This window comes from Pristis pectinata, chromosome 3, assembly GCF_009764475.1.
Source record: "Pristis pectinata isolate sPriPec2 chromosome 3, sPriPec2.1.pri, whole genome shotgun sequence".
Lineage (NCBI taxonomy): Eukaryota > Metazoa > Chordata > Chondrichthyes > Rhinopristiformes > Pristidae > Pristis > Pristis pectinata.
In genome coordinates, this window is record NC_067407.1 from 54,650,417 (window position 1) to 54,722,505 (window position 72,089).

Consider the following 72,089-nt stretch of genomic DNA (forward strand, 5'->3'; position numbering starts at 1 on the left):
CTTTGTATCTTCCAACAACTTCGACATTTCCATAAATGCACCAGAGATGTCCCAAACTTTCTGATTGTCTATTCACCAGTGATTGTTCAATTGCGCGGTGCTGCCCAACACCACCAGTACGGACGTGTCAAACTGTCTCAGTTCACCCTCCAAATTCCAAATCAGAGTGTGGGTAAATGAGGCTTGTTAAACTGTCTGCTCTAAAGGCCCCAGGAGTTGATAGTTGTTAATTTTAACCTGTTCTTCTGAGCAGGTATCATGTTTGCAGAAATTAGTGGATGTTTTTTTCTCTCCAACTGCATTGTTTCTGAAGAAACCTTTGGGATCTAAATTTAATTTTAACTCAGTGGTCTTTTGGAAAACTACTAATCTTAGACTTACCTTTCAGCTCTCCTTCCTCCTCCTTGGTAGACACCTTAAGATGCTGATCATTAACACGTCTGAACCAGCTGCAGTTGTTGGGTGGCTCCACAAACCTGTGCAATTTTTTCTTTGCTTCCGGCTCAGAACAGGCTGGAAACAGTCAGGTTTTTGTGAGGCCCATGGGTCAAAATACACCAGACCTCATTTCCCACTCATACCTTTGCCTTCTGTTGAAAACAGACCCTGTTAAAGTTGGACCTTTGGGTTTTCACTTCATGCCTGAGAGTGAATTATAACCCTTCCAGATCCTCCGCAGCAACTGTTTTGAGGTTTGGCAGCCTTCACCTTTCTTAATCCTGTAACCACTTTGCATGAACTTAGACCTGAGTCTTAGCGAACTGTCCAAACATGCCATATCCTACCTAACACTATTCACGCATAATTTTTCAGTATAAAACAATGATTTGTAATCAGCAGTGGGAATCACGTCTGTTATCTCCTCCAGCAACCCTAAATTCTCTACCTTCTAGCCTAACTGCAACACCTCCGCCAGTAAGGTGACCTAACTCAGACCAAGAATTTACCAGGAGCATGATTTTAATAAATAATTTGTAAAATAACTGAAGGAGTCATTTGTAGTTGAGCTAAGTGATGATTTGAGCCTGGTAAGTTTTCATTCTTGCAATTTAGTTACGAATAACATTTCATTGTTGTGAATAATGTAGAACACCGAGATCACACAGTGAACTTCCACTGTGGAGTACCCACCCATTCATTCTGACCCCTTGAGCTCATCAGGAGGTTGCTATAAAATAATTTGTTAACTTATAGAGAAGAAAATAGGCATGTGTTGGTATAGAAATATATGTTTACTTCATAAGGTTTCGAACTCTTCCAAGATAAGACAGAACACTGGAAAAGGCCTCTGCAGTCATTAATAACAGTAAAGTACAGATAACAATAAATGGTTCATGATTACACCCATTTGTTTCAACTATGTCAGATATAGAACTGAATCTTAAATGAATATCTCATAAAGTTAACATTAAAGTATTGGAAAGTGGTAGTCACATGCCAATTTCTAAGTTGGATTGCTTGCTCAAAACGTAGCACTGTTTTTAATGCAGTTCAAAGGTGTTAAATTTCTCTTTAATGAGGCTTGTTAAATTGACTGCTGTGACGATATAATGCCCTGAACACCAAGGCTTGAGATGGGAAGCTACACTTTCCTTCATTTTCTGAATAACACACTCACTATCTCTGAGTGACATGAATGATTTCTTGTCAGTCATTTGACCAGATTAAAAATATCCTCAACTTTGCAGAAGAAAGCCTTCATCAGTGCGTGGAGTAGCCAGGATAACAGTGAATCAGTTTTGCATTAGTCATATCTGTATTACATGCAAATTGTCTCTTTTTGCAAACCATTCTTGGCATAATATGACCAATAGAGGCTGTCAGATCGTGAAGAGTTCAAACCGTTGGAGCAGATACATATTGCACACAAAGCAGAATAATCACAAGATTAACTTTTTAATAATGAATAATACTATGGATTTCAATATTTGCTTCATTTAGGTATCAAGATGAAAACACAACTTCATGGTGGTCCACATTTACAGTCCAGAACCATTCCACTATATATGATTGTTTTATCATTTTGGTTTTTGAGATAATTTCCATTAATTAAAATATAATGTACTTATTTTGGATGGTGATTGTCAAGATAATTGTGCCAAGTTGACAAAGTTTCGGGCTTTAAGGTGGTGTGTTTCAACTCCATCTAATGCTGCCTAACACAAGTGGATCGTCACCACCCAGCATCAAGCCTACAGCCAGAAAGTGTTCAACTTAACCAATTATTAGTCAAACCAACTCTCAATAAGGTGTCACCTTATTGGGTCAACTGTAAAATCACTACTTACAATGACCAAGAAAAATGGAAGGACAGAAACTGGCTAATACTGCTACATTAAGTGAAACTGGACATCAACTCTCGGCTCCTGTCTTCTTAAACAAAAATATTCCCATTTTGTACAGAAATGGATATTTGTTGTAAAGCAGAAATGACAAGATATTATCCTAATGCTGTACCTCTGGCTTGGCATTACCAGATCACTGCTTCCTAATTGACCTCACTCTCTTTAACCTTGGCTGTGTCCTGCACGAAGGGCATTAGCCCTTCACCAAGGTTTCTCACCAGCCTTCCACCATAATAAAATGAAGCATTTACTGAGACTCCTTAATGAGATTATTCTTCATTGAAGAGTGTGAGGGCTGAAATAATAACACATGCAATACATGGAGTATTTTTTAATAAGGAGCATGCACTGGCTACACAATTTACAGAACAGGAATCAATTCTTAAGTACTCTCTTTTAAATATTTTGGATAACATTGTAGATGTTGTTTATCTTAAGGGCAAGGAATACAATGCAGACAAATCATTCCATTCGTTGTTTGAATATATATAAGTACTGATGGAGGGAGCAACTATTTCAGAACTTTTTAGTGTGCATTTATAGAATATTTTTAATGGCACACAATACTTTATCTCTATAAAGATTTCATGAAAACAGTATGGAACTTTGATATTTACTTGTGTCAACCATGTTTATTTGTAGGAAAGAAAATCTATATCACACTTAAGGAATTACAGAGTTCTACATTAAGATTAATTTGCTCCTCTTCTAGCTTCATATAAAAGTATGGGTCCTCCATTTTAAATTCAAACTGTTTATTCAGATGATTTGATGTTCATTTAGGTATTTATTGCTCTAGTAAATTTTTCTTGAATATATGCCTTAAGGGTCATTTGGTGATCTTTATTATCTGATTGATTTTGGACTGTCTGGATTCCATCAGGCCTTTTTTTCTTAAAATGCTTTACTTATTTGAGGCATAACACAGTTCATGTGAAGTTAACAAGTGTTACTTTCTACCTCCATCACCTCCATACTTTTGTTTGTTTTCCTTCGAGTTAACCAATACACTCCTGCCATTCTGTGACAGAGTTGGTTCCATCTTAGTACCCCTGAAAGTTAACCCAACTTAAACAGAGAAACAAAATTCTCCCAGGCAAAGAAAAATAATTGTTGCTTTAAATTTTCCAGAGATAGTGTTCTAGTTCATGTTCAATGTTTCTTGATGTTCGTAAATGATAAAAGATAATTTCCATGTTAGAAAGTAAATTATATGTTGGAGCCTTAGGAAATTAAAATTAATGGCTGCATTTATAACATATATAAGGTCTTGCTGGCTTAATATGTTAGTGTGAAGTTCATGTGTGGATTGAATGCATAGATTATATGCTAAGCCCATGATTTGAATATAAACATACAAGATTGTGTATGGTTCACTTGTTGAATTATGTTGTATGTGATACTTACTGCTGTGCATTAACTGTGAATCTTGGCACCTTTTTTTGCTTATTTCATTAATTTGTCAGAGTGTGAAGCATTTATTGGAGTCTTGTGATACATTGAATTAATTAGTTGAAATAATCAGTAGTGAAGTGTATGTTCTTTTGCCATTGCTTTTTCTTTAACAAAATCTAACTGAAACCACCTAAGTAATCAAAACTGTAGCCTTTCCATCACTTCCTCATACCAGTGATACACAACCGTGTTGCCTCTAAAGTACGGTACATCAGCGCGGAATGTTAGAAATATACCCTGCTGCTTATGAGATTTTAATTTTCAGGTGAATTGGGAGATGAAGTTACTCATGCAAGTTGTAGTAAGATGATCTGTTGTGACTGAACGTGTAACTGTGTGAACTTGTGTACATGCTGTCTCACTTTATGATGCGGCCTACAGTTTAGATGGATGCCCTCAATACAGTACAGATAAGATGGTTGGTTAGAGACAGCTTGTGTCCCAATAAAGCCAAGTAAGCACGAATCTGTTATTTGCTTACATGGTGCACTCACTGTATAATTGCGTAATGCAAACCATCAGCATATTTGTTGTATTTTAAAATATCATCAGGTGGTATGGTGCCACATGTTTATAGAATTCACATAATATTTCTAGTATGTTTTTCCTGTAAATGCAAAACTGTTTGGTGATTTTGCTGACTCCAATGAATTACGTTCTGCAACTGTAAAATCAGAGTTACAGTTTTCTGAGTATAGGAAGGATAAGAAGTTGCTTACACTGTAGAAGGACTCTGATGTCTTTAATTTTATTTTCAAAGCATTTTTCTGGATTCTTGATATGATGGTGATAAGAATCCTAAAGGAATGATTTGATTTGCCCAAGAATTTGTTTGAAGCCACATGATTATTTATCAATTGGTATAATCTCATAGCAGAAATAAGAAAAAAAACACACATGAAAGACAAGTACAACATTGAAGGTACAAACACTTAGCCGTATTTGGTCTGTGTTTATTTTGGGGCTATGCAAAGACAGGTGCAAGATGTAAGTGATGTCATTTTAGTGCCCAGAGTTTTAAAGAAAAATAACACTTGCAATGATAGTTTCATTTAGCTACCAGCAGTGAGGGTTTATTCATTCACTGGGTCTGGGAGGACACCTAAGGTCCCTCTCCACCCATGCTTTGCACAGCCCAGGTACATTGCTACTTTATCAGCTCCAGATAAAGTTCAGATTTCAGAAACCTGCTGAAGGAATCCTTCTCCATCAAAGAGAGAACTCTCTTCTGGGCCAGCTCAAAGGTTGATGTCGAAGGTTCGACAAGGCTCTTCATGGTGACTTCTTTAGTGTAGTGGTCAACATTGATCTGTAGAAGAGAAGACAAAACCTCAAGGTGAGCTCTCATTACATTGCAAAGCATTATTTTAACAGCAGCTGGACAATTTAGTGTGCTCTGAGCCAAAAGTTATTTGTTCTTCTTTTGAAAGCAAGCAAAATCAATAGCAAATTCAGAGGTTAAAAATTGGATGTTCTCTGCATTCTTACATTCAGACTGTTTTTTGAAAAGCTTTTATTCTCTCAAAGAAAAGTCAAAGGGAGAACATTGCAATCAATGTAACTATTTTCAAGAACATTGCTTCTTCTTATGAAAGGAAGTCAACGTTTGAAGTGTCTTTTTCACAAATAATACAAATTATCCTTGCTTGCAAAAGTATATTTTTTGTTTGAAAATGTATAATATATTTTTGTTGAGAAGCTTACGGTAGATACCCTCAGCTTTTGACCATGTAAGCACATAGCTTTCAAAAAAACATCCTGTACAGCATGCTTAGAAACAATACTATTGCTCTTGCAATCACTCCCAAACCTCTTTAGGAGCTTCCTTCTCTATGAAATCTTCATAGATCTTCTTTGCTTTAGAGGCCAGCTTAATAGGTGACTTGGTTGCCTTGTAGTCTTCACAGGCCATCCAGAACTCAATGTTCTCCTCGCTGTGCTCTGATTGGAGGAAGGTCTTGAAGGTAGCCAAACCATCTGGAAGCAAACAAATGGAAAATATCTTTCTAAATTTATCATGTTTCATCACTGCCATCAGCTGGGATAGATTAAACAAACATTTTTTCATGATTTAATCGCAAACATTTTCATACTGCTGTAATACAGATCTGGCTTCAGGGCTTGACATTCTTGGCTACATGTGTTTGATTTCAATAAATGAGGATGTTTGATAACTATTTTGATGAAGATTATGGAGGATTAACTGTTCAGATGTCAGCAAAAGGCAAACAACTCAAGAGACCACCAGCCTAATGCCTCTGCAGGCAGCAACATTTACATTCAACTCTTGTCAGTTAAGGAAACTAAAGACTGGGCCCAGATCTCAGTGGAATCCCAGAAGGTGCTGACTTCAGTTTCAAAGTAGCACTGGCATAAGTTTGCCCCTACATTCTGACATTCTGAGATAAGGGGGGCATCATGAAATACTAGCAGAGTAGACCTGGCTATCAAATGCCAAAGTTTGAGCATACCTTCCATCACTGATCCAGTCTTAGAGCTTCAACTTAAAATGTCTATTTACGGAAAGGTCATGATTAGCTATGGCAGGCACAGAATCATTTTCTCAAGATCAATAGAGATTTTGTAGATGTTCTGGATTGTGAGTTCTTATTACATTGACATTGCTGGGCTAGCAAAATGGGGGAACGAGCAAATGGCAGTTTTCCCGTCTGCTGTTGTCCTTCTAGATTGTGGAGGCTGGGGCTTGTAAGGGGCCTTTGAACAAGCTGCCAAGTTGCTGCAGTTTCTTTTGTAGATGGTGCACGGAGTAGCCATGGTGATCAGTGTGGAAGGAGGGAATATGCTGGGTGGTAGATGGGGTCCCAGTTAAGTGGGCTGCTTTGTCCTGGGCGGTACTGAGCTTCTTAAGCTTTATTGGGGTTGCACTCACCCTGTCAGGTGGAGTGAATTCCATCACACTCTTGATGTGTGCTGTCCAGATGGTGGGAAGATTTTGGGAGTGAGTGATTCATTACAGGATACCCAACTCTGGCCTGCTATTATATTTATCCAGTTAAGCTTCTGGCCAGTGCTGGTTCCTGCTTCCCCACTCCCAGTGCTATTGATGGTAGGAGACACAGTAACGATAATTCTGTTAAATATCAAGGGGTGTTTTGCCAGCCTCTCTGTTGTTGAAGGTGGTGATAGCCTGGCATAAGAATGTTACTTGCCACTAATCAGCTAAAGGGTGCTTGCTGTTTGCATGCATACACTGGTTCAAGGGGTGGCACGGTAGTGTAGCAGTTAGCGCAATGCTATTACAGCGCCAGTGATTGGGGTTCAATTCCCGCCATTGTTGTAAGAAGTTTGTACGTTCTCCCCGTGTCAGCGTGGGTTTCCTCCAGGTGCTCTGGTTTCCTCCCACATTCTGAACAGTCAGAGACTTTCTCCCAGGGCAAAAATGGCTAACACGAGGGGGCATAATTTTAAAGTGATCGGAGGAGGGTATAAGGGGGATGTCAGAGGTAAGTTTTTTTACACAGAGTGGTGGGTGCATGGAATGCACTGCCGGCAGAGGCGGTGGAGGCAGATACATTAGGGACATTTAAGAGACTCTTAGATAGCCACATGAATGACAGAAAAATGGAGGTCTATGTGGGAGGGAAGGGTTAGATAGATCTCTGAGCAGGATAAAATGTTGGCACAGCACCCATGGACCGAAGGGCCTGTACTGTGCTGTAATGTTCTATGTTCCATTCCAAAGACATATGGGTTAGTAGGTTAACAAGGGTGTAATTGGGTGGCGTGGACTCGTTGGGACAGAAGGGCCTGCTACTGTGCTGTATAAATAATAAAAAGAATGTCTAATGAACAAAATCATAATATCCAGATGTTATAACTGGAATCACATTGGTGTAAGTGTGGTGTAATCCCTGTTGGCAGATTTGTTTGGCGCTCCCTCTGTTGTATCCTTACTCTGCCTTCAGTCAGCTGTGAAAACTACAATTGTACAACTGACCGCAGTCAGGCAACACCTCCTCCATGATTACCCTCAACACCGGTGCCCCACAAGGCTGTGTCCTCAGCCCCTTACTATACTCCCTCTACACTCACGACTCTGTGACCAAATTCCACTCAACTCCATTTATAAGTTTGCAGATGACACCACTGTAGTGGGTCGGATCTCAAACAATGATGAGATGGAGTACAGGAGAGAGCCTAGGAGCATGCAGTCACGACAATAACCTTCCCCTCAATTACAGCAAAATAAAGGAGCTGGTTATTGACTTCAGGAAGCAGGGTGGAGTACAAGCCCCTGTCTGTATCAATGGTGCCGAGGTGGAGATGATTGAGCGCTTCAGGTTCCGAGGTGTAAATATCACCAACAATTTGTCCTGGTCTAGCCATGTGGATACTATGGCCAATAAAGCACACCAATGCCTCTACTTCCACAGAAGGCTAACGAAATTTGGCATGTCTCTGATGGCCCTTACCAAGTTTTATAGATGCACCATAGAAAGCATCCTATCTGGATGCGTCACAGTTTGGTGTGGCAACTGCTCTGCCCAAGACCGCAAGAAACTGCAGAGAATTGTGACCGCAGCCCAGTCCATGATGCAAACCAGCCTGCCCTCCACTGACTCCATCGACACTTCCTGCTGCCTCAGGAAAGCAGCTAACATAATCAAGGACCTCTTCCACCCCAATCATCTCTCTTCTCCCCTCTGCCATCAGGCAGAAGATACAAAAACCAGAGACCATGTACCATCAAACTCAAGGACAGCTTCTGTTATCAGACTCGGATCTCCCATACGCTAAAAGGTGAACTCTTGAACTCTGGTCTCCCAATCTATCTCGTTGTGTTCCTTGCACTTTATTTGTCTACCTGCACTGCACTTTTTCTGTAACTGCAACAATATATACTGCATTCTGTTTTCTTTTTACTACCCCGATGTACTTGTGCATGGCACGACCTGTCTGGACGTCATGCAAAACAAGAACTTTTCACTGTATCTTGGGATATGTGACAATAATAAACCAATACCAATACTTATATTTGAAGGGGAAGTCGTCATGGTAATAACAGCCTGGTTGGTGAAAAGTGAGTTAGGTGGAGAAGCTCATCCCAGAGGGAAATGGGATGGCTTCTCCATTTGGTGCGCCCTCCAACAAAATCTCAGTGGGACTAGTTAATTGAGATTACATTGCACATTATACAGCTGCTTTTGGGATTCTTCTGAAACAATTTATGAACTGCTTCCCTGATGCCAAGGAACGTACAATCACTATTTGACCTGTTTTCCATTATATTCATGTTATAGTTATGTTGTAATGTTAAGGGAATATGTTAAAGGAAATCTTGCCTGAAACATCCTTTATTGCGGTTAGTGGTTTGGCTGTTGACTTGGCACTTTGATGATATACTGACAAATTTGAGCTTTACAGAGTCAATGGTATTGTTAATCTTCTGTCATGATCCTCTGTTTCAATAATTTGTGTCATTCTTAATGTTAGTGACTTAGGGTGTTGTGAAGTTATTTCAGTCTTGGATATGTTACTATACTTTTGAAGCATAAGAACTTAAATGTTAAAAGGGAATGATCCATTTTTACAGCAACAAACAATCTGGTGGTGGAACTCAATGGGTCGAGCAGCATCTGTGGGAGGAAAGGAATTGTCAACGTTTCGGGTCGAAACCCTGCATCAGGACACTGAGTGCCTCCAGTGGATTGCTTGTGGCTCCAGATTCCGGCTTCTGCAGTCTTCTGTGTCTCCCGTGGATCTATTTTTACATTTGTATTTCATCTAATAGGGAAGGAATGGCGTAAAGAACAATCATACTCTTGTCCTGCAACTATATTTCCAGCAGTGGACAGTTCTGAGAAATGTCAGTAGAGAAATAAATCATGGATAAAGAAAGGTTGAAATGTTTTTTTTTTAAAAGCCTGTCAGATTAAAAATATACAAAAGCTGTCTCCCAGCAATGAACAGAAAATGCTTAAGTGTTGATTCCTAAAGCGTGCCCCTCTGAGGTTCAGGGTCATTTGCAATCTATTTCAAGACTGTTATTTTTATTCTGGAGAGTGAAAGAAGCTTGAGGTTTTAAATGTAATTGCCAGCGTCAGATCAAAAAACTAGTGGAGGAGGAAAATCACTGGAAGTGCTGTAACTGGCCAATGCTTCAACTGAAGGTCAGCATCAGCCAGATAATGTGACCAGCTGCAAATTGGACAGCTTTGCTTCTCATGCAAGTGGACATTTACTGTGAAGATGGATCTCAATGCAAGTAAATTTGTGAGGCATCCATTTTAGCCTGAAAGAAGACAGCTGGAGTGCTAGCAAAATGGCAGAGTGCTGAAAATCAAAAGAAATTTTAGGAATTCATGCACACCGATCAATAAAATTCAACAGTCAGAGATAAAACACATTAATAGACCAAAAAAAATGGAATGGCTGCCTTTGTAAGTTGAGGTCCAGAGTATAAAGGGAAGGGAGGTATTTCTCAGTCAGCTGCTCACCCTTACCAAACGGAAAGCCACTGAAAAAAAAACAAACTGCTGGCGAAACTCTGCAGGTCAGGCAGCATCAGTGGAGGGAAATGGACAGTCGACGTTTCGGGTCGAGACCCTTCTTCTGGACTAAAAGAGTAGAGGGGAGATGGCCAGTATAAAGAGGTCAGGGGGAGGTGTGTGGTAAGAGCTGGCAAGCAATAGGTGGATCCAGGTGAGCAGGAGGGTGATAAGTAGATGGTAACTGGCAGAGATAACTGGAATGTAGAGGTAGGTTGTTGGAGAGAGCCTAGCAAGTGGTCCCTGGCATTCGGGTACACACTGGGAGAGGTTTTAGGATGGTCTTTATAATGGGAAGGGAAGGCTGCTCATTCTTACCTCCCTGGGTTTCTTCCAACCCTGGCACCTACATTGCCTGTAATCATTCCCTGCTTCTCAATTCTAATCCTCTACAGAAGGATAATATGTTCATGCTTTTATGCCAACTTAATTTTTTTTAATGGCTTTGGAATTTTGAATTGAGGCAGGAGATATTCAAAGCACCATATAAATGCACGATTTACCTGGAACATAGAACAGTACAGCACAAGAACAGGCCCTTCAGCCCATCATGTCTGCGCCAACCATGGTGCCACTCTAACTCATCCCATCTGTCTGCACATGGTCTGTCTCCTTCTATTCCCTGCATGTTCATGTTTCAGTTGTTATATGACTCCATTGTACTAACTCCTTTATGTTCTGAAAGACCATTATATTGTAATTGTGATTTATAAAATCAAAATCAGATTGAAGACCACATCACTTACAGCTGTTCATCAGAAGCTTCTCCAGAGATTCACGCCACTGCAGCACTTCTGTTTGGGATGGTCTGCAATAGAAACAGCATTTTTTTAAAATGAACTACATATTTCAATAAATCTGCTCCCATATCACAGTCAATCTCTGAACAGTGTGACTGGATTTCTTCAATAACCAGTCACACAATACTGTTTCCATCGGGTGACCTAAAGTTGTGGAATACCTACAGGAGGTGCACTTAATTCCTATTTTGTCATACCACATATTCTGGAAATCTGATGGGTGACTTCTTTTGGAACAGCTTCTGTCTGTGTTGTGCCTTCAATGTAGGAAAAAGTTTTGAAGTGCTTCACAAAGGCACAACATAGAAATGGGCATTTAGCCAAAGTGATAATAGAGGGAGATACTTGGAGGGCACTTTTCTTTGGCTTGCCTTGATTTGGACTTAGTATATGAGATAAGGTATCTTTATTAGTCACATGTACATCGAAACACACAGTGAAATACATCTTTTTGCATAGTGTTCTGGGGGCAGCCCGCAAGTGTCACCACGCTTCCGGCGCCAACATAGCATGACCACAACTTCCTAACCTGTATGTCTTTGGAATGTGGGAGGAAACCGGAGCACCTGGAGGAAACCCACGCAGACACGGGAAGAACGTACAATCTCCTTACAGACAGTGGCCAGATTTGAACCCGGTCACTGGCACTGTAAAGCGTTATGCTAACTGCTACACTACCGTGCCTGTACAGTAGAGGTACCTGAAGTTGCTTGTTTTGGCCTCTCATTGAAGTCATGCTACATTTTCTATGCCTTGGTTTAGTTTAATTGGTGCTTTGTGCTTATAAAGTAATTTTTTTTAAAAAAGTGTTTGAGAAGTAGAGGACTTCCAAATCATTCACAGTACTTTCACAAGTTCATGTTTAGAATCAGTTTAACCACCCACGGTATCTGATTTACAAAACTTTAACACAGAAATATCAAACTTGGCAGCATCTTATGGAGCTATTCTGCATGGAACAATTATGCTCTTGTGAATAATACTATTCTTAAATAGTTTAAACGTCTCTCAAAGTTTCTGTTTCTAATTATATATTGAATCCTGAGCAAGTTTGTTACTTATCGAACAGGAATTCTATATCCAGAAGCTAATAGACTGACGTTTATAGTTCTTTTAATTATCAATACAATCTTAAGTAATAAAAATCTTGAGAGAAAGCCTGATCTTGCACAGAAGCTATTTGAACTCTAAACTCTGTGCTATGTCACAGGAGGTAGTACGGTATAAGCAGATGAACTTCAATATAATCTTTAGTATAATCTTTTGCTCACTCTGGATAGAATCACACAGTTGGATATACAAGTAAAAATTGTTTTGTCTCCCTGTTTGTCTCTCCTCTGATTCTGCCTGGCCTGCAGAATGCTTCTTCATATCTTTGCTACTTTAGGGTTCAGGATCTCTACATATGAGTAGATTTGAGGGTGGTTTGTAACACGTATGTCTATACTCATGAATAAGAATAAATGATATTCAGGTTAATTTACCAGACTGCAACCAACCACTTCAAATTCAAAGCCAGATTGATTTTCAGAAAGCTGAGCTCACTATTTCTAAACTTCTGCTGTGAAATATTGTGAGTTGCAATCTATCTAGTGTTTTCCCATATGATGAGAAATTCCACCTCCATCACCTTTAAGGCAGAGTTTCAGTCTCCCATTGGATGAAAAACAAATTCCTCAATGTACCTCTAACTGATATACCAATTATCTAAATTACTGAGCCCTAGTTATTGATTCTTCCATAGAGACCTCTCATAATTTTATCCACCTCAATTAAATCTCTTCACAATCTCCTCTGTTCTATGAAAACAACACAAACCCACTTATCTTTCCTCATAATTAGCCTTCTCCAGTCTTGGCAACATCCATTTACTGTTAGCTCAATAGTATATCAAGGTCAGGACTGTGCTCAATACACTAGCTGTGGCCTAAGTCATCTTTTATATAGTTTGGCCATGACTTCGCTTATATTCATTACATTGGCCAATGAAGGAAACTGCTCCATATAGCTGTTTAACTTACCTACCCACTTTACTACCTTCAAGGATCTGTAGATATCTGTCTGTTCCTCCACACCCTCAGTATCCTACCATTTATGGTGTTTTTTGTTTGCTTGTCCTGACTACATTGTCTTTCATTTCTCTGGACTGAATTCCATTTGCTGTTTTACTGCCCACCTGATTAGTCCATTAATACCTTTCTGTAACCTGAAACGTCCTTTCTTGGTCTCAAGAACATGGCCAATGTTTTAATTCTCTGCAAAGATAATCATGCACCTACAATTATTACTAAAATACCTGTTGACTATTATTTGTTGCTTCATGTTGCTGAATCAGATTTTGTAGACAACTTGCCAGTTTAATTTGGAACCCATGGGTTTTCAGTTTTTCTGGTTCATGCCACATAAAATACCTTGCTAAAATGTATGTAGATTACATCAAATATACTACCCTCATTGACCCCCCACATTAGATATTCCCCCCACCACAAGGAAAAAAATCAGTCAAGTTAATCAAACGAAGCTACCTTTAATAAATTCATGATGATTGCCCTTAAGCTTTCTGATTAATATGCAACATAGACTTTTTTTTGGTAGTTTCACACACCTGATTTTGAGATGACTCACTCATAATTCTCCCTTTTTAGACAATGGCACCGCACTTATGGTTTTCCAGTCCAATATCACATCTATGCCAAAGTGGATTGGAAAATGATGCAATGAGCATTTGTATCTGTTTCTCCCACATTTCTCTTAGGTGTCTGGTGCACATTTTATCAAGGGCTGGTAATTTACAAACACTTGCTAAATCTTTTAATATTGATGTTGTGAGCCTTATCTTATCCTTAATTACAGTTCTGAGATGAATGAACATTTATCACACTGTTGAAAGACTACAGACTGGAAGAAACAAACACTAACTTTCTAGAATGATTAGTTTGTTTCTATTGTGAAAATACAGAAACACCATGCTATACAATGCATATCAGAGAGTCAAACAACAAGGTGCCATTTTCAAAAGTAAATGGTAAAGTGTCCTTCAAGAAGAAGAACCTTTGGATTAATGGACCTAATTGCATGTACCACTTGTTTTCTGTTACTGTGGCACTTGCACAGAAATAATAGTAAGCACTATTAGCCTCGCCATTGTTTTGGCAGCCCACTGATCATCATTAACTTTTCACTGAGCCAGCTGCGAGAATGTTCTTTTATATAAGGATAACATGAGTGTTTTAATGCCGGAAACTTCTGTTGCTGAGGGTTTCACTAATGTGTCACGTCTGCAGATGTAATGAGCTGTTTGTTTGCTTGTGATGCAAGATATCACTGTGTACAAAATGGCAAGAGTAATCTCAAGCAAGTACGCTCATTCCATGGAATGAACTTTCATTAAATAAGCTCTTCTAGAAGCTGATCAGAAAATTAGTATTTTAAAACAGGAACTATTTACTGAAGAAAATGTTTTTGGATTCAGAGGAGGTAGCAGAGGGCACAAGAGTTTTGCCTGGAAACATTGATCCTTTTCATGTGGAACCTATTTTGAGAAATGTAGTAAATGTCACACAGTGCACAACACGGTGGGTTTGAATAACTTACTTCAATCTCTGGAAAGCAGTTTTAAATTTAGCTTGGTTAGTCGAGGAGAAATTCCTCAATCATTGTCTCCCACGAGGGCCCTAAATAAGACAAGACAAAAAAATGCTCTCCTCTCCCTTCCCTCCTGACAACTGCAATATCTTCACAAAGGTATTATGACAGACAGAGCGGTGGTTTATTTGCAAGGTAGAACACAAACTATTTATATGATGAGACTTCAAGCTTCTGTTACAGACAATGTGTTCTGTTACAAGTAGGCACACCACATGACTTTTCTACCCATCAGGATCACAGTAGGTTCACACATGCAATATGTCCATAAATGTAGATACACTACAACAAAAATTTCCAGAGCCTGAATTGCATTCTCAAGCTGAATCCATTGTAAAGATATTCATGAATAATGAGCTAGAATACAAACAGAAATGACACCTACTTCAAACTCAAGTTACAAGCCAAGAAGTTCTTGCTCAGTCCCTTCCAAAATGCGCTTCTACTCTCTTATCCATTACTTTTTTATCTTTCTCTTTTTTGCTTGTCTACACAGCTTGCTTTTATTATTGCTCGGTGCTTTCTTTGATTTAAGCATTTTTTCCCTTTCCTAACTCATACAGCTTATAATTCTCCAGTTTTACTTTGTTCTTTCTTTGCCTCTCACTTCCTATCCATCAACTTCCACTTCTGTATACACCATTTCTCTAATTCCCTATTTTTCTTCATCCCATCATTCCCCAAGTGAGTTCCCCAATCCCCATGACCATTAAAATGATGCAAAGCATGGAAATTCAAAGGATTATCTCAAATTTTTTTCACATTTAGAAGGAGGCCATTCAACCTATTGAGTTAATGCTGGCTCACAGAGTACTCTCATCAGTCCCAATCCTCCACTTATTTTCACTGTAACCTCTTCTGTCTCACACCACTCACCTACACTATGAACAACTTACTGTCACTACTTAATCTACTGATCAGCACACTTTTGCAATGCGGGACGATCCAGAGCCCCTGGTGGAAACGACCACAGTCACAGGGAGAATGTGTAAACTCCCCACAGATAGAACCTGAGATCAGAATCAGACTTGAGTTACTGGAGCTGCATGGCAGGAGCACCAATTGCTATGCTGCTGTACCACCCAATTCCTGAAATGTTGTGTGTCTCATTCAGTATCAAACATACCATCATTTGCAAACCTGAAATCCAAAAACATCCAGACAGAAGCTTCTGTGGAAATTCCAATTATATCTTTTTTTTTGCTCAGGATTCTATGAGAATTGGGAGTAAGAACTGAGACTGTACAGGTTAAGCCTTATATACATGACTACTTATTTACGTGCAGTATTTCTAAAGCAGGAACTGCATCGATTCCATTTTGGATTTAAATCGAGTAAATGGTGGGGTCAATTTACATTTCTGAAATTCTCCAAATATTTTTGCAATCAGATCAAACTGCCTTGGCATTGTACAAAATCTGGAAATGATTAAAGCAAACCATACTAATGAAGTTTCTGTCAAAAAAAAATCACTCTTTCTTTATAAAATGTTAACAGCTGTTTCCAGCTTCCAACACCAAGTTTAAAACTTGCCCAGAATTTCCCCTGTCAAACTTTGGAACATTGTCATGGTATCCTAACTAACTCAGTACTGATTAATCATACATTTAACACATCCTGAAAGCTGCTTTTAATTACTGGAACATCTTCAAAACCCTTTAAGGAGGTGCAGTGGGGTGGGGGGGGTGGCGTGAGGGAGAGGAAGAAGAGAACAGATACAAAGAACAGTACACCACTAATGGACTGGAACCAATTGCACCACATAACTCAGAGTCTAGTAACGTAAGCAAACCATGCAACGTCACGTAAGGGTGATTGCACAATAGTTTTTCTTTGGGACATTACTACAGTTTAACAATATGAATTTTCTCAAGGAGTGATTAAAATAGCTTAGATTTTCTGGTCCAATGCAAACAAATACTGACTTTCAAGAAACCTGCCTATGGAACTTTGCAGGATTTCCTTTTCCCCAGTGTTAGGCAGGGAAATCATGGCATCCAGCAACGGTAATGTCACCAAGATGGCTGGAAGGCCAATCAATTTGTAGCACTCCCAGACAGCAGACCAAGAAATAGAGAGCATTCATTTTATTTATTTAAAAAATACAGGGAAGGACATAAGGGACACAAAGACTATAATATTGATATGGTTTTAACTTAGAAGCTAACATATTAGAGTCATAAGTCATATAGAATGGAAACAGACCCTTCAGCCTAACTCATTCATGCTGACCAAGGAACCTGATCCAGTCCCATTTGCCTTGGTTTGGCCCATATCCCTCCAGATCTTTCCTATCCATGTACCTGTTCAAATGGTACTTCTCAGGAAAAAAAAAGCAATGAACTTTATTCACTTTGAAGCTATTGATTTTTAAAATTTTTTTTGAGTTAATGATGACCCACATTTATAAAATTAGTTTTGCAGAATCTGAGAAGTTGTTCAGAGGAATTATTATGCAGTACAGCGTTAAAAACCCAGGTACACCTCATTCAACAAGACTTAACATTTTCTGTGTGACTTACAGCGATACTAATGTGTAAAGTGATGAAGCTGACATTAATTCACCCGTTTACTGTTGATGCCAGTGTTTCATCCTTTGGAGAAGCATTGCATCACTTCTGCATTCTTGCATTTAACTGTGCATATGTAGACACCAGAAGTTGCTGTCTGTTTTATTCTTTCACTGTTGATGCATTTGCAGTTTGTGGGCCATTATGCTCTTGGCAAGTCCAAATTGGATCATATAATATGGGGAACGAAACTAATGGTATTGTTCTACAAGGAGCCAGTGCAGAATTTGTGAGCTAAATGGCCTCCTTTTGTGTCACTGTGATTCCATGATTCCATGACACAGCTCTCATTAAAGGTCTTCTATATTCTCATTTAAATAGAAGACCTCCATCCGTGGTGCAAAAGCATTATGCTGTAGTGCCAGTGTATTGTACTCTACCTCTGAAATTCATTCTATTAAACTTCACTGGAATGAACTTCAGAGGTGCAATTTGATGAGTTTAATGCTTCTAATGGTGGATGAATTTCTGGGCAAAATTTATTTTTCTTTAACTGTTTCCACTTTACCTCCAAAAAACAATTCTTGTTTTCTAACTACTATGATCTGCTTGTTCAGTCCTTGTTAACTCTTTTTTTTACTGTGAAGAATTTGCTGTGGGTGAAGGTCACAGGATGCACCATCTGTAATGCTCTGTGCATCTCCTTCATTGCTGGTTTTCTTGTTAGATAGGGCAGTCATGTTGCTTAGCAGAAGAGACAGGTACAGAAACTTTGTAATGGTTGTTCATCATCTTTATTTACGTTATTTTTTAATAGTAAATCCATGGCAATATTTAGAAATTTAAGCAAAAGATTATTTCCAAATTCCACTGTCAATTTGACAGAATTCACACAAAAAACATACAAGGAAAACCGCAGCTTTGTATCTTGGGAAGTAGTCATCGACTGGGGAAAAACCATTAAAAACATAGTGGATGACGACAGTGGCATCATTATGCACAATATTTTTGTTAGCAAGATCCAATATGTTTCAAACTTCAAAATGAGTAACGTCCTTCAAGTCTAATATTCCACTGGCAAGTTACAATTGGAGATCCAGTTCCAAAAACAAACAGCAGTACAAAAGCAAAATACTGCACATATTGGCATTCTGAAACTAAATCAGAAAATGCTCATCATGCATGATGAATGTATTGCATACATGATAATGTGCCTCAGTTACTGGCTATGCAGTTCACAAGCATATGGGCACTTTATTTATGGTATACAAGGAAATGAAAGTTGATCATTATTTAAAAAGCTGCTGGGATGTCAATAAAGCACAGTTTAAATACAATCAAAGTAGAAGAAAATAGACAGAAGTAACTAATATTTTTGGAATTGAATACCAATGGTCTATCCAGGAATGTGGAAGATGAAAATATCTAGATGAATAACTCTTGGACTCAGTTTGGGAGACAAGGTGTGTTGTATGTAGTAACTAGTGCTGTGTGGTTTTAACTAATTTGGTAGGGGAATATGATATGCAGAGGAAGGTAGCATTGAAAAGAAAAAAAATATAACACAAAGACTGGATAGGCTGAGTTTGTTTTCCTTGCGTAGAGAAGGGACCTAATAGAGGTATACAAAGTCATGAAAGGCATAAGTAGGGTAGATAGTAAAAAACTTTTCCCCATGGCAGAGGTATTTGAGACCAGAGGACATAGGTTAAAGGTGAGGAGTTAGAGGTTTAGAAGAGATCTGAGGAAGAATTTTTCACCGAGAACGTAGCTGCAATTTGAAACAAACTGCCCAAGAAGATGGTGAAGGCAGGTTCTTTCATAGTATTTAAGAAGCATCTGGATGAGCATTTAAATCACCTAGGCATAGCAGTGCTGGTAAATGGGATTGTATCGATGGATACTTGCACTTAACTGTGTGAAAGCAAGTTCCTTTCATCCTTGAAATTCAAATTATCAGGGAGTCACAGTCTATAGTTTGGTAATAGTACATAGTAGACCCGAAGGGATCTCAGCATGGTGGATGTGGAGAGGATGTTCCCTCTTGTGAGATTCTAAAACTATTGTTTCTTGTTGAAAAATGAGACGTTATCCATTTAAGAAAGGGATAAGGCAATTTCTTTTCTTTCAGAAGGCTGTGAATCTTTGGAACACTCTTCCTTGAAGAGGAATGGAAACAAGAGTCTTTGAAAATTTATAAAGCACAGTAAATAGATAATTGATAAGCAAGGGGGAAAAATTACCACAGGTAGACAGAAGTTCAGGATTGAGTTTACAATCCGATCAGCCATGATCTTATTAAAAGACAGAGGAAGCTTAACGGGCTGAGTGGTCTATTCCTGTTCCTAACTTATATGCTTCTTTGTTCATACCCAAGTTAGTAGTGCATCTTTGATGAGGGTATGCCTTTGAGACTTCTGATAATTCCAAATATTAGAAGTAGAATGATGTTCTTGCGCTATGTACATCAATTATTACTTTTCTACACTTCACTTTTAGTTGAGAGGCAATAGCTTATTAAGAAATTGTAATGTTGCTAAATGGTACAAGGATGGTCCCTGCAAGGCAGATTGCTTTGGTTTACATATTATATTAAATGGAAATAAACAGGTAACAAATGCAGTGGTTAGATCCTTACATTAATCCACCATAATCTTATGACTTATTGCACTGTTGGAACTTTGTTTTGACTGGACTTCCATTAAATATTCACTTACAGTTTCTTAGAAGGCACATGGGTTTATGCAAGCTCCACGTGATGACCAAAAAGGTACATCTGCAATTTGCAGCTTTATCTCAGTGTGACATCCAGCTATCATCAACCACTAACAGATCATTTTAAATCATTGCAATTTGCTTTCTTCTGTTATTTTATGTACAGAATAGTCCGTAACAGTGATGTATAACCACTTAGGAAAACAGGAGAGGCAGTTAGTTCTGCAGTAATTCACTTATGTAAATCCCTTTAGGGGATTGTTGTGAAATGATTTTCTGTTTTATTTGCTGTCGTCTTTTAAAACACAATGTTTTTCCCTTCAGGCAACAAGCATTAGTATTAAGTAACAGAAATCATTAACTGAATCTGTTTTGTTGTATTTCAATCCATGAATTTATAATGTTAACTTTGCTCGGTGACAGCACTCTCACTTCCAAATTAAAGGCTCAAGTTCTACTCCAAAAGCTGAGCATATTACTTAGGCTAGTGGTTCAGTGTAATATTGAGGGAGTGCAGAAGGAGAAGATTTAAATCAAGCTGCTGTTTGCTTTTTAGATGTGTGCATGAACTCCCATGGTAGAATTGTCCTAATTCAGATTTAACATTGAGTTCAACAGTTGCAGATCACACCCATTCTTTTGGGCAGCAGGTGCTGGGAATTGTTGTGCTATTTACAACTCTAAGCCCACTGTACTTTTATTTTCTAGCCATGTTAACATTTGTACCATCATTTGATTTCTCATTCAATTTCGCCTACCTTCCAGCCTCTGACAGGCCTCCTCTGATTTTTTTTTCTATACATTTCTCTCTTCTCATCCTTCCTTGACTCTGTGCTCAAAATTTCATTAATTTGCAGCAGTTCCCGCTTCTGACAAAAGATTACCAATCTGCGAAGTCAGTTCTACCTCACTCCCCACAGACATTTGCCTGTGTTATTGAATAGTCTCACCATTTCATTTTATATGTTAGCTTGTCTTTTGCAATCGGCCAAACCTTGCTGGCTGTGGCTAGCAGATCTGAAGAGGCTTCTGGGACTTGCTGAGTGACAGATGGTGCCCCAAAGTGGCACTACATTTGAACCCTGTGCCTGTCAGACCCGAATTAGAATTGGAAGCCCCATCAATTTCAATGGGAATTCTAGCACTGCTGCTTAGGAGGGCAAGAGTTGAGGCACAGTGTATTTTAAAAAAAAATTATATTAATGTTTTTAATTATTTCTAAACATTTGTGTGCATTTTAACTGATATCTTTTTATTTTTAAATAATATTTTATATGGAAGACCATTTACGTCAATTTGTTTTCTTCTGTTATTTTATGTGCAAAATAGCCCTCAGCAGTGATGCCTAACCACCAGAAGAAAACAGGAGAGGCATTTCTGCAGTAATTCACGTGTAAGTTGCTTTAGGAGATTGACTCTGAATGTCAGTTTTTTTCATTCTTTAACAAAATGTTCCAATGTATCTTGAAATAAGAGGAGCTAGTTATCACCATTTCAATGTCTTTTTTTTTTGTGTGCTGTGCTTTCCAGTGCTCAAAATATCCATGGTGAGTACATTTTGCACTTGAACCCGAGTCAGAACAAGGCCAGCATTTGATCTCACAACATTCTGGGCTAAGCTTTCCCATTCATGATTTTGTTTCCCATCATCCACAGAATTCCTCTATTCTGTGGATTATGCAAGAGGAAATTCAAGTTCGAGGGAAACTTCAAATGTTCTGAAGAGTGACCTTAATAAGTCATGTAAATGTAGTCTTACTGTAAGTATGAATAATCCAAAGTTAACGATCTTGAGTTTTTAATTCTCCAAATTGAAAAGGTTAGTTTAAGGTTAAATCTGTGATGAATTTAAATAAATTGAGCAAATTAGCTGAAATAATGGCAAAGTAACAATTCCAGAATGCATCCAGAGAAGCCTATACCTATATTTCCAATTTACGGAAAATTTCAGCATAATTCATTTGTGACGAAAAGGTAGAACGACAATTGTTTCCTTTCTGTCTGTGTCTGTTACCAGATTTAGATATAATCATCCAAAGTAACCCATGCCTTCAAATCTGAAATTCATCATCCTAACTGTAAACAATGGTATATTCCTTGCACTGTAATCATCAACAACTAGATGAATTTTTATGTTAAGTCTCAAGGGCGACCTGGAGTGACATATTGGAGTTTTAACACACTCGGTGGGTTGTGACTTTGTATCAATCATTCCCACATGGCACATTTTGATTTCATGTCATTCTGAAATGCCTAGTACGTAGAGGACAGTGAGGCAGAAGCAGAGGGTTGACTCAAATTGGACTAAGTAACCTTCTTCCATACACAACAAGTGGGTGGAATGTGGAATACACTGTGGCCCTCAAGAAGGAATTGGATAAAAATTTAGTGAGAAAAAACTTGCATGTCAATAGAGAAGAAGCCTGAACGTGAAAGTAGTGAGTTGCTTTGGTAAAGAGCCAGTAAGGACACAATGGGCCAAATTGCCTCCTTCTGTGCTGTAACCATTCCATGATATTTTGCCAGAAATAGAACAGGGATGACTTCTGCCATATTACTGCCCCATCTACACTCAAAATCCAGATTTAGTGGCGAGGCCAAAAAATGATGGAACAAGAAGTCTTTTCTACTTGTTCTCAGAGGTCCACTCCTTCCAATTAACGTGGTTAGTAATTCCACCAGAAATAAACAGAAACATTTTTGATGTCTTTCATTAAAAGGTAAATAACATTAGGATGACCAAAGCCATTTTTATCTGACACAGGTTGCTTATGACAGATGTTGGTGCTACAGGTTAGGAGATAGCCAGGTGTTTAGGAGGAAATCTGGAAGGAGGAGTACCCCTAACATTTTTTTCCCTGCAATTTTTTTGTCATTATATGTCTCACTATCTTATCTTTTTGCTTCTGATAACCAAACTCTATTTCACTCCGATTATTTACTGCCCAGCTTTTTCCCTCAAATGGAACACATATCCACAGTTCATTACCTTGCAGGCTTGGCTGGTTTCTCCCCTTTGTCATTGTATGGGATGATGTAGTCAGTAATGATTTCCGGCTTCTGCAGCAGGATTCCTAACTTTGTTTTTATTCCTTTGGCCCTAGGAAGAAAATACAGAAAAATTAACAGTGCTGTAGTTTACTTGATAAAATTTGTGTATGTGGCAATGCTTTTCCCAGCCATTGTGGAGGGGATTGGGTAATTCTCCTGGTAATCAAACAGCTGCAAATGATAGATATTATGCACATGATTTCCAGGGAACTATCCTCCACTCACTGCAATTTTCTGGAGAAATTACCTTTTATTGAGACAAGTTGATATGGCTTCTGATACAAGTTTTGCTTCTATGATGTTTAAATAACATTGTTTTCTGAGTAGACATCTGTTTACTAAGATATTGATAGCCAAAAAGGGGGACTGAGGTAGCAGAGCATGACTGATTACATACTCCTGGTAGATATTTGGCAACACACCAACTTCATGCCACCTGATAGCTATCATGACTTCTGTATCCACCCATTGCAAACTGCACCGTTCATCGCGTGAATGTTCCGCAAGAGTCTTAGAATTGTACCACAAAGAACCTGGCCCTTCAGCCCACTACATCCATACTGACCTTTGTGCCCATCACAAAATATTACATTACTCCTCATGAGCAGTGAAGGGCAGTAAATGCTGCTTCAAATGCTGTAACCTACCAGCCCAGTTACACCACTGGACCTGAGCACTGCTCAGTACACCATATTATATCACACCTCCCAATAAACTCACTCAGGTCTCATTCATAATAAAAACAGAAACTGCTGGAAGTACTCAGCATGTTCAGGCAGCAGGTGTGGAGCAAGAGGAACTGAGTTAATGTTTCAAATCCATGACCTGTCATCAAAACTGGAAAAGTGAGAAATTAAGAATATTTTAGATTGTGGGGTTGGGGGTGGGGGTTGCACAGAGAACATCGGAAATGTCTGTGACATGGTGGAATTAAGTCATCATTAGGATACTTTGCATTGACCCATTTGAGTTGCTCTTTACGTCTACACACTGGCTGCACATTGGGAGAATTGAAGTCTTTTTGCCTCCAGGAGTGGGCAGAGATGATGCATGATGCCCACTGAACAATGTGCATTGTCCTTGGCACACTAGGCCATAGGAAAAGTTGCAATCCTAACAAAGCCCTCTCTTTTCTCTGGTCTCTAGAAACAGAATAAAAATAAATCTTTAAATATAGATTTAAATTGCTCTAGATTGCTAGTCTGGTAACTTAAACTGCTGAGCCATCACTGTTCCTTCTCCCTCGTCCACCTGCCTGTTTAGCTCCATGTCCCCACTACTCATTCACCTGGTCATGCTCCATCCAGTGGTCGTCTCCATTGCACTGGGTGCAACTGGTTTGTGTTGAAGCAAAAGTTCTTGATCAGTTAGAATCAAAGCAACAGCAGAAGGAACCAACCAGCAACTAATCTGAAAGTAGCTGATGATCCCTTTAAGTCGCACTGGTGAAGGCAGGGGATGGAAGGAAGAGTGGGGCTGCTGAATGTATGTTCAGTCAAGTTGAGGGAGCTATTAGTTGAAGCTTAGATTTCTATAGTGGCAGTGCTGGTGCTGTGTTAACATTGCCAACTGATTGCTATCATGACCTGCCTACTCCATGTGCTTCTGGCAGGTGTTCAATCCACAAGTGGTATTGCCCTCACCAATATGGCATCCGGCATGTACCACATTGGTGCACATGTGGCACTATTATGGACTTCTACATCTTCCTGCAGTACTCAAAACTAGAGACTGATGAGTCTAATTCACCAGCAAGATTTCCATGTTTAACAATCATATCGTTTGCAAACAGAGCTTTGGACAGCTGCCTCTTGGCATGTCTAAACTTCAACTACTTTAATGCTTATCTCAATTTTAAGACTCTGTAAAAATTGTTTTCTTCGCCGAATAAACATTAAATAACCAAAAAGTAATTTAAATTTCTACTTTTGTTTGTCATCCAAACACTGTTTGCAAATGCACAAACTTAAAATCTATCTACAGATGTAAAAAAGTGATATCATTAAACATCATTATTCAGACTTAGAGACAGTGGGAAACTTTTCCTGGAGGTTCATCGTTCACAACTTATATAAGAAGTCTCGGAAATTGGAAGTACAATTTCAAAATTTGGCTGACCCTGTACGTTATTGCTGAGATAGATTGGTACAAAATAGAGAAGTTACGCTGTTACAATTGTACAGGGTGTTGGTGAGGCCATCCTTGGATAACTGTGTACAGTTTTGCTCCCTTATTATGGGATATGTTAGCTTTGGATGCAGTCCAGAAGAGAGGTTCACTAAGATAATTCTTTGGATGAGAAGGTTGTCCAATCATGAGCCACTAAGGAAGTTGAATCTGTGTTCTTTGGAGCTTAGAAGAATAAGGGGTAATCTTTTTGAAACATTAGGATGCTTTCACATGTGGGAGAGTCTCAAACAAGCGAACCTAGTTATAAGTATGAACTTCATGGAATTCAGAAGGATGGCGGGGGTGGGAAATCTCACTGAAAACTACCGAATACTGAAAGGCCTGGAGAGCCCGGATGTGAAGAAGACGTTTCCAATTGTAGGAGAGTCTACCACAGCCTCAGAATAAAGGGACGTCCCTTTAAAACTGAGATGAAGAGGAATTTCTTCAGCCAGAGGGCGCTGAAACTGTGGAATTTCTTTGCCACTGAGGGCTGTGGAGGCTAAGTCAATCAGTGTATTTAAGGCAGAGGTTGATAGGTTCTTGATTGGTAAGGGGGTTAAGGGTTACGGGGAGAAGGTGGGGAATAGAGTTGAAAAAAAACCAGCCATGATTGAATAGCAGAGCAGATGATGGGCCAAATGGCCTAATCTGCTTGTATATTTTATCTTATAGAGGGGTGGGCAAGTAAAACTGGTGTGTGCAGGAATTTCTTGTTGCAGAGGGTGATGAATTTCTGGAATTCTCTATCCCAGATGGCTGTGGAGTCTAGATCACTGGAGGTATTTAAAAGGGAAGTAGAGCTTGGAATGGAGGCCAACAGAGAACTGACACAAAAAAGGAATTGAGGCCTCAGGCAGATCAGCCACCATTGCTTTGAATGACGAGGCAGGTTTGAGGGACCAGGTGGCCTACACTTGTTCCTATTTTCTTAAATTCTTGCGTGCAAAACACATGAAGACTCCAATAACGTTGTCAACTGTACATGGAAATGGCAAATGAATCACATAAAAATAAGAATGAAGAGGTGAAATTTTTTTTTAGGAGAAAAAGCAGGTCATCTACTCCTTCGAAGTTTCCACAAGTTTCCACAGAGTTAAGCAAAGTAGGACAGGAGGAGGCAAGTATGGCACATAAACACCAATATAGAATTGTTGGCCAAAGAACTTATTTCTGTGATCTTAATTCTAGATACTATCAAGGAAATCAGTCTGATGTAAACCAAGAGCTGGAACTCTGAGTACAACCATGAAATCAGAGGATACTGTCAAAATACAAGATCATTTTTTTTCTGTCTTTAGAAGAATATATGAATCCACATATAAAGTGGGGTGATGGAACATAAGCTAATCAGATGAACTATATTGGCATCTCCCATGTTAGGAAGTCTTTAACTGATAAAGAATCTGGGCACTGTGATAGAAGGTGAGGGGCCAAAATGAAATGCAATGAATACCATCACAAAGAAGGAGTTTCTGGCTTCTTTCACCACATTAAAGGGTTTCAATGGAGAGTCCAATGTGCAGATGCTAATATTTAACCCATTTAGGGCTACCAAGTGGGGAGGGATTTCTGGGCAGATTAGTTGTTTGTCTACTAAGACAAAGACCCATGGTTCCAGCTGAGGAAACATCCTCCTGGTACCCACAATGTTAAGCTCTCAAAGAAATTTATCTTTCAAAATAATAAGTGGAAAGAAACAGGGTTAACATCTCAGACCAATTACCTTTGATCTGAATGACTGAATGGCCATCCACATGTGAGACTAAATTAGTTTCTGTCCCCACAAAAGACATCATTTAAAACACATTTAGACAGGTACATGGATAGGAAAGGTTTAGAGGGATATGGGCCAAACACGGGGAAATGGTTTAGCTCAAGTAGACAACTTGGTCGGCATGGATGAGATGGGCTGAAGGACCTGTTTCTGTGCTGTATAGCTCTGTGACTGACCTGTTTGATGTTCTGCTGCATTCCCTATTTTTACTTCATTTTCTAATATCAGTTTGCTTTTGGTGACATGAAGACTATCATCTTTAATTGAGGCATTGAATAAAATTTTCCAGGTCTGCTTTGCAAACTCAGGTTAAAAGGAAAAAAAACATAAGTACCATAATCAAGAGTCTACAATTCAGCCCCTCATGCTGCTGTACCATTCAATAAGATCATGGCTGATCTTATACCCAAGCATCACTTTCCTGCAACAAGCTCATATCCCTTCATTCTCCTTAATATTTTTAACATATGTGTGTGCCCTAATTTCTTAGTATTGACAGATGCAGACGGGACCAAACACAACCTGCGCACATATTAACCAAATGCAGAGACTATCTAATCCTGCAGAATTTCTGTATGTTTAGTGGGAGGCTTAAAAGCTCTAATGTTTGCTTATTCACGTTTTCTAAGGCTACAGATTTAAATGTGGCCATCCATTTCAGCTCTATTAAATCTCTGATTTACAATTATCATGTTTACAATGCTCTTTTCTCTGAGGGTTAAGTGATGAACAGCTGAGATACATTTCCTTCTTTTGCATATGAAATATTGAACGTTGAACTATAGATGGATAGGACTAAAATAAAAGATGATTTATCTCCTTGAATTAGTCATAGAGTTGTACAGCATAGAAACATTCCCTTCAGCATACCGCATCTATGCTGACCATCATGCCTATCTATACTAATCCCACTTGGCTGTGTTAATTCCATATCTTTCAATGCCCTACTTATTCAAATACCTGTCAAGATGTCTCTTAAGTGTTGTTACTGTTCCTACCTCCATTATCTCCTCTTGTTCCAGATACCAATTACTCTTTGTGTGAAAAGTTGACCTCTCAGATCCCCTTTAAACCTCTTCCCCTGTACCATAAAGCTATGCCCTCTAGCTTTAGACTCCCTTACCATGGGAAACAGACACTTGGTTATCTGTCCTGTCTATGACTCACGATTTTATGTCCCTGTATTATGTCACCTCTCAGCCTCCTTCACTCTAGGGAAAAAAAACTTAGCCTATCCAATCTCTCCTTGTAACTCAAGCCCTTCAATCCAGGCAACATCCTTGTGAGTCCTTTCTGCACCCTCTTTAGCTTAACCACACTCTTCCTATAGTGTGGTGACCAGAACTTCACACAATACTCCAAGTGCAACTTAACCAACATTTTGTACAGCTGTAACATGATGCCCCATCTCTTCTACTCAATGCCTCGGCCAATGAAGGCAAGCATGGCATACGCCATCATCAACCCGTCTACCTGTGTTCCAGTTTTCAGGGAACTACATACTTATACCCTAAGTTCTTCCTGTTCAACAATACTCCTCAGGGCCCTGCCATTCATTGTACGTCCTGCCCTGATCGAAATTACCAAAATCCACCACTTCACACTTGTTGAGTTAAATTCCGTCAGCCGTTCCCTTGTCCATTTTCCCAGTTGCTCTATGTCCTGTTGTAACCTTAGACAACTTTCTTCCATGCCCACTATACTACCAGTTTTGGTGTCATCTGCAAATTTAATAATCTTGCCACCTCTATTCTCATCCAAATCGTTAACATATATGACAAACAACAGGGAACCCAGCACTGATCTCCGCAGCACACCACTGGTCGCAGGCCTCCAGAGTGGAAAAACAAACCTCCACGACCACTGTTTGCCTCCTTTTAGATATCAGTTTTGTATCCAATTTGCCAACTCACCCTAATCCCATGTGATCTAACCTTCTGGACCACCCTACCACACGGGTCCTTGTCAAAGGCCTTACTAAAGTCTATGTAGACAACATCTACCACCCTGCTTTCTTCAATCCTCTTGATAACCTCTTCAAAAAACTCAATCAAATTCATGAGAGACATTTTCCCACACATAAAGCTTTGCCGAATCTCCCTAATCAGTCCTTGCCTTTCCAAATGTAAATAAATCCTGTCGCTCAGAATCTCTTCCAATGACTTTCCCACCACTAATGTTTGACTCACCAGCTTGATGCTCCCTGGCTTATCCCTGCTGCCCTTCTTACATAAAGGCACAGCATTATATATCCTCCAGTCTTCCAGTTCCTCACCTGAGGTTAACAAAGATTCAAAAATCTGTCAAAGCCCCAGCAATCTCCTCTCTTATTTCCCGTAACCTCCTAGGACACACCTGGTCAGACCCTGGGGATTTAACTAACTTTATATATTTCAAGACCTCCAACACCTCCTCCTTTGATATGTTATAGGATATCATTGTTCCCTCTCCTGAACTCACTAGCTTCCATGTCCTTCTACAGCAGTAAATACCAACAAGTGTTTTTCACGATAAATAATATTGATAAACAATGGTTCTGCTTATATGTATATCGAAAATAACTAATTTATTCACAACACATCGGTTTGGATACATGAGGAATCTGACAATTCTCCTTCAATGATTAAATATCAATACCCAGCCAATAATAGACGGGCTGATACTTTATGGGAAGTGGGGATAATATTTCACAAGTAGAAAAGGGAAAATGTGTTGTACCGGAATTCCAACAACTTATTCTTATCTATATCCTGAAAGGATCTTAAACATTTCTATTGTACATTAGTTTTGCAAGATTTGTATGTTAAACTTTCTTTTATTCCTTCTTTTTACTGAAATAAAGTTATTTGTTCCTTTTTGGTAGGCTGTGCTCCATTTTGATCCAATGAAAAAAAGCTTCAGGTCAGATATTTGAATTTCAATATTTGCAAGAAATATTTGTGTTAAAAACTTTTCATGGCTTAACCATTTCTTGATCATTTCCAATCATACTGGGCAATTCCTAATGCTGGATGTATATCAAATGTTATAATTCCCCATGAAAGTTTCCCTTTTAGTAGTTGGGCACTTCCAAGGTAATCATGTTTTCATTATACAATGCTGGAGTGGCTGCTTGCAGGCTTAAGGCCCATAACTGATCATTTGTCCTTTGGGCCATCCCTTCCTCCCTCCCGCTATTATCAACTTCTCGAATCTCTGATGATTTTCAGAAACCTCTTCCCTACCCAAACTCTGATTGCCCTTGGTCCTTTCTCAATTACCTGTCTCCCCACTTTCTCAAGGAGGAGACACCAGTATTCCAGTATGCTGTTGAACCTCCTACCTTCTGGACCCCAAATGGGTAGCACCACAACCTCTGGGCCCTGAGTGCAGCACCTTCCTCCCCTCTCCTGACTCAACCAAAGCAGCAACTCCCCTCCCAGGCTCAAAGGAAACTGCTCTTTATGTTAAACAGTACCAGGTTGTTCTTGATGGCTGAACAATTACATTGCCCACAGGAATACTGGAAAGAATAAATTCATTTGGAACACATGGGTGCAAGAGGAACTCATCAAATCTCCTTCAATTGTCAAATTTCATATTCCAGTCTTCAATAAGCAGATTGATATTTCACAGGCTTCTTCAACATGGGGTTAGTTGTGGCTGCTTGTAAATTTCTAGCACAGTCGAAGCTAATAGCAGCATGGTAGAGGAGGCTCAATTGGCCACATATTGCATAGGAGTTATAGGGTTGTGGATTCAAGTCCCACTTCTGCCAGTTGTGTACAAAAATCTAGTCTGGTTTTCCAGGCTATTGATACAAGAGTTCTGCATCACTGGAAGAGCCTTCTTGCTGCTGAGATGTTAAAGTGAGGTGTGAATTTGTTGGCTCACCTTGAGTTGGATTAGGGAGTTTGCAGCGGCAATCTCAATGCCTGTTTATTGATCATTTTGTGAAATTGCAAGGGACGACAGAAGTGTCTGCTGTAATGAAAAGTTGTATGTAGGTCTTACCTGTATCTTACCAGCTTTAGTGGGAATTGTGAGAGCAGAGATTATGGCTCACACTTCCAGACTGTCTTCCTTAAAATACCAACAGGATGCCTTCAGGAGAATGGAGTATGATAGATGCATTGGGAAAGCAACAGCATGTGTATGTAGCTGAATCCTGATAAGTGCAAAGCAAGCTTGCCAAAAAAATTATAGTTTGCCTGATGATTCTGTTGACTGTTTGTAATAAACTACCATCTCAAAATATCTTTGTTTGGCTCAGCCAGTCTCCAATGCTGTCTGTGCTATAGACAAGCAGTTCCAGTCTCACGAATATGCCATCTTCCCATATCCTCTTCATCTTGTTTCCTTCAGCCAACTTAATCTGTCTTTAAATATTGACACAAGTTCCAGTTTAATCATTAACTACATGCATAAACAATTCGCCTGCTCTTTGCCCTAAATCTCTAGCATTTTAATCTTCATTCTTGATCTTAAATCACTTAAACTTGGAAATGTTTTCGTTGAGCTAATGCCATTATTGTGGTTCGTGCTAATGCCAAATTGGGTGCCCCTCCAAGAGTTCATAAAATCGGCTGCAAGCAAGTGGGCAGCAGTGTTAGCAAGGTCTTTGACCTGCAATGTTAACTGTATTCCTCTCCCCACATATGCTGTCTGATTTGCTGAGTATTTCCAGCATTTTCTCTTTTTATTGCAACAGTGTTAGCAATGATTCCACAGTGTGAATGCTGGTGGGAATACACTCAATTTATCACAGATGCCAACACTTTACTGAACACCAATCAGAGGAAGGTATAAGCCCTTAAAGGCACACTCCCCCATGGCAGTAAGCCAGAAGCAATAGTCATTACTTCTGCTGTGCGGGAGCTGGAGAGAGCATGGGGCAGCACCAAGATTCTCTGAGAAAGGCATTGAAGTGCTGATGAATGAGATACAACACAAACAATGTAACAACACTGGGAAAAATATCACAACATCTCTTTTGTACACATGCAAATTCCTTGCCTCTCACAGCCACTCATAGAAAACAGTCGTCATCAAATCTCCAATCCCCTGCATGTAAATCGACCCAATCCATTTCAGTAAAAAAAAGGTATTTGCTTCATATCCTCCACTGAGGTAGAAACCACCCAGCCTGTGGGCATGTGGGTGTGGTTGTGCTAGGGGAGGGTGGGAGGGGTACTTATAGACACAGCACTCACCATACTGGAGGGGAGAACCACAGAGGCTCCTGTTGAGTGAGTTCCTCAGCAGTTAAATTTTAATTTGTTAAATCTGAATTTGAGCAGTCTGAGCACTTTGTGAGGTATGCGACCAGTCTCCAGTTTTGGAGCTGCTTTGTGATATGTCCCACTGTTAGCCCAAAGGCCCTTTAAATGGTGTCAAAATCTAGAACTCAAGGGGTTTTGCAAATAACTTTTTTTGTGCACCAAATGGTGGTTGTTTTCTGGACCCAGGAGCTCAAATTTATAACAGATGCCTTCAAACATGCCTTGTGGGATAACTGATGTCATTGGGTGCATGCCTGATGCTGGGAAAATGTCAGATATGTAGGAGGGATCCCAAGTGGAAGTGTCTATTCCAATCGCAAAATTGGTACATTTTCACCAAAGTGATGGGTAAGGTAATTTACTCTGTATAACACTAATGTTGGATTGCAAAGCTTTGCTAAAACTAACACTGTGCAACCTAATTTCTATGCATATAAATAGTCAGAGAGATAAAGTAACTCTGCGGAATAGATAAAGTAACTCTGCTATTTGACACCTTGCTTGTTTCCTTCTCATTGATAATCTCACCTCCACTTCAACTAAAACATTTTACTGGGTTTTATGGAAGAAATTGCATTCAAAACAGAAATGAGCTGGCTTATAACGGACTGAGAATTAGGAGGCCACCAATACAGCACTGAGGGAAGCAGGAAATGTTACGATTAGAACATGGGTGGGGGATGGGAACCCGAGCTGATGGATAAATTGCTTTTATTCTAATGAAAGCTAAAACTCACTACCCCCTAACAAAAATTGCAAACAACTTTCTTTCAAAGGAAGTGTATTTTACTGAACACAACTTCCTCGGTAAAAGAGAATATTAATTTTTAGGATTTTAAATATTTAAACCAGGAAAATAACATCAACAACAATGAAAATTAACAAAAATCTTCTGTACATTGCAATAATTACAATCAATTTTATAATAATGTGATAACTTTTAAAGAATTTCAGCTATTTTAAACATTTGCACAAGTATCTAAAGCTTTAAAGACAGACACACACTGAAAATTCATCAGCATTCTATAGACCTAAATCTAGAAGAGAAAAACATCTTTTTTCCTTGAGATTGCTTCCTTTATGAGAATATTTCTAACAGACAAGACACATGGGACACTGTACAAGCATAAAATTATAGTTCCTTAAAATTGGCCTCATCAACAATTTGAGATGTTTTTACATCCAGAACAGTAACCACCAAGCTCCTAAACAAAGCCATAACATAATCTAATAAACTCTATTTTCCACTAATCCATGGCAATGTGAAGCATAGGATCAATTCATTACTTCTGATTCCCCAAAAAGAAGAAATGATACTCCTGTTTTTTTTAAAAAGACAAGTACATCTGAACTTTTAGCGATACCATTACAAAATAAGAAAGTTTCATTTCCAGCCAATTCAAATCGAACTCAATAAACTTTGATTTATTTTGGCAGTATAGCATTACTATCCTGTCCTAAAGCAACTCTCTTGAATGTTCTCAAAGGATAACTATGATATTTAAATATTAGATTTATTTTATGGAGTGGCAACGTGAAGTACGACTTCAATTAACTCTCTTTATAGGTAGTCATGATCATCAAAATGCCTGTCAAGTGTAGTTGATCAGTTTAACAGAAGTTTGAATTTAGTGTTACAGACCAAGGCACATAGATGGAGGTGAAATACAATTCAGGAATGATCTAACTATGGGGAAGTAGGTTTGAAGAGCTAAATGGTTTCCTCCTATTCTCCTACATCCTATAATCCATTTCCTTTTCCACATAATGCTTCCCTTGGTGGCAATTTACTTCTTGCAGTCTCCTTTCATCATAGGTGATCTTGAAACACAAAGCTGCCTATGATTTTTCACGGTGCCTACATACCCCTCGAGATTGATCAGAGGTATTATGATAGATGTATTAAAGAAAGAATTCTTAAGTGGACAATTCACATCCAGTCATAAACAATAAATCCAAGGGATGGAATTCACTACATCACGATTCCCTTGTCCATTGCAGATTTTCACTAAGCTAAGCTTATGGCAGATTTCCAGCATTAATATGGGGCCATTCAGAACATGGGTCCAAAGTGACCTCCCATACAAGTCATCCATGTCTGCACTTCAACTCCTGATGTCAACCAGTGTGTCTGCAATGTAGTTTAGAGAGGCTATCAATATCTGAATTCTTTGGCTGGTCTAAAAATGCATTGTAAATGCGAAAGCCAATTGAGCAATGAGGGAAATTGGAGATTTCTATTCTCTTGCACTTAAGAACACCAAGATACAAGCACAATCATAATATACAAGTCAAACTACAGTTACTATGTAACTGAATATTTGACCTTACTTTTCAGAGCACTTTTAAATATCATAGTTTATAGGGTGGCATAGTGGTGCTAGAGGTAGAACCACAGTTCTGGTGACCAAGGTTTGATTCTGATCTTGGATGCCATCTGTGTGGACTTTGCTCATTCTCCCTGTGACTGCATGGGCTTCCCTCAGGTGCTTCAGTTTCCTCCCACATCCCAAAGATACACGGGTTGGTAAGTTCATTGGTCACTGTGAATTGTCCCTTGTGGAGAATGAGTGGGCGGGTGGGGGGGGTGGAGAATCTGGGAGATGACTATGGGTATGTGTGAGAGAGTGGGTCAAAGGGAAATAAGTCAGGGAATGGGATGGATGGGAATATTCTAAGAATTGACATAGATGTGATAGGCTTCCTTCTATGTTGTAAAGGAAATAGTCTAACAAATGAGCAATACATGATGTTTGTGTGCAGCTCAAATCTGTGACTTATGGTATCAAATAACTTAGCAAGCACATGATGATTTTAAATCAGTATTGAAGCCACTTTTCACCTGAGGTAAATAGAGCGGACAGATATTTTGATTAATTCCCATCACATTCTGAACTACTGTTCTTTTTTATAAACCAGTTACATTTCTTTGTAAATTTTTTTTTAACATTTTTTTTAAAGTGTGGCAACAGGCCCAATGAGTCCGCGCTGCCCATTTTTAAACCCCAAATTAACCTACCTGTATGTCTTTAGAATGTGGGAGGAAACTGGAGCACCCAGCAGAAACCCACGCAGACACGGGAGAACGTACAAACTCCTTACAGACAGTGACGGGAATCGAACCCCAATCGCTGGCGCTGTAATAGCATCGCGCTACTGTGCCGCCCATGGGTTGGGTTGTCTTGGCAGACGGATTGAACCTACCTGATTTTCTCATCAAAGCCCAAGGAAGTCATTGGTTGGGAAAAGCCCTTATTAATTCACAGCTAGGCTGAGGCAAGTTTGTTTTAGTTTTTGTGAGGATTCCTGGTGGGATCTGAGAAGTAGGAATGTTTCCCTAAGCTCCATAAAGAATCTTGAAACACATATGAACAACCCCCTCAGAAGAGACGGGTTGACAATTTCAGTCTGTCAGCTGTATCATTACAGTGTTATCATCATGGTTCTTGCAATTTACCTGTAGTCTAAACATTTCCCAGACTTCGCATGAAAGTAAGGAGAACATACGGCAGTGATTGAAGGGGACTGAAGACACAGCACAGAAATATACCATTGAGGGTGAAATGTTCCAGCTGCTTCCTTGCCTGTTTGTGTGAAAGAGTTTGTTCACAAAGGCTCCTTTGGAACGAGCCAAAACTTCACTCAGTGCAACGGTCACTCCACATGAAAAGACGTCACACAATGGCGACTTCCACTTCCCAACAGCAACAGGTCTGCTTGACTCTAACGTGGAACCAACATGCTACCAACATGTCTTATCCCAGGAAGCTATGGATTTGGCTAAGGAGAATTTTTAGTCAAACCTTGAAAAAAACAGGGATCTCCCTGCTGTCTGCCCAAGGGTTCTCCTCAACCACTTCCTCTCAGTGGCAAGGTGGATATCATCTTCACCGCGCAATAACTCTAAGGGAACCGCCAGGAGCCAGATGGCTTCATTTGACCTCACATAAACTTTTGATTCTGTCATTTGAAAGGAACGGTGGAGCACCCCTCTCAAATTTACCTGCCTATATCAATTCATCTCCATCTTACCCATCTTCCATGTCTGGGATGGAGCAGTTCAGTTATGAAGAGATGAAAAACACGATGATGTTGGAGGGACTCAGCAGGCTAGGCACGTGGAGAAAAGCAGGCGGTCAATGTTTCGGGTCAGGACCCTTCTACAGGACCGAATATAGGAAAAGGGGAAGCCCGATATATAGGAGGGAAAAGCAGAGCAGTGATAGGTGGACAAAAGAGGGGAGGCGGGGTGGGCACAAGGTGGTGATAAGTAGATGCAGGTAAGAGATAGTGATAGGCAGGTGTGGGGGAGGAGGGGAGAGCAGATCCACTGGGGGATGGGTCAAAGGTAAGGAGAGAAAGGAAAAAAGGTTCGGAAAGGGAAGAAGAGAAGAAACATGGTTGGGAGGGGTGTGGGGAAGGGGTTTGGGGATTACTTAAAGTGGCAGAATTCAATATTCATGCCTTAGACTGCAAGGTTCCAAGAAAATGAGGCGCTGTTCCTCTAATTTGCATTTGGAATTCTCCTGGCAGTGGAAGAGTTGGAATTAACATTAATATTGAATTCTCCCACTTTAGGTAATCCCGAGCCCCCTTCCCCACAAACCCACCCCCCCCCCCCCCCACCATTCTTCTTCCCTTCTTTCTTTTCCTAGTCTCTTTTTTTTCTCTCTCCTTAACTTTGACCCATCCCCCGGTGGATCTGCTCTCCCCTCCTCCCCCGCACCTGCCTATCACTCTCTCTTACCTGCTTCGAACTATCACCACCCTGTGCCCACCCCGCCTCCCCTCTTTTGTCCACCTATCACTGCTCTGTTTTCCCCTCTATATATTGGGCTTCCCCTTTTCCTATCTTCGGTCCTGAAGCAGAGTCCTGACCCGAAACGTTGACCGCCTGCTTTTCTCCACAGATGCTGCCTGGCCTGCTGAGTTCCTCCAGCATCATCGTGTTTTTCACCTAGATTCCAGCATCTGCAGTCCTTTTGTTTCTCCAGTTATGAAGAGACAGAAGAGGCTGGGTCTATTGTCCTTGCAGTGGAGGAGGTTAACAGGGGACATGATTGAGGTATACAAAATTATGAGGGGTGTAGATACGGGAGACTGGGGGAAACCTTTCCCTATGTCAGAGGTGGGTAAAACTAGAGGACATAGATTTAGGGTAAGGGGTAGGAGATTTAGAGGGGATCTAAGAGGGACCTTTTTCACCCAGAGAGTGGCGAATACCTGGAATTTACTGCCTGAGAGAGTGTGGAAGCAGGGATCTCTAACAATCTCTGACAGCATTGAAGAAGTGTCTAGATGACAGCATGAATAGCCTAGGCAGAGAAAGCTACGGGCCTAGTGCTGGAAGATGGAATTAATGCAGCATGAATGTGATGGGCTGAATGGCCTGTTTCCCTGCCATATGACTCTATGATCTTAATCCACAACAGACACAAGCTCACTGCAGACTAGGGCAGAACAGACCATACTGTTTATCTATGTTACTGGCAGCCAGCATGAGTGGCTGCTCTGGTTTGCAGCTCTGGCTGGGATCCTACAGATGCAGGGTCCCATGGACTACATGCATGTCAATAGGGAGGACTTGTCAATCACAAGGGCTTCCTCATCCTCAATAGGCAGTGGTGGGCTTTGTCCAGTGCGCAGAAGATTCCTGGGCAATTACCATGATGCTTTTGGCCCATGGTACACCACCTTCCTGATTTTGTTTCATCTCAAAGCAGATTTACTGGCTCAGAGACAAGGGACACTCTCTTAAGTCTAGATCAACCTGGAGGCAGTCTTCAGCCAGGGTTTCCAGATGGCGCTCTAATTAATGTTGTAAGCAAAGTCTGACCCTTGGGCAGTTACAAGGCATAGAGCGGAGAGCTCGGTGTAATCCTAAGAATGAGGCAGAATACGATGAGGCCAATACAGCAGTAGAAATCCTTGGGATGCTCTTGTTATTGTTCAGTTCTCCTTGGTTTCCCCAGTCCATCCATCTGATAAACAAAAGTCACTGCTCCCCCAGTGTCCTCAGTTCCTCCAACGCAAAGCAGTCCTGCAAACAGCTAAGCACCTCTTTCCCAGCCCTTCTATTGCTCAGGGCCAATCCATGCCTTACCATTCAGCATAAGAGAGGAGGTCACTTGACAACTAGCGTCTAAAAATAGGCAAGATGTGAAAGTGGTGAAAAGAAATAGTTGCACATGGGACAATAATAAAACAGTCACATTAATCTAAGTGTCTAATTCACAAAATGTGTACCCTTCCTCGCCCTACAGAGTTATATGCGGTGCAACGCCTGTGCTTTCAGAAGAATTGTTAGAGGTGTACAACATCATGAACAATTACATAGGGTAAGATGTGAAGTGAGTCAAAGGATATGGGGTTAGTACAGGAAAGTGGCACTTACGTGAAATATCAACCATGATCTCATTGTCAAAGAATTATGTGAGGGGCAGAATTGCCTAATCCTGTGTGTATTTCCTTTGAATGTTCCAAGTTGAATTTGACATGATTGGTAATTTCCATCTTCAGGTCATAGAGTGGTTATTGTATTGATTTCCATGTGTAGTTGAACAATTAACCATAATTCAGATTTAAATAACTTTTTAAAGGTTTTCATCCTAATTTAGTTCTAGTAATGTTCTAATATTTTAGTGGGCGTAGTGGTTAGCGTAACGCTATTACAGCGTCAGTGATCGGGGTTCAATTCCCGCCACTGTCTGTAAGGAGTTTGTACGTTCTCCCCGTGATTGCGTGGGTTTCCTGCAGGTGCTCCGGCTTCCTCTCACATTCCAAAGATGTACAGGTTAGTAGGTTAGCATGGATGTAATTGGGCAGCGTGGGCTCATTGGGCTGGAAGGGCCTATTACCATGCTGTATAAATAAAGTTTTTAAAGTTTTCCCTTGAAGACAAAAATAATGCATGATTGATGTGCTCAAAAGTTGTTCCCATTACTGCAAAGACCAGAGGATATATAATTCAAAGTGATGGGTGATAGACAAGGAGGTGTGTGAGGAGAAACAGGTTTACACAGACAATGGACTTCACTACCTGAAAGGGTGGTGGAAACAGAATCAAGCAATGGATAAAATGGCGTTATGGAATAGGAGTATGCCATTTACTAGGTAGTAAATTATCCTAGGTAGTCACTGCCTAATCAGATACCTATTGTGATCCCTGTCTGATATGGCATCCTTTCCACCGACAAAAATTCCTTAGCAAAGGCCTGAGACATGGTGCCATTATACCAAAGGTGGACTTATCCCTTCTTCCTGCAAGTGTGTTCAGTGCAGATACAGTTTACGTTCTATGCTGCCCTAGTACATCGACAGGTCCTCAGGTCCAGCATCTGAATCCAGTCCAGCTGAGCTTAGACAAACTTATGGGCTCTGATCTGAACTTGTCAGGGCTGTCCCCTGCATTGACTGTCTGACCTTACTCCCCAGAGACCTGAGAGTCATTAGGTGGAACCCAACCCTCTGCTTTATCGGTCTTGCTAAAGTGGGAGTGTCTGAGCTTGTGGTCTGATGGAGCAGCCTCACAGAGAACGACTTCTCCTGAGGAGACATTATCTGCCCTTGCACACCAGCTCCTGCAGATTGCTTGAATGTCCCTACTGAGATTAAAACTATACAAAAGAAGTGTCAAGGTTAGAGAATACATTTTGAATATGACCATGGTTCACTTATTGCTGATATCAAAGCAAGGGTAACCAGGTATTTAATTCCATCACCATGACGCTCCCATACCCCTGTCCCCTTATGTTAAGTACTGAGATCCAGCCCCTCCCTATCTTGTTGAGAGTTGGCCGAGGGCCACTTTTAGAACTCTGCCTCCTTGTCACGCTCTGTGCTGTCTTCTCCTGTGAGGAGGGAAGCAAGAGACCCATGAGTGAGAGTAGTGAAATGTGTAGGATGGATGAACGTTGGGGGTGAATATGGAGGAAATGCACCCTACTGCATAAAGCTGAAGGCAAGTGTTATTGGTGGCTGGACAGATAGGCTTGTGAAGAAGTGCACAAATAGAAGGCAAGCATGCAGTAATATGTGGGAGTAGGTTGGAGAGATCGGAGTTAGCAGATTAGAATGATGCACTCATCAGGGTGGAAGTGAATTTATCTATGTACAATGCCGTCCTGTCTGGTAGGTCATTAAATTGCTTTGACCAATGAATCCACAAGGAAGACAGCATCTCCTGCTAGTGACCTCTTAGGCAACCTCTGGCCATATATTTGTTTCACTGGCAAGCTCCTTCCTCTGTAATTGGACAAGAGTTTTGCCCTGCGAGCTCGTATAAGCCAAGAGTTATATCCAGGGAGATGTCACTAAAATGAGGCGTAGGCTTTGAACATGCAGACACCTTCAGGATCCATCAAGTTTCAAGTTCGAAGTATAGTCAAGTTAAAATTGGCTTACCTAAGTCATTAAAACACTCATGCCTGTGAAATGCTTGGGAAATCAGAAATTATATAATAACGCAAGGGATTAAAAGCCACTGACAGATATTCAACGCTGACTGATGGGCTTTTCCTGCTTTATTAGATCCTTACCTCTGCTGCCAGTGCATTGGAAATTTATAATGCAGTCCATTTGTAAGCAACCCATAACTTCAATGATAGCATTCCTCTTGTACAGCAAATGTTATGACAAGCAAAATAGTCATGTATTGTTACTATCTCAGGAAGAAAATTGGGGCCATAAGCATTGTCAGTCACATTAGCACTAGAAAATGGAAATAACTATTTACTTGGTTTTTATAATAAATATTTTGGAGTAGAGAAAATGGAATTGACAAATATGATCAATATTTAAATGGCTTTTTTTACATCTTAGCACATTACCAGGGATTATGCTTATCTGTCTTGTATTGCACCTATCTATAGACTTAATTTTGCATCTTTTAATGAATAACAAGTTCAACTCTGTTACAACTGAAGTATACCTTATGTTGGATGCCAGAGAAACATGAATGAATTCATAATTTTGTGCTGAATTTGTGCTCATTTGAGCAGATGATGCCATGAGGAACATCATTTATCTTATAATATAAAGGCTATGGAAAAAAAGTTTCAACGTCATATCTGGACAATAAGATAGAAAGAATTCTATTGTCTGAAGTGCTTAAAACAATATTTTAGCTGAATCTTATGGTCACAGTAGTGTAAATCATACATTAGTCAGACCATGCCAATATTTTACATTAAAGCTTCATTTCAGTCAACTTTGAGCATACTATTAATGTGCATTTTATAGCAGTACAATTGAGGAAAAACAGGATGTTATGCATATGTGAAAGATTGTGTTAGAGTAGGTAATATTAATTTTGGGTGTGTGTAAAATGGGCAATATCAGATCATACATCTTTACACCTGAAATGTCTGCCAATTTCCATTTCTGATAATGCATGTTTTATTTACATGAATATCCAGTGTTAAAATTACCTGTGTATTATCTGAATATTTGTGCTGCCTAATGGTCTAAGCTGATGAATTACAATTCAGTAATAAGGAATGATTACAGGTCCTGCTGAAATGAGTTTGACACATTACACAGTCAGAGAAGTCTAATGTGCTTGTAACTGCCCCCATTAACTCATATGGACTCAATGTCTCAGAGATATTCCTTTTGTTCTAACTATCCCTTCCCCACCTCCTCTCAGACTGAAATCTAACTTGTTTCTCTCTTTACCAGTTCTGATGAAGGGTCACAGACCTATAATGTTAACTTTTACTCTTTCCACAGATGCTGCCTGGTGCGCTGAGTGTATCCAGCATTTTCTGTTTTTTTAAATTTCAGATATAATCTTCCCCAAATCATTTTTAGCATTAACTATATTTACTGCTGCTTCAACTTGTGTATTTTTTCATAAGGATGCATTCTTTCTTGTGGAGAACATTATAATGAGCTTAACAATACAATAGTTTAAAAACTTCACGGTATAAATCAACATTAGGATATGAAACATTAATGATACATTAATTGCAATTAATTACATTACAGTTTGAAGTGAAATAACTAAAAAAGATGCAGGCTGCAATCTCAACAACAACATTTGTTTTGCAAGTTTTCTGAAGAAAATGTAGTTGATTTTCTTCCATATAAAATGAATCAATTTCACTTAATGAACAATTTGAAGTACTTAAAATTGAAGATGACTTCAACAATATAAATACTTCATTCATCACATTTACTTACTAGCTTCTGGAGTGAAAAGTACAAGACTCCTCTCAGATCCGTTTCTGTTAAATTGAAGTTGCCTTATTGTCAACAGATCTTTCATATAACACTAAAATAAACTTTCTCTGCTCGATCAATTCATTAGTGCTATGAGGTATTTTAACAGAGGGCAACATTTTATAACACATCTCTTAAAATGTTTACAGTTAACTATGAATTGTTGCCTGAGTCCCGAAACTTTCCATTAAATACCCCAAAGCAGTGAAGTACCAAGACCTGAGAGGTAACAAGTCAATTGTTAAACATAATTGCTTGTCCCAGTTATAAGTACCTAAATCCCAGAGCAATATACTTACAATTAAAATTTGCTTTGAATGTTGCTCTGTGCAACAAGTCTAGATTTTAATTGATATTAATTACTACAGAAAACTTGAGTCTCTAACAGCAATACCATATCATTCACATTGATTAAAAATCATGAACCACTTGAACAAGGACAGATATAATAGCTGGGCATTTGCTTAAACCAGTGCTGAAATGCATCTTCTTACCTTTCGAGGCATGTTGCTGGTAATGCAGCTAACCCTTTGCACATTTTGCTGGCTCTGTCTTGTCGTTTTTCACCAAAGTGAAGTCTGCCTAAACTTAAGCTCCTTCTGGGGCGCGCTGCTGAGCCTTGCAGATTATATACAGGCCCTCTCCCCTTGAGTGACGCCGGCTGGTCAGCCAATTAAATCTTTCAAAAGTGATTATAGTCCAGGGAGCACGTGAATGTCTCTCTGCAAAGGGGGGTCTGTAGACTATAGCCTGCAGCAGTAGAAATGGAAAGGTCAATCACAGTTGCAAGAAAATAAATCATGCTGGTTCTTTTAAAAACAAGTTCCACAGATGGTTAAAGGATTAAATCCAGTTCTAGATTTTTAAAAAACATATTTTGCTTCACCCAAGCAGGTCTTCAGCAGGAATCCACTATATTTAATGATCTACATGCTGTGAATGTCCTTTATGCTGTGGATGTTTTAAAATGCATTCCAGCATATATCACAGTGTAAAACAATGACTGCTTATGTGTCAGTGAAGGAAAACAGGTGAAGGAATTTCCAAGCACACAGAAGGCACACTAAAAACAGACAACCTGTGAGCAGTAGACAAAACTTGCTAATGGTGAAGGAAGTTGTAACTTAAAAAGCATTTGTGAGTTTTTCCAGAGCAGGTTATTTACTGGAGGCTGATCCAGGGTGGATAAGTAACATGATAAAATGCAGAATGGAAACAGAAATGATTTAGATATAGAACAGGTTATTTAAGATTTAATGTAGAAGAAGTCAGTGTTAAATGGAGCCTTAGTAAGAACTACACAACATCTGGAGTTTGAAATAGCAAAAAGAAAGTTATTTTTATTTCAGTGTTTCCTGTGGTTGAGTGGTCTGTATGATCGAATAACTGTGGTTCTTCTTAATATTTTTGGAGACAGAGTGGAATTAGGGGCTACGAACAAAGATTCTGCTATTTTATACCCTTGCTTCATCATTTTCCTGAGATACTGCGTTCTTTTATTTTTCACTTTGGTGTGCGGGTACACTCCGAAACGACTTTCTGTAACTTAGTTGGATCAAATAATGTTTAAGTGAAGTATCAGAGCAATACATCTATCAAACATGCCCATAAACATATTCCTTTTTTGAAAAAAATCCACTGTGCCTGAGCTGAAATATGTAATGATCCTTTTCCATGGTTGACTGCAGTCGTACTAACTTATTGTTATCTATTAATTTGTAAATCCTGAAAATATGGAATGACTATCAAATTACTCTTGTTTAAATTCCACAGAGGTACTAACACAGTTATGTGTGCAACATTTTTGCTTAAGACAAATGATACATTGGAAGCATATTCCCATGTGTTGATCTCTCTTTCTTGCCTTTGTTATCTCCAGACTTGACTGTCCCACAATACTTGCAGCCAGATTCCTGAGTTCTACTCTCCATTAACAATGTAATCCAAAACTCTACTATGTCTTAACCCGCACTAAGTCCTGTTCACCAGTTAGTCATGTGCTTGCAGACCTGAACTGGTTCCTTTCTTTTCTTTCTTTTTCAATCTTTTTATTAGTTTTCAAATTAATACAGATTAATATATAGCATCAATGTTCGTACATGTAATACAAAGAGATCGGGATAACAATCATGGCATAGATAATCATAAAGAACAATAAGATATTAAAAAAATCTGTAGATCCAACGATCTCTTAGTAAATGAATATAATATAAAAGAAAGAAAAAGATTTATCATATAAATTTTTTAAAAAAGAGAAAAAAAACCAAATCAATAAGAAAAATTATAAACAATATAAACTAAACAGAAAAATTTCAAAACAAACAAAAAAAAAGAAAAAAAAAGACTAGACTAAAATTTCTCAGTAGAAACAGAGCAATATTATGTCGTCAACTCCGTTCCTCTAAGTTGGAAAGTTATTGAAAGGGGATCTACATCATGTGAAAATATTGAATAAATGGACTCCAAATATCTTCAAATTTAAGCGAAGGATCAACAGTACCACTCCTAATTTTTTTCCAAGTTTAAACATGATATAGTTTGAGAGAACTATTGAAATGTATTAAGGGGTATTGGATCCTTCCATTTAAGCAAAATGGATCATTTGGCCATTAATGTAACATGGCAATCATACAGTTAGCGGAAGCAGATAAATGGCCAGAATCTATCCTTGGTAATCCAAAAATTGCAATGATAGGGTGAGGTTGTAAATCAATCTTCAATACATTTGAAGTAATGTTAAAAATGTCTTTCCAATATTTTTCCAAAGGAGGACAGGACCAAAACATATGTGTCAAAGAAGCCACATTCGATTTACATCTATCACATATAGGATTTATATGGTTATAAAAACGAGCTAACTTATCTTTGGACATATGGGTCCTGTGAACTACCTTAAACTGTATCAACGAGTGTCTGGCACACATTGAAGATGTATTAACTAAATGAAGAATTTTCTTCCAAGTCTCTGTAGGTATAGATGTCTGGAGAGGTTCCTGATTAAGCATAGCCTCAGTTGTAAAATTCTAGTCCTTATTTTTAATTTTCTTCATTGTGGTATTTGCATATTGATTTGTTGCTTGTATATATTAACTGTTTAAGTGCGATTGGTACATTAAGATTGGCAGGGTTGGTATTAAGAAACTGAGTCCTGTGGTATAGTATTCCAACACCGTATGTGCCATACTTCAATTGAAAGTTAATTGCCATAATAAGCAATCACATTTCCTTGATGCTACTAGACTAGGTGAGGTTACATATATTCTATAGCACAGGTATACGAAGAACCCAATACATTGTACTGGTGACGTAGATAGGCTACGTACTGTGAAAATCCACATGTTAGAGTGAGACTGGTGAGTCTGTGATTTAATGAAAGTGTGGCAAAACAGAGGGGTGAGTTCCTCACTACTGAAGCTAGAGGCAATACATATAAATGGGGCTCAACACAACATGGCAGAAATGGCATAGATTGGGTAGATCAAAAAATACAGTAAGCAGGAAGCAAGAGGCATCCAGTATATATCTTACATGATTGGATATGGTCTACAAAGCCAATAAATAACATTGCAGAAATTGCAGGTAAAGGTGCTGAAGAACAAAATGCAATGATGAACAACTGAAAAAAAGCCATTCTACCTCTGAACATTTATAAAGTATTGGTTCAGCCACAGCTGGACTATCATGTCCAGTTCTGGGTGCCACTCTTATGGAAAGATGAAAGAAATTATTGAAGCTGCAGTATACTGAAAGAACTCCAGTAATCAGGGACTTCTGTAACTAGAGTCTCATGGATGGACAGGGAAGCCAAAGTTGTTTTCCTTAAAAAAGAAGAGGTTACAAGAGCTATTTAAAATCACAAAGGGTAGAGACAGAGTAAGGAGAGGTGGAAGAGGTGTCAAGAACAGAGGGACATAGAGTGATGGTGATTGGCAAAAAAACCTAAAACTACTGGGAAGGAATTAGAATGTGAAATGCACTACATGTGGTAAATAGTGAATGTAGATTTAATGCTGGCATTCAAAAGGGAGCTGGATAAGTATCTAAAAAGAAAGAATTTTCAAGGCTATGGGGAGAGGATGGTCAAAGGGAACCAATCTTACAAAGAGCCAGAATAATCTCCATCTGTGTTGTAACTATTCTGTGAATCTGTGCTCCTGTTATGGAAGTGGTCTGAAGTACTGTAGCAACATGTTAACTCATTGGCTCCAAGCAGTGTAGTTGATGTCCCCTATAATTAACTTGTTAAATAATTAAAGACCCAGCAATATCTGACAGATTTCAAACCTATAAATTTAATATCAAAACAGCAAATGCTGGAAACACCTATGAAGGGAGAAACAGAGTTAATGTCCTGTACGATCAGTATGCAAGACAAGTTTTTCATTCTGCCTCGGTCCAAGTGACAATAATAAACCAATACCAAAGGCTCTTTATCAGTGAAATCTGTTTCTCTCTCTACTGATGCTGCCTGACTTGCTGAGTGTATCCAGCATTTTCTGATTTTATTTCAGATTTCCAAAATCTGCAGTGTTTGTTGATTTGGTATGTGGAATCAGGTTCTGTTTTGAGATTTAAAAAAAAAGCATTTGGAGAAGGCCCTTGAAATTAGTGGTGATAGAATACTGGTACATGCAGTCAAAATGACTAAGGCATCCGCAGAAGGGATGTGACAGTAATGAAATAATGAGTGAAAGCCTCAAAACAAGAGGAAAGTCTATGTTGGGAGGCATTACGTGAGCAGTGATCTTGCATTGTCCAACAAATGGGACTGTGTCTTGGAATCTTTCCAGCTTGGAGAGGCAGGAATGAGCAGGCAATGATCATAGGGCTTGACCACTTCTGTCAGGCTGGAATGCAAGGGAGGTACAGTAGCCCCACGGGCAAGAGGGTTCACAGCAGAGTTAGCTGTGGGCACGAAGCAAGATTAAAACAAGGCCCCACCAAACATCAGAGTTCAAATTAAATATCCAACTCAAACATGTCGACCTGCTGGCCAGATGTATGTCTTCCTTCAGGTTATTAGCGATCATGGAATTCCTGAATGACAAATGGAAATGGGCAAGTTGCAAAAAGAATCCTCAGCATTCTTGCTGCAGTATCAATGTCTCGCATACAAGTTGGACCAGTTCAAAGAGATAGAGGCTGGAAAATCACTGGTGGTGTCCGCTCAGTATGGAGTCGCTCAAGTATGGAAGGACGGGCTTTGAAGTGGTCTTATAAAGATAGAGGCCATGGGAAAGGTTGCTGCGGGGCAAACAGTCATAGGACAAGGTTCCTAATGGAAAGCAGTGAAGGAGAGCGGTGCAGGAAAAAGAGATTCTGAAGACAAGAGGGCGAATTGATTACTGAGGTGAATTCCAAAATCCAGAAAGGGGCAAGGAATGCATTATGTGCAGGTTTCTCCAAAGTGTGCAATGGAATAAACATATCTGCCAGCAATGTGGATATGAAAATGATAATAAGATACAAGCTACATGACAATCCTAGGGGACTAGTCTCTATGGAACAGGAGACACACCAGAATGAAAGTTAGCTAAGGTCAGTTTGGAAATTACACTAAAAGGTATGGCAGCAAACAAGCAATGCCTATGTTTTGAAGGATTAGTACACAGTTTATAACTACTGTATATCCCTTTAAGGCAGAAAACCCCAACAGAAAAAGTGATACAGTAGTGGCTATCATATCAAGAGAAGTTAAAGACTGTGTTAGATCATGGGAAAAGGCTTATAACATTTGCCAAAGAAAGCAGTAAGTCTGAGGAATGGAAAAATTACAGAATTCAACAAAGAACGAACAAGGCATTGATGATGAAATGGAAAGTAGAATACAAGAGTAGGCTCCCAAGAAAATGAAAACAGGTTATGGTGAAGAGGTGTAGGATTAATAAACTATAACTGTATTCATATCTTAAGACGGATGAGAATTATGGCTGCTTGAAATACTGATTTAAAAAGTGTCCTTCAGGCCAGAACAGCCACACCACCGCTTACCTGGGCTGGGTGCTGTGTGGTAATTGCTGTGTCTGGAACTTAATTGGATTACCATTATGCTTGACTATGGAGATGATGGTCAATCTTAACGGGGAATGGGAAGGCTGTCTCAAACAATGAAGGTGGTACCTGCCTTTGTCTCACCCGATTGCAAAACGATTAGCAGAACCTATGGTGTGAGGCTGCTCTTTGTCCATCTGCAGTAGCCCTTTGTCCGTTTCCTGCTCAACCAAGAACTCCGGCGCCTGACTCATTAAAGTGTGCATAACAATACCTGTATAAATCTCCGTCTACCCCTTTGTACTGAGAGAACTCGGGAAGCGACTCTTAGTGAGTGCTGAAGAGAATTCTCCTAGTGGTGCACTGCTAATAAAGGTATTTGTTCAAATCGACCTCGTGGCACTGTGTTACTTACAGTGGACAGAAGGGGAAAATTAATTTTGGGACGACAATGGGACCTGCTATAGACAGGTGATAAAGGAAGAACAGCAAAAGTGAATGTTGATCACTCGCAGACTAAGAAAGGAAAAATTATATATAAGGAGATTTAAACAAATATTTAATATATTTCTTAACAAAAGAAGACAGAGGATACTCCCATAAGTAGTGGAGGATGAGTGGTCCAGAATAATTGAGGAATATAGAATCAAAGAAATTAACATTGGTACAAAAGTAGTTTTGAAAAAAAATTAATGAGACTGGAAGATGATAAATCCCCAGGACCAGATGACCTGCATCCTAGGATTTTGAAAAGGAAGTGACTATGGAGAAAGTAAATGCACTGGTTGTTATCTTCTTAGACAATTCCCACAGGTTGGGAGTTAGCGAATGTAGCCCCACTATTTAAGAAAGGAGGGAGAAAGAAAGTAGGGAAATATGGACTAGTTGTCTTGATGTTAAGTGGTGGGGACAATGCTGGAAACTGATGAAAAATGGAAAATAATAATAGATCTGGGCAGTGTCAATGTAGATTTATTGAAGGGAAATCATGTTTCACAAATCTGTTGGAATGATTTGAGGTTGTCACTCCCTGACTGAGTAAAGGCAAACTAGTTGATCTGGAGCATTCAAACTTTCAGAAATTCTTCAATAAACTGCCATACAAAAGACTATTAAACAAAGGTAAAAGTCACAGTAATGGGTTACTATATTGATGTGGACTGAAGGTTGCTTAATTGACAACAAACAAATAGTAAGAGTAAATTTTGGGGTGGGAAACTCTGCCATATATGGTGCTATTGATATCATTGCTGGAGCTCCAGCCATCCAGAGTTATTTGGATGAGCAGATCAAGTGTATTATATCCAATTTTGTTGATGATAGGTGGCAGTGTAGGCAAAGAGGGGGATGTAGAAAGACATCAGGAGGATCATGGCGGCTATGTGTTGAGACAGAATGTATAGAATCTAATGTGGAAAAATATGAGGGCATCCACTTGGATAGAAAAAAATTCCGTCAAATGTCCTCTCAACCTTCTTTAGTGGATAAAGGGGCACTAGGTTATGTTGCGTGGAGATTTCAAGAAGGCATTCAATAAGTTGATACATAAAAGCTTACTATGCAAGGTAAAGAGTGCCATGGGTTGGGTGAATATATTAGCATGCGTAGTGGAGTGACTAAGAGAAAGCAGAGTCAGGATGGGTGGGTCATTATCGGACTGGCAATCAGTAACTAGTGTACTGCCACATGATTTTTTTAATGTAATGGTGGGAGATTGAAATGCGTTGGTGATAAGAGGGATCTGGATGCCCTTGTGCACAAATCACTGAGAGTAAATATGCAATTACAGAAGGTAACTTGGAAGGCAAATAGTATGTTGTCCTTTAGTGCAAGAGGGTTTGAGTACAAGGGCAGGAACATCTTCCTCCAATTACATAGGGCCCTGGTGAGACTGCATCTGGATTATCATGTACATTTCTAGTCTCCCTACCTCAGGAAGGATATATGTAGAATTGAGAGCATGCAGCAAAAGTTTACTGATTCCTAGGATGGCAGGTTTGTCGCATGAGGAGAGATTAAAGAGACTGAGTGTTTACTCTCTGGAGTTCAGAAGAATGAGAGATCATCTCACAGAAATGTATAGAGTTCTTAAGGGATTTGACAGGATAGATGCAGGGTTGATTTTTTCCCTGACAGAGGTATCTGAGGTCAGGAGGTCATGTTCAAACCAGATTTGGCTCACATTGTCTGCTCTCAATTACTAAGAGCTGGACTTTTTGGATATACAAGAGAGTGAAGTGCATTGGGATGTTACAAGTGCTATATAAATACAAATGTTTGTTGTTATTGCTGTCCAGTGGCACCAGAATGAAGAAATATGATTAGAAAGAAAGTCATAACATTGTTTCAATATGTCAATTAAACTTCTTCTCTGTAATTCTCTTGAATAACTCAGAAGTCCACGAGGCTGAATAAAGCCTCAATCCTCAAGTGATTGAGAGCAGGACATAAGAGCCAAGTCTGGTTTAAACTCATGACCTCCTGGCTGGGCGTCCATCTGTCTGCCAAAGAAACTGCTAGCCCACCCAACAGTTATGAGCTGTACTAAAAAATGTAATTGAACTGGGGATGGGATTCTGAGTGTTTAAATACAGCAATGCCCTGGTTCAGGAACATCCTGTTTTTCCAAGAAGAAAATGGCCCTAGAAACAGGAAGGTCTTCTAAAAGGACTTTTCTGTTGCATGGGTATTGAGTCTTAACAAGCAAATTGTAAATATTTTAAAAGCAGTGTAATGTTAATTAGCCATCTGAATGCTGGCCATTTCAGTTTAAATGCAGTTTGAGGCCCTCCTCTGTCTGGGCTTCAGGCTAATATCCTCTTGTTCGGATTGTTCTCCCCACCAGAAACAAGCATAGCTTGAATTTTTCCCCAATTAGCACTAAAGTACTATTTTGGAGGCTACCATGCTACAAATGAGAATAAGTACTTCTCATAAAATTGTTTCTTTCATTACAAGGGCTGTTAAGTGCAACCATTTTGTTGTAAAAGCAGTGCATTTTGATGTCTCATTTCTCTATCTTTTGCAGAGGTGACCAAATATTTTGCATTATAGGCTACGTAGATATTTGCCATGGAAACCCAGAGAACATGTCTTAACTTTAAACCTACTCACTCATTTTCAAGTGTCAAGTGATGAAAGCCAGCAGAATATTGTACTCACCTCAAGGAATTTTCCATTAGCAGCATCACTAAGACCAATTGGATGGGTGCTCTGATCTTCACATCCGAAGTACTGACTTATGCTCTTGTACAAAGTTGAGCCTGAGTAGCATTAAGTTATAACCTTTCCCATTAGGGGTATGCTTCAACCCCTTCATATTGAGAAGTGGACTGCGGAATGGGTAAGATCAGTGGACATATTAAAGTTAAACCAATTTGTTTTCTATTTGAGGGTGAATGAGCAACCTGCTCTTGAGCAGTGGGTCTGTGATTATTTCTTGTATTTCATTACAAAATAAAAGGAGGCTAATCAGCTATTAAGTCTATGCCAACTCAGAAAACATTCCCCTGCTTTTCTCACTGCAACCTATTCTGTCTCACATGTTACTAGCTCCCATCTAATTCTCCTACCATGCATGTACACGACAGCAAATTAACTTATGTATGACTTTGGGCATACATTGTAGTAATACAAGTGAGCCTCATTGCTCAGATTTTAGCAATTGAATATAATGCTGGCTGCTTGGGGAATTCAGTAGCAAAAGAGAGGCAGACAAGGCTGGATGTAGCAGGAGTAATTGCCATTGTTCATAAGGAGGTTTGTTACCACCCAATCACCTCAAGCATACAGTTCTAGGTATGATATGGCAGCTATAACTGAGGCATGGCCAAAGTCTGGAGAAAGGGCAGAGTGGAGGAATAGCCTGACTGATTAAAGATGAAATCACTTCAATGGTAAGAGAGAATATAACAATACAAGAAGGGATAAGGAGCCATGGAAGAACTTATGGTAGAATAAAACAGGAAGGAACTTAAGCATCCAGGGGGAGTTATACGTGCGCAGCACCAGTGTCAATTTGGAAGTGGCTGAATGTATAAATGCAGAAAGTAGACAAGCATATTAAAAATGTAGTCATTTTGCTGGAATGTTTTTCCACTTTCTTATGGGTAAGCAAACCAGCTGACGTTTGACAGGTAGAGTATTTCTGTAGTGTAGTGCTATTTCTGCTAATTTGATTGTTTGAGGCTCCTCTTTGTACTAATTACAATAAAATGTTTACTTGTTTAAAATGTAAGTTAATTATTTGGAAATTGCCAGTAAACAGTGGCAGTTCAACACTGAAATGCTGGCAGTTCTTAATGGAAATGTCACTAATTCTCAAAGCCAGAAGGCCCACACTTGCTGGGCCTTCTTTGCAGGGATTTTGCTGAGTGTGCTCTGGTGCTGGACTCCTCATGAAATCCAGTGCCAGCCTGTGAATGCTGCAATTTCCCCACACTTACACCCAATGTACTTGTACTAGGTCAGGTCTGGCATGAAAACAAGTGGACTCATTTCAATAGAGAGGAACTGTTGTGAGGGACAAGGGTAAATAGAAAACTATTAATAGCTTGTTATATTAGTTGAGTTTAATTAAATGTTTAATTATTCATTAATGTTTAATGTTTTAAAAAGTTTGAACAATTTTTATGTTTTTATGGTTTCCTTGATTTTTCATAACTTCTGAATTTTTTGAATATTTCTGAATGTAGATGACAAGGGTGTAAACAGTTTGGTCACAACCAATGCAATGTTACTGTAGTGCTGATATACATAGCTCAATGTTGGTTGCCATGGTCATTGATTCAAACTATAGATGCAAAGCTGCCTATTATAGATTATACTTATATTGACTCATACAGAGGACATGGCTCTCAGGCCTTCGTCAGTCAAAATACTGCCCGAGTTACTTCCCACTTTTTAGAAGCGGCATAGAAATTGCTCAGATGCCTTTGCAAAATACACACATAATTTGCAATACCAAGATAAGGAGAAATTCCATGGTCATAATTAGATCATGAATTATTCAGGAACAGGAAACATCAAAGAACAATGTATACCAAACAGACCTCACTTGCTTTGATGGAAATAGAATGTCATTTTCATTTAAAGGCACTCATTCAATTTTTTAATTTGTTTCTCTGCTGTGTCTTACTTTACATAATTAACCAGAATCTATACATTAAGGTGAGTGGGAGCATGAAACTCATAAAGAAAGATGGTTAATGAGAAAAGTATTACAAAATTTTTGGCCCAAATTTGCAATCAATGTTTCAGTTACTGCCTAATTTTATCTGACACATGGCAGCCTTCAAATGTGTAAGAACTAGCCTGCTTCAAAAGGGCTATCATGGATCAGGAAGAACTGGCTGATCAAAACAACTCTGAGTATGTAAACACAGGAGTGCAGTGCAAGTGTGTTTGGACACAGGCTTGTACCTAAAGCCGAGAGGTTTCCTATATTCATGCATTAATATTGGAGAAAATGGATGATAGGTAAGTGAAAGGTTTGCGTACAGGTAGGCAGAACAAGCCCTGCTCATGAAAATTTGAATGGATTTCTCAGGATAAATGTAGGTCAATCCTGTACATTACTATTAGCATTTCACTGGAATATCTGGGCTCCATTATTTTGTGGACAGGTAGTCAAGAAATTATTCTCATGGTCCATAAAATCACACAAACTGAAGATGAATAGGTAAATGAGTAGGTCATTTATAATTCTCCCTTTATGGAGAATGGTACATATTCAACAAAACAAATATGCCTGCATTAATGTTTGTTCGCTGGACAAAAATATAAAAAGCCAGTGACCATATTAACTTTGGAGTAGGGGATGATATGAAGAACCACCTGATACCAGCTTAGTAATATTCTTGCTTAAATAGAAGTAAATACCATATGTGGATTGGGAACAGATACAATTTGATTGAGTACATCTGGGAATGTATTAAGCAGTCAGTCAAGTTGATTGATTGGCCTGTCTGATGGCTTTGATTTGGGTTATATATTGCAGACTTTCTTTATAATCTGTTGTTTAATTTATATGGAATTGTCATGGGATGTTCTGTGAAAGTTCATGATGGAAGATCATAGTGTTGCACTCCATGTATTCCCCCAGTACTTTTATTTCATGCTATAAAAAACTAAAAAGCACCTTTTGTAATTTAACCAAACCCATTTCCAAAACCTATTCAGCAATGCCCATTGGCTGGACTAGCAGGAGGCTTGATTGTGGGATCAATGACAAGGAACTTCTTTGGTGGAGATGTTGGCCTCCATTCCTTATGCCAGAGAGTCTCTGCTGTGTAGTCCTGATGGGTGACAGTTTGGGCCAGAGTGGGTGATAGAGGTGTAACAGATAGGTTAGGAATCACATGGATAATCTCCACTAGTGAGATACTTCTTGTTGGAAGTGAAGCAAACCAATGTGGCAAAGAACTGGGGTGGGGGGGGGGCACAGTAGAAGAGTCCATCTTAAGTGTGAGGTGAAGTCCTTCATCGAATGTAGGTCCACAGTAGGAAATTTGTACCTGAAGATGGTGATGAATCAAAGTCATGATTTTATGGTTTCAGGAATATCAAAGGTGATATTACCGGTAACATAACCAATCAATGGATTGCACATAAGAACATCAAATGTAAAAGAATTAGTTTCTTTACGTAAGAATTTCAGAGGAAACAGGATAATTTAATTGTGAAGATGAATCCTTTCAGCAGCATTTGTGGCTTGCAGAAATGCCTCATTAATTACAATGATAAGGGTTTGCTATAAAAATAAAACCATCACTCTGTGACATTTGCACATCAATTGCCCAATATATTTGCCACAGAAAGTTAAGTTTGGGAATTAATTGTGTATGATTTTTTTAATGATGTTAATGATTGCTAATCATTAAGCAGGCAATTAGTAAATGGTTTCTCGTTCCTGTAACACCTAACTTAACACTGAACTGACCTCTTCTAATTCAGACTCCTTCTGTTCCTCCTGTTATCTTCTCAAGCCTTTATTTTCATTGGTTGAGGGGATGTCTTGCTTGTCCCATGATCCATCAAGGTCACAGATGCCCTGTTGCCCTTGTGGTGATTTCATCAGCTTCTACTGTCTGCAAATCTGTGGAGAGAAACTTTTAAAATCTGAACATGCACCCTCTAATCCAACAAATGAGCCACAACCGGTTAGCGTAACGCTTTACAGCGCCAGCGACCCGGGTTCAAATCCGGCCATTGTCTGTAAGGAGTTTGTACATTCTCCCTGTGTCTGCATGGGTTTCCTCCAGGTGCTCCAGTTTCCTCCCACATTCCAAAAAAGACATACGGGTTAGGAAGTTGTGGGCATGTTATGTTGGCGCCGGAAGCGTGGCGACACTTGTGGGCTGCCCCCAGAATACTACACAAAAAGATGTATTTCACTGTGTGTTTTGGTGTACATTTAACTAATAGAAATATCTTATCATCTCATTCTAACAAAATCTTATGCAAAGGCTTGAACTTGAAGCGGTATTAACTAATTTTTATGCAACTATCACTCAGATTTACTGATGAAGTGCAAAGTAATGGCACTAGTCGATGATCTCAAAGAAAGTTGCTCGCAAGGATTCAGTCCATGCCATTAATTTCCCTTCATACTGCTGTCAGGCATAAGTTCAAGGGAGCTCTGGCAACAGTGATATAACTAAATTGTATTGAAGAATTCGAATGGACAGCAAATTAACAAGTAAAATGCAAAATTTTTAACTAGCATTTTAAACATTTTACAAGACTCAAGATAGCATTGTAACAAACTTCTAAAAATAAAGTAGAAGCTGAAATTTTATAAGCAAACTTCGCAAAAGAAAGCGTTCTTAACATCTGAAAATCCATTATGTTTTGAAATACTTAATTGAATTGACAGACACAAAATCTTATTTTTTTAAATCCAAAAGGTTATTTGTAAATATGGTTTTATTCTTCATCAAAAACTTTAAGTAACTTTAAGGAAAGATTTAAATTTGATTTCTCCTTGGTATGTGCAAAAATGTGTAACACAGAAAGGTGGATGTAAGACAAAATGGTATTAGCTTGGAATGTGGGAATGTTTTGAGAAAGTAGAAGAGTACCAGTCCACAGCCTTGAGAGTAGATAACGATGAAAAACATGCTCATCTGGAAAAGGAAAATGATGTGCAGGTGCAGGTACCACCAGGGGAAAGTACTAGGGTAAGGGGCTTTAAGGATTTAAGGAAAGGGGCTACTTCTTTGTGCAGGGGTACTCTTGTACACTTGCTTTAGGATGAAATTGCGATCAGAGGGGTGAGGGGGGGAGAGAGAGAGAGAGAAAAGAGAGACAGAGAGAGAGAGAGAGAGAGTACGAACAGTGGAAGCAGCTGTCAGACGCCTGGTGTTCCCTCCAGCACTGTGTAGATCATTTTTCTTTCTATTCTATCGTTCTGTACTTTATTGAAGTGGTTAATGAGTAGTTTTTCATATCATCCTAATAAAGTAGTGTCTTTATAACCTTTAACACATATACAGTGTCTCCTTTGTTTGCAAATACCTCTTGCTGCTAAATCAGAAGAGAACAAGGAACAAATTTTAAAATATTTTTGTTACAGCATCTACTAAAGTATAACATTTCCAGGGTGTTTTACAGTGAGAACAGTCTGCAATTACCTGAACTTTTCATTGATTCACTAATTTCTAGAGTTTAAACTGGAGAAAGTTCCAACATGGCATGGGTAGTGGAGAAGCAAGGAACTATTTGCACCAACCTTTGGTAATTAGTAATCTCCGCTTACTCCAGAGGTTGCTATCAATATCCTGGTGTACTTGAACACCAGTACTCTTGAACACTAACAGCTTCACTGTAGGTACAACTAAATTCTGGCTACCCAACCCAAGTCTGATGGATCAGACTACATATGTCAGGAATAGGTTACATTTCAAAAAATCTGTAAGTCTTCAAACTTGGGGTAAATTGAAACAAATGCTTTAAGAACTCAGTGAGTCAAGCAGCATCTGTGAAAAAAGAAACCAGTCAATGTTTTGGGTCAGCAACCTTTCCTCAGGCTTTTGTCTTGCATCTCACCTCACTCCAGCTCTGTTTTGAAAACTGTAAAAGCTCCATTCTCCCTGCAGTTCTGAGGAAGGGTGGCTGACTGGAAATGTTGACCATTTTCCCTTTCCACTGATGCTGTTTGGCTGGCTGAGCTCATATTCCAGCATCCACAGTTTTATTTGTTTTCCATTTGGGTACGGTTGAGTCTGGCCAACTCTTTATAATAAAGTGCACTGAGACTCAATACCTCATTTAGATCCTGGCCACCTTACCCAAGTCTGAGGCGATCCATGTTGGCAACGGTTAGCCCTAAAGTCCATTGTAATTAGCACCTATGGGGAGACCCTCGGAAAATACATCAGGATTGGTTGGATGAGAATGACCAGTTAACATAAGTACTGGAAACCCCATCACTACTCATGGTAGAGAATACAGATGTAGAGGCATCTGAAAATCAAAGCCCAACAAAACCCTTGTGAGCTAAAGAGCAGACGGTGGGTGGGAAGAGCCCAGGAGATCCAGTAAAAGGACAGACCCACAGCAAGCATGGATTCTTTAGCACTGCCAAGACCCACAGCAAGCATGGATTCTTTAGCACTGCCAAGAATGGAAGTTAGCTCATCAAGGATAGAGAGGCAGTCAGTGTCCACAAGAAAAAGCTCCTCAGCGACCTCCTTAACTAAAACTCTGCCTTTGATGCAAGTGTCCTTGACTTCATTCCATAGCTAGCTATCTGCCACAACCTAGGCACTACTCCAGCAGAACAAAGGGTTTAAAAGGCCATCTTGATAGAGAATATACAAGGACTCTTGAGCCGATAAAAAATCCTTAGTAAAATATGTTGGAGAAGTAATCCAGGCATGAGTTCAGGATCTCATCTCCTTCATCTGCCAGCTGATCTCAGAGATGCCATAATCAAGACAATCTGCAAAAAGGAGATAAGTCCAATTGTAGTAATTATAGAGGAGTCTCCCTGCTGTCTGCCACAGGGAGGGCGTCTCCAGAATCCTCCTCATGAGCCTCTCCCAATAGCTAAAGAGCTCCTCCTAGCATCACAATTCGGATTCTGTCCATCAAAGGCACAAAGGACACAATTTTCACGTTGTGACAGCTCTTAAGCAAATTGCAGGAAACAACAATTACCGCTGTACTTGGCCTTCACAGAAGCTTTTGACTCCAAGCTAGATCTTTCTCAAAGCTGGCTGACTCCCAACATTTGTCACAATCCTCCAGTTGTTCCTTGCAAGTCACGATCCTCACCAAATGATCCATCATAAGAACATAAAAACTTAAAAAATAGGAGCAGGAGTAGGCCATTCAGCCCCTCAAGCCTGCCCCGCCATTCAATATGATCATGGCTGATCTGCCCCAAGCTTCATCTCCTCCAGTTCCCCATGGCCCTCAATTCCCTGATCTTTCAAAAATGTATCCACATCCTCTACCCACAATGATCCAGCCTGCACAATCCACTGGGGTAGAGAAATTCCAGAGATTCAACACCCTTTGCAAGAACTTATTATGCACCTCAGTCTTAAATGACTGCTCCTAAACTTGTAACTATGCCCCTTGTTCAGGATTCTCCCACTAGTGGAATAATCTTGAAATCTACCCTGTTTCAATAAGATCACCCCTCATTCTTCTAAACTTCAGAGAATATAGAACTAATTTCTTTCCCCACTTATGATATAACAACCTTCTCGCCCCAGGAATTATCCTAATGAATCTCTTTTGGACTGCCTCCAATGCCATTATATCCTTTCTAAGATAAGGGGACTGAACCAGTGTACACAGTACACAAGGTGTGTCCTCAGCAGCACTCTGTACAATTGTAACAATACCTCTCAATTTCTAAACTCCAACCGTCTTGCAATAAAGGCCAATATGCTACTTGCTTTCCTTACTACTTGCTGCATCTGCCTGCTAACGTTTTGTGATTTGTGCAAAGAACACCAAGATCGCTCTGTACTTTACTCATCTGCAATTTTTCTCCTTTCAGATAATAATCTGCATTAGATTGCTCCAACCGAAGTGCATAAATTCACACTTTCTCATATTGGAGCGTGAGAAGGTCAAGGCCTCAAATGCAGTGCCAACCTCATGGTCTACTGAGTCTCAATGAATCGCACCCTCTTGTATGCATAAGAGATATAGCTAACCTACAGTAGGCACCTCAAAGAACTGGAGAGTTACCATTAGTGATGTTTCTTCAAAATCCACTGGCAGAACAGGTGAACCAATGTCCTCTCTCAGCAAAGGTCTGATCACATTCCATCAGTTGTCATGGACCGGCCCATTGTCCATGTGTCCTACACCAAACTCTTGAAACAATCACCCTATTCTAGCCAAAATCAAAGCAAGCAATTTCCAGAGAGACAGAGAAAATACTTCAAGGGTGTTCTCCTTGAAAAATTCTGATGTCCTCATGGATTTATGGGAATGCCTGGCCCATGACCACTCAAACTGGCAAAGAAACATCTAGGAAAGCACCAAGTGCTTTGCATCTCTCCGATGTGGAACCAAACACAAATGGGGAATGAGCGCGCATTATCGCAAACAACCCTCCCCTCATTTAATCATTTGTGACAGAGTCTGAGGATCCCACATAGGACTCATTAGTCCCTCAGAATCCCAGTACAATAGCAGAAGCAATTCTTCCTTAACTGCCTGATGAGAAGACAACTGCAAAGTCTGGAACATTATATCTTTCCTGACTGGTGCTTACAGCATTTCCAGCACGGTAGTACAATGTTCCTCCATTTTCTATGTCGCTATTGTCCATGAGGGTGCCCACCAGTGTTATATTTCTTAAATCATGAAATGAATTTAAACTAATTTTCACAGCCAGACTATAATAAGTAACCTCATTAAAAATAGACTTATTTTGTGATTAAGCAATGTTTTTATGTTGCAAAACCAGCCTTGTACACAATAATTATGCAGTATAATTAGTTTGTACTGAATGCAGATCTGGCAACAGCAAAAATGATGCTATCAGTGATTCCTCCTCTACATGCCTCTCTCTTTCCATTCTCATCAGCATTCTATGCATGGTAAACAGATACACATACTCAAATCAAGAGTCTAGTATGCCTGGGTAGTTGTTATCATGATTATTCTGACATATTTCTTGCATAAAATGAAAAATGTGAGCGAACCCGCGGAAAGCATCTGGCCCGGATGGTGTCATTGGCCGTATCCTTACATCCTGTACAGATCAGCTGGCAGGGGTATTTGCAGATATTTTTAACCTCTCACTGCTTCAATCTGAGGTTCCCACCTGCTTTAAGAAGATCACGATCATCCTGGTACCTCAGAATAACAAGGTAATGTGCCTGACTAACTACCAATCAGTAGCTCTGACATCCACCCTCATGAAGTGCTTCAAGAAGCTGGTCGTGGCACGCATTAACTCCAGCCTCCTGGACAACCTTGACCCACTGCAATTTGCCTATTGCTGAAACAGGTCTATGGTGGACGCCATCTCCCTGGCCCTACACTCATCTCTGGAGCATCTGGACAGTAAAGAGACCTACATTAGACTATTGTTTATTGACTACAGCTCCGCCTTCAATACTATAATTCCAAGCAAATTTATCACTGGACTCCAAGACCTGGGACTCAACATCTCTCTCTGCAAATGGATCCTTGCCTTCCTGACCAACAGACCACAATCAGTGAGGATAGGCAGCAACACCTCTGGCACAATTATTCTCAACACCGGTACCCCACAAGGCTGCGTCCTCAGCCCCCTACTCTACTCCCTGTACACTCATGACTGTGTGGCCAGGTTCTGCTCTAACTCCATCTACAAGTTTGCAGCTGATACCACCATAGTGGGCCGTATCTCAAGTAATGATGAGTCGAGTACAGGAAGGAAATAGAGAGCTTAGTAACATGGTGTCATGACGACAACCTTTCCCTCAATGTCAGCAAAACAAAAGAGCTGGTCATTGACTTCAGGAAGCTCTTGTCTATATCAAGGGTGGTTAGGTCAAGAGGGTTGAGAGCTTCAAGTTCCTGGGAGTGAACATCACCAATAGCCTGTCCTGTCCAACCACGTAGACGCCACAGCCAAGAAAGCTCAACAGCGCCTCTACTTCCTCAGGATGCTAAAGAAATATGGCATGCCCCCATCTACCTTTACCAATTTTTATCGATGTACCATAGAAAGCATCCTATCTGGATGTGTCACGGCTCGGTATGGCAACTGCTCTGCCCGAGACCACAAGAAACTGCAGAGAGTTGAGGACACAGTTCAGCACATCACGGAAACCAGCCTCCCCTCCATGGACTCTGTCTATACTTCTCACTGCCTCAGTAAAGCAGCTGGCATAATCAAAGACCCCATCCATCCCGGGACATTCTCTCTTCTCCCCTCTCCCATTGGGAAGAAGATACAAAAGCCTGAAAGCACATACTACCAGGCACAAGGAGAGCTCTACCCCACTGTTATAAGACTATTGAATGGTTCCCTAGTACAATAAGATGGACTCTTGACCTCACAATCCACCTCGTTATGACCTTGCACCTTATTGTCTACCTGCACTGCACTTTCTCTGTAGCTGTTACACTTTATTCTGTGTTCTGTTATTGTTTTAACCTTGTACTACTTTAATGTACTGTGTAATGAATTGATCTGTTTGAACTGTACATGTGATAATAATAAACCAATTCCAACTCCAATTCAAATTCCAATTCCAAATCACATAGCTACATTGTCTGCATATTCATGTACCTATCTAAAAGCCTGTGAAGTGCCACTTATTTACTTCCACCATTGTCTATCAATCATTGCACCATGGCTCCTATTTATGACCTTGTAATACATTAAGCATTTATTTTTTAAGCTCGTACTTGGGTTACTCATCAAGTTGCTGTGCTTCTTGCAATTGCAATATTTAATTAAATAAAGCTGTTTCTCCACACGCACTAAGTCAGCGTGTGCTTACCGTCCTCCAAAATCCCTACATCAGATGCAATACACAATGCTGATGAACCTTCCCACAGAGCATCATGAACGTTTGGTTGATGAGAAGCATTTTTGAGGTAAATAAAGATGAAAACCAGACCGAAATACTCCCCCCTCCCTTCCACCTACCTGTGCATTTTAGCATTGCCAAAAAATAACTAAAAACATGATAAGTATGGTGTTAATGTTACATAAATAAGTTATGTAGTCAGAGGGCATAGTGACATCATCACATATATCTGACATAAGCACACTGGGGATCTTTTGTTGTTGGACTTGGAATATACACTCCAATTCAAACCTCCTAGGTTGGTAGAATTTGCAAGAATTGCAGCTGTATCCAAAGTCCACGTTACAGTAGTTTACAATGGATGAAAAAAAATCGCAAAAGGTAAAAGAATTGGGGAGGGGTGCCAGAATAGGTTTGGAAGTTTAATCCAAGCAAGTGTGAGGCGTTGCACTTTGCAAGGTCAAATGTAAGAAGAAAGTATGTATTTAATGGCATGACCTTTAACAGCATTGATGTACAGAGGGTCTTGGGCTCCAAGCCCATAGCCCCCTGAAAGTGGCCATGCCAATAGATAGTGTATGGCATGCTTGCCTTCATTGGTGAGGGCACTGAGTATGAGAGTCGGGAAGTCATGTTGCAGCTGTATAAAACTTAGGAAGCACTTGGAGTACTGTGTGCAGTTCTGGTCACCCCATTACAGGAAGGATGTGGAGGCTTTGGAAAGGGTGCAGAAGAGGTTTGCCAGGATGCTCCCTGGATTAGAGGGTATGAGCTATAAGGAGAGGTTGGACAAACCTAGGTTGTTTTCTCTGGAACGTTGGAGGCTGAGGGGAGACCTGATAATAAGTTTATAAAATTACGGGACGCATAAATAGGGTAGACAGTCAGGATTTTTTTTCCCAGGGTAGAAATGTGAAATACTAGAGGACATGCATTTAAGGTGAGAGGGGGAAAGTTTAATGGAGATGTTCAGGGCAAGTTTTTTTTACACAGAGAGTGGTGGGTGCCTGGAATGGGCTGCCAGGGGTGGTGGTGGAAGCAGATACAATAGTGGAGTTTAAATGGCATTTAGGAAGACACATGAACATGCAGGGAATGGAAGGATATGGATCACGTGCAGGCAAAAGGGATTTAGTTTAATTTGGCATCGTGTTTGGCACAGACGTCATGGGCTGAAGGGCCTGTTCCTGTGCTGTACTGTTTTATGTTCTACGGAACAAGGACTGTTTTTTCCCTTATCTATTTCCAACCTATCACCACCGTCTTTTGTCTCAAAACTCGTCCTGCTCCTCCACCACCTGGCTACATTGCCCATCATTCCACCACCTCCCATCGTTCCACCCACCAGCCCCTGTTTTAGCCCTCCCTCTCACTTCTCTATACTGACAACTATCCCACTACACTCTCAGTCCTGATGCAGGGTCTCAACTCAAATTGTTGACCATCCCTTTGCCTCCACTGATGCTGCTTGACCCACTAAGTTCCTCCAGCAGTTTATATTTTACTTCTTATTATGGGATTGATGGATCCATTTGGTTTGCAGCCTCTACCTCCCACATGGCAGCCACAATAAGTGATATTGCTGTTCGGCTTCTAAGGCAAGTGGGCTGTTAAAGGTTGACTCCTTTCCCTGATTGCTGCCCAGCAAAGTGTAAGGAGCGGCACTGAATTGAGCAAGATCCACCAGGAACTATGCAAGTCTGTCTTAGGGCTTGTTTCCAGCATTTTTTTTCAAGCAGGACTTTAACCAACTTGTAATTTTTTTTCTGGATGGCACAATTTGGCAATAGCACTAAATACAATGATGTTTTAGAGCACCAAAAATAGGAGCAATCTAATTACTAGAACTCTGATCAGATTATTAGTTCATATCATGCATATCCAATTAACTATCATTAAGTTACATATTGCATAACATATTACCCACACATCTATCATGTCCAAACCTTGCTCCATATACAAAATCAGAGATGGCAATAAAATTTTGGCCATTGGCTGTTTCCTCAACCTATTTGACTGAACATTTATGTACTTGATAACAGTGGCATGAGTAGATAAAACGGAATGCTTTTCGAATGGCAGCATTGAACTAGCCAAAATGAAACAGGCAAGGAGTAAGTGGGGAATCAGATAAGGATTCAATTTGCCAGACCTTTATACAAGGTAGTTCCTAACTGGCCTTTGTAGGTGGCTTAAGGTGCTTGTGTGCAGAATGTTATAGAAATTTATGTAAATATAGAATTTCATGTTAATACAATGCACAACTTCTTTTCTTAAAACAAACTTTATTTATACAGGATGGTAACAGGTCCTTCCGGCCCAACGAGTCCATACCACCCAATTACACCCATATTAACCTACAACCTATATGTCTTTTGTATTGTGGGAGGAAACTGGAGCACCCGGAGGAAACCCACATAGGGAGAACGTACAAACTCCTTACAGACAGCGTTGGGAATTGAACCCAGATTGCTGGCGCTGTAATAGCGTTATGCTAACTGCTACACTACGTGCCCTGATAAAGTTCCCTGATGTCAGGAATGCAGTTTACTCATTAAAGGAGAGGATAGTCACCTTTCTGTTTTTGTTTTAGGAAATGACTTGTATTTTAATTACTATAATTTCTCCCTGTGTTCCACTGTGTTTGAGAATTTTGAGTGGAGGAACACGAGAACAAAAGCAGGAATTATTAGCTTAATGGGCTAACAAGTCTCCTTATGAGATACATTTGTCTACATTTCAATCTTGCACAACCCTCCAGCTATTTGTGCAGATCCAGGTGCACTGCCTGAAAACTTCAGCGTTCTTCTCCTCAATGGGAACATATTGATGGAGTTGGTTTATCTGATGAGCACATAGCATGCACTACATTGGCATTATCACCAGTGGCAGCAAAGTTCATTACAACGTAAATTTTCTTGCTCCTTCCAATTTACCTACAGATATTTAGAGTCACAGAGAAATACAGCAAGGAAACAGGTTATTTAGCCCACTGAGTCTGCGCTGACCATCAAGCACCCATTTACACTAATCCCACAGTAGTCTCATTTTTAAAATTCTCCCCACATTCTCATCACCTCCCACCAGATTCTCCCACTTACCTGTACACTAGGGGCAATTTACAGTGCCCAATCAACCTATCAACCCATACATCTTGGGATGAGGGAGGATACCGGAGCACCCAGAGGAAACCCTGGACACAGGGACAAGCAACACATAGACAGCACCCGAGGCCAGGATTGAACCCAGGTCTCTGTGACTCAATGGCTGTGAGTTAGCTGTGCCTCTATGGCTGTGAGTTAACTGTGCCTCTGTACCACCATCACAGTACATTACAGGACAATCAAGTTTCCACATACAAATTCCTTCTATAACCATGTAACTAACAATCTTTTCAATCATTTTGTGCACAGCAGCTCTGGTGACATGTAGTTCACCAGCATAAATATCTTTGTAAGATTCTCTATGAGTAGAGTAAGATACCACGATAATTTTCTGTTTTGCCTCTCCATGATGTGACTAGTAGCATCTCTCAAGGATCCAAGGATCCATATTGCATCTGCAACTACTCATTATTTTTTCAAACAACTTAACTGATGGGATAAAGGGAAACATTTCCAAGTTGACCAGTGGCACAAAGGTGTATGGGGGATTGTCAAATTACGGAGAGATACTCATGGATTAAGTGGATAATCTAAACTGCGGCAAATGGTTTCAATTTTGAGGTCATCTGGTCTGGACATAAATAGGAAAAAATAACTTACTTTCTAAATAGTGAAAAGGCTAGAGACAGTGGGTTCTAAGGAGACCCAGGAGCTCTTGTACATAAATCACTGAAGATCAGGATATAATCATAAAGGTGAATAGATTTCCAGCTTTTGAAGATAGAGGATTCCAATACAAGCTGTATATGTTGTACTATAGCATTACAAACCACTGATTAAATAAAACCTGGAGTTGTGTAGAGTTACAAACTCATTAATGATGAGTAAATGATGAGTAAAAGTGCATGGAATGATTTAATACATCAATCTATTGCAGCACTGTTCTGTGCCGTGCTGAGCTAGAATGCAAAATATCCAGCAGTCTAGTGAATTATATGTGAAGCCTTTACCCACAAAAAACAGCATATGAAGTTTTATTGGTCCAGTTCCAGACTGCTGCTACATAAATAATCTAATTATAGCTGTGCTTTTAACTGTCTAGATTTCCTGAAGGTTTAGAATCAAGTAAGCTAAGCCTCAATTTTAGCTTGTGTTGCCTGGTGGAAACCAAATGAGGAGGTGTTTAGGAGGAATGAGGAAGCTTGCCCACTCCTTTCCCATCCTTGTGTGGCCAACTACAATTTAAGCTTCTTTAAATGTAATACTCATTGGGATGGATCTACTAGTTTAACTGGTGGCCCCAGCGAGGAAACATCAATGCAGGGTAAAACCTGCCAGGCATTAGATCAAGGACCAGAAGGGGTCTTTTGGTTTAGTTGTTTTGTAGCAGAAATACCACTCTCGGCCCCATAAGTGAATCTTGGGCCTCCCTCATATTTTTCCCCCTCAACTAGCCTCAGTCAGAATTGCTCCCCATTTCACTATTCCTCTGGGTCCACAGAGGAAAACACTTGTTGCTCAAAGTTTCAGTATCCATACATTGGTTGGGAATCCACTACTGATTCACACTGAATCCACTACTAAATCATGGACAGAATGCCTACAGGGAGATTAGCATTGAGTTTGATGCCAGGCAATTCATTTTAGATATATTCAGGACCTATGTAATGCTAGAACAGATAATTATTTCAGATATAAGTCTGCTTATTGCTTTGACTCTCTTTGTTATTGTAACCTTAATTGAAAAACAGCACTAAACATGCACGATATTTGAATTCAGGGTGAAACACTTCTGCCTGTTCTATCTTCCCATCTCTTTCAATTGTCTTATTGTTACACTTAAATATTGTTTCCCAGCTTGTGAAATGTAGGGGTATCAGTGTTATTTCAGCCTCACTATTCATGTTGCCCTAAACCCTTTGATAGGCTAAAACATGCTTAAAGGGTCAACTTCTCAAGGAAAATATGCAACAGAAAGATTAACTGATTGATCATCCTGCTCAGTGCAACTCAGATTATGTTGATATGCATACAATCTACAAAGTCAGTATTGCTTCATCTTCGATTCTGTTCACAGTGTGCCTTTTACCAAGATACAGAAAAATACTTTCATTCTTCTTTCCACACTGGGTGAGTGTGCAAGAGCCCTTCCAGGAATCATGAATTTTTACGTGTCAAGAAATGACCTGCACTGGAAGTGGGCTTTCAATTGTTTTCAATGAAATTGTCCTCGGAGCATGTTTTGAAAGATCAAGAATTCGTGGAAGATGCATCCGTCTCCTAAACTGACAGTGAAAGACAGGAGTGGGAGTCTTCCTTCTCAATGCAAGGAAATCAGAATGGATAAATTAGTGCAGGTTAGGAAAAGAAAGAATAAAAATAAATTGAGAAAAAAGCATAGCATATGAGAGGAACTAAATTGATAATCATGTTTAGGTTGCTTAATTTTACAGGTTGGCATTTTCAATTACAATAAGGTAATTCCTATTTGGGACAATTTGAGTGAATTGTACCATTAACTGTTCTTTCAACACCCAGAACCTGATAGCTTGGTATAAACAATTACTGGCTACTCCTGTCAGTATGTTTTTTCCCGAGTTGATGCCGATTTTATTTTGGAAGTTGTTGGGATATGATGCTGTCCTTTTTCAAATTGTAAAAGAAAAATGTAATAAACTAAACCGAGAAAAGGAACAGCTGTTTTGTCTTAAAGCAGATGATTTAGTCTGGTAAAAAGGAAATGCCTTTACAATGTTTTAAGTTTAAAAAGAAATTGACTTTGCCCTAGTTTCTGTGTGGAAATTGGACAAGGATATATTGCGTAATCTACATAAAAGCTAAATATGCTGCTGCTTTTGAATTAATTGGCACTCTGTAGAAAGGGAATATTTCTAACAATGGTATGTGCTGGTACTAACCAAATTCTCAAGGTATAAATTAGCTATAATGTAATCAAGCAAACTTTAAGTAAGAAAGGCTTGGGAAAATTCAGAGTGAGGGGACACCATCGATCAAGACTACTCTCACACTAGATAGATGGACAGTCACCCATCCTCCCAGGAAATGTGATGCATGATTCACCAGCACTTGTTTAACCTGATCAAGACATCATGAAAACATCAGTAAAGGAAGTAAATAAGCAAAGAGATACTCTCTGTCCATGGAGGCCAAGGAAAACTATACAAAGGTTATGGGAACTGATAACCATGCAGATGAATGTCAGGGTTCAAACCCTGAGGACCTGAATGCAGAGCTGATAAGGTTCAATGTGCTGAGATGACATGGTCTGAAGCTGGACCTGGTGCTCAAGATCATCCACCAAGTCAATCTGCGGTCTCCTCTGCTTGAAAGCATCAGAATCTCTGACGTAGGACTGTATCAGTGCACTGAGGCAGGTAAAGACGCGCATATGACATGAATGAAGGGATTATACAAAGGTGATTAGTTGCCTTTTGTTGGCAATATGGCCTGTTTTCATTTATAAATTTGATTTGGATCCTGTATTGGATTTTATTTTTGCATTGTGGTCAGGTGGACAATAGGATGGCCAGCAACAAGGGGAGGGTGAGGAGTGGGAATTGGTCTTGAGTTGTGGTTGAATTGAATATGACAGGCAGCCCAGCTTGTCTCTTCTCTTTCTCCTCTTCCTCACCTCCTTCCTGTTACTTGTCCAGTTTCTCAGCTGATTGCCATATACAGTAGCTAATGGCAAGGGCTGTGCCTTTAAGGAAACAGGCTATGCAGCAAGCCATCACAAATCTCAACATTCCCTCTCTACGTGCTGCAAGAGTCCCTCTGGTGCACTGCGAGCAATTGGAATGTTACTGTTACTGGCCTGCTGTCTCATATTTCATGTGGCAGCACAGTTTCCACCAGCGTGTTTATGCACCAGTGTCATCAGCCAGACAGTCGGCAGATAGTCCTTGTCAATGGCTTGGTTTGTCATGGTGGCTCAAGTACAGCTGGCAGAGTGTTCTGCTGCTGAGTGAATATATGAAGAAACTGGGCATTGATTTGCAAAGTGTGCTGCATTTGGTCTCACACCAGCGGGAGGCTGAGACGGTAGAATTGCATTTGCTTGCAGTACAGGTTCTCCCCACATTATGAACACCCAGACATACAAATGAGCGTTTGGGAGACCGGCGGGATGGATGGGGTGGTTTGCCAGCTGATACAGGATTGCAAGTGGTCTTTTTTGGAATAGAGCGGGGTATTACCCCAGGCATTTGGGAGACCGGCGGGATGGATTTGCTAGCTGCTACGGGGTTGCCGGCATCTGGGTGGGAACAGGGCATTTTCATGTGCCTTCTCTCCTCAACCCTCCCCCGAGCCACAACAATCAGGGGCTGGGTCGAGTCGAGCAGAGCTGGGAGCGGCTGAGCGGACTCCACCACTCATTGAGTCAATGAGGATGGCTGGCAGCCGCTCTTCCTGCTCCTGCTCACTCTCCCGTCACTGCTGTTTCTGTGATCCGCTCCCACACACCGTTTTCACTCATTATCGAGTTACAAACAACTCTCAGGAATAGAACCCTGACTTAATGGGAACTGCCTGTATATATGGTTTGCTCAATATGCTGTGACCTCAATGCAAAATGGCACCCTGTACCATGGGGAAGCTACAATTCTTGCTAAGTGTGTTTTCACTCGAATTGGTAAGAGGGAATGAAGCAGTCAGGCCTCTTGGAATAGAGTGCAACAATGATCCCTTGCAACTGAGGGTAGCAAACTGCGAGGTGCTACATAGAGCACAATTTCCAAACATTCTTGAATATTGTCACCCTAAAAGTCATGGATGTACTTCAGAGTGTTGGAGTACCAGCTGGAGCAGGTAGCAGATTTCAGTGAAGGTAGCCTCATTGATGTAGTCACCTCATTCACTGCTTTGCACCAAAGTTCAAGCAGGAGAATGACCATTCTGACTGGATGTGGCCTCCTACTGTGAGCCGTTCTCATCCCCTTCCCCCCCTCCTCCTCTAGCAACCAGTCAGCCTTTGCATATCCTCTGCCCATTGTCCGAGTGATGATGTACTTCAAATGGAATAGCTACTGATACAAACAAGTCTGAGCATACCTGGGGCCTTGAAGTGGAAACAGAATATTCAGCTGCATCACTTCAATAATCTTTAACAAGTTTGGAAAGCACCAATGATGAAATTACGTCACCAGCCAACAAAAATCAATTGACAACCAAACTACAATGTTGGATGATCCTTTTAAATAGCATTCCATGTGGTTTTCCCTGAGCCTGAACATGCTCAGCAAACAGGGAGTGTTGGCAAGGAATGAGCAATGATGGGAGGGGGAGAGCAAGGAATCTATACAGGTTTCTGAAGATGATTATTTGTAGGAATTGGAATTAGATTTGGAATTGAAAGTGTTTTATTAGTGTCACATGTACCAAGATACAGTGAAAAGCTTTTGTTTGCATGCCATCCAGACAGATCATTCCATACATAAGTAAGACAAGATAAGATTTCTTTATTAGTCACATATACATGAAAACACACAGAGAAATGCATCTTTTTGGCGTGGAATATTCTGGGGGCAGCCCGCAAGTGTCACCACACTCAGCAGGCCAGGCAGCATCTGTGAGGATTCCTGATCCCAAATTTTAACTGCTTCTCTGTCCATAGATGCTACGTGACCTGCTGAGTGTTTCCAAATTTTTCTGTTTCTATTTTGGGCATAACACTAGTGTTGGCATCATTTAGGTGAGCTGTTAGAAAAACGATGCTGGGACACACCAAAAAATGGTCTTAACTCAAACAGAAGCAGCACAAAATTCGTGAACTATGCATTAATACCATTTCTGTCTGTTTTTGGGGTGTTTTACAAGGAAATAACTGAACAATCTGAAGTACAGATAGAATGTTAAAAAAAGTTTAAGCGCAAAAGCTCCATGAAAGCACAGACGTGATTTAGCGCCAAATAGTCAAATGCTGATTCAGCTCACGTAAACACAAGATACATAAACAGAATGGCCTCACAGCAAGACAAATCCGGACATTCCACTTTACCTTGGAATAAACAACAACAAATTAGATCAACACTGGTGCAAAACACAAGGCTTGGGAAAATCTAATATATCTTTAAACAAAAATACAAAACACACAAATAATGGGAAAAGATCTCTCAGATCCATGAAGTAGGGAAATATAATGAAAATATACTTTGTATTTTCTTTGAAAATTATTAATGAATGTGCCATCCTCATTAAGTCAACATGCTTGTCCCAAAAAGGAGTACTGATATTGACATCTAGTTAGCTGATGAATTGTGATTGGAATTGGTTTATCATTATCACTTGTACTGAGGTACAGTGAAAAATTTGTCTTGCATACCATTCATACAGATCAATTCATTGCACAGTGCATTGAGGTAGTACAAGGTAAAACAACACAGAATGGAGAATAAAGTGTCAGAACTACAGAGAAGGTGCAGTGCAGGTAGACAATAAGGTGCAAGGTCATAATGAGGTAGACTGTGAAGTCAAGAGTCCAGCTTATTGTACTAGGGAACCATTCTAGAAGCTGTCCT

The 72,089-nt window shown here is 39.9% G+C and overlaps 1 protein-coding gene across 1 annotated transcript; it reads right to left on the reverse strand.

The window, feature by feature from the left end:
* Positions 1 to 1,213: 1,213 nt before the first annotated feature.
* LOC127568897 (regulator of G-protein signaling 5-like) lies at positions 1,214 to 43,103 on the reverse strand. The gene is made up of 5 exons (XM_052013148.1): positions 42,953 to 43,103; positions 22,969 to 23,079; positions 11,056 to 11,117; positions 5,611 to 5,777; positions 1,214 to 5,109 (listed from the first exon to the last, which is right to left on the reverse strand). The coding sequence occupies exons 1-5, from the start codon at positions 42,994 to 42,996 to the stop codon at positions 4,948 to 4,950; spliced, it is 546 nt and encodes a 181-aa protein (XP_051869108.1). The 5' UTR covers positions 42,997 to 43,103; the 3' UTR covers positions 1,214 to 4,947.
* Between the last annotated feature and the right edge of the window lie 28,986 nt (positions 43,104 to 72,089).

What these genes read in the sequence shown, in the direction of transcription:
- LOC127568897 (XM_052013148.1), bottom strand. Translation starts at nt 42,996, where the DNA reads ATGTGCAAAGGGTTAGCTGCATTACCAGCAACATGCCTCGAAAG. An exon ending in AAACCAGCCAAGCCTGCAAG is followed by an intron (nt 11,118 to 22,968) that starts GTAATGAACTGT and finishes TTTCTATTGCAG; the next exon opens with ACCATCCCAAACAGAAGTGC. An exon ending in GAAGCTTCTGATGAACAGCT is followed by an intron (nt 5,778 to 11,055) that starts GTAAGTGATGTG and finishes GTTTGCTTCCAG; the next exon opens with ATGGTTTGGCTACCTTCAAG.